Source organism: Hylaeus anthracinus, unplaced genomic scaffold (genome assembly GCF_026225885.1).
Source record: "Hylaeus anthracinus isolate JK02 unplaced genomic scaffold, UHH_iyHylAnth1.0_haploid 11997, whole genome shotgun sequence".
Lineage (NCBI taxonomy): Eukaryota > Metazoa > Arthropoda > Insecta > Hymenoptera > Colletidae > Hylaeus > Hylaeus anthracinus.
The window spans coordinates 5,602,369-5,674,457 of NW_026534344.1; the positions used below are offsets into that span (position 1 = coordinate 5,602,369).

Genomic DNA, 72,089 nt, shown 5'->3' on the forward strand with positions numbered 1-72,089 from the left:
GGATCCAGCGCGATCGGCGCGGAACAAAAGTCGCAGAGTGGTTGCGGGGTAAAAGTATAATCGAATCGTTATGGTGGTTTGTTCCGCGTTGAGAACTCTTGTTTTTCTGTCTTCGATTGTTTTCCACGGCTTCGCGGAGGTAACGACAGGTTCCGTGGTTCCGCGTAAGCATTACCGTTATAAACATAGCGATCGCTCGAGCAGAGGTTGACATTCCATCTCGTGCCGATACACTGGGTGTCCCTCAACGAAAGTACACCGCGTCCAATTGGAAATTCAAGTCAGACAAAAACAATTTCGAGCGTTCAAGACTAGTTCTGCATCGATGAGTTCGGAGCAATTTACGTAATGATTAAATTGACCTAGTCAGTGGCGTTTCTTCTCACTTTTCGGGATCTTTATCGTGAAATTTTCTTTAAAGACGTGATGCTCCTTCCTTGCTGACAGTGCAATAACGAGTGGCAGCAGGAAACTGTTGGTCGGTAACAGGACAAGATCTCCATTGTTCGGCCCGTGTGAATCTTTGCAAAGCCCAGCGTGTTGGAACGCGTCGCAAAACGCAAATATAGAATTAACTTGCAATCAGACGCGACGCGAACGTGTAATTGAAGCGCGCCGGCGCTGCGAGTCGGCGTCTCTGTGGGAAAGGGAACTAACGCAAACGGCGGAACGTGTACCAGGTTTCTGCCTGCCCCCTCGACTGCTCGCGACAATAAAAACGGGGCCAAAATGTTAACCGCTTTCTAGACCGTCGAACGACACAAGCTCGCGTAAAACCGACCGATTAATTGAAATAATCCAAGCGCTGTCGACGATTCCAGCTGCTGGATGTTTCATCGGACTCGACGTTCTTGGTTGATTAAATTCCGACGGTTGCGCACGAGTGAATTTATCATTTCGCCATTGTTGAAAGGGAGTAATGAGCGACGAGTTGAACATCTCTGCTTTCTACCTAATTGCTATCCACTTCGTTAGGCAGATTGTCTCAGTGAACACGACGGTCAGGAAAAAGTTATGCAACGAAGAGCAACGCATTCATGCAATAGGTTAAACTTCTTACGACACGCGTAATCTCTTGTTACAGTGTCAAGACGACGATAAATCTCGCGACTATCGCGAAAGATATCTCGATATCAGAAGGGTTTAATGAGCAGTTTAACAGCCTGCGTCATACTGCAAACGAATATTATTTCCATCATCGGGCAGTCACGCGACAAAGGAACTGGGCTGTTTCGTTTAGCCAGTCGCCTTTTCAGTAGCATTCGACTCGCCTGTCGAGTCGCTTTTACATCGATTTGCCATTAAGCGACACACGTCACTGGCTTTGACGTAATCAAATTTTTGTCGATCGGGCTAGGAGTAATGGAGGCTCGATTCGGTGCGTTGGATTCGGCGGTTACCGGTTCGATAGCTTTCCTGGTTTCTTATCTCCGTCTCTGACGAGTTCCATTCGTGCACGCCCACGCGCGAGTCGTTTACTTGTCATTTCTTTAGCAACGGCCTCGCGGAGCTTTCACTGCCGCGTTAACTCGTTTCTTAACAATATTGGGTTATTGTTTCAACGGGGTTGGAAGGGATGGTTACCAACCTTCGGTTCGACGCGAAATAAAGGTCAGGGATGGTCCGGCAAGCTTTCGACGTGCAGTTTCATATTTTATCAGCAGAAATCGATTACGACGGATCGTTTCGGTTTCGCGACAATGCTCGATCGGACACTCGATTCGCTGGACGTGTAGCGCGATCTCCGCCTGCCGCTTCGTCACGATGGTTCTGTTTCTTCCGCGAATTATATCGCCTCGACTCGTCGTTCCGGCTTTTCTCGCTGAAGCGTGTCGCAAAGGTGGCTAGGTTGGCCGAGTTTATATACTGTATTTTTTTTTTCTCGGTGCGAGAACGCGAGACTCGGCTCGCAGACGTCGTATCGCAAACGACTGTATGTACTGTTAGCTGAATGTAGGATACGAGGTGGATGTTCACCGGTCTCGGCTACTGGTTCCATTATCGTTCCAGATAGATATTTGCCACCGTTTGGAAACGTCCGCGACACCTGAAGCTGCGTGGAAATTAGCGCCTTTCGTCGTATAAATAATCAAAGAAATAAACGTAACATCGAGTCGGATGGTCGCACAGTTTCAACCATTGTCTATCGGAAATCTGGGCAAACGAGACCCCGACGGGTTCCCAAGAGAGCGTCGACGATTTCGCAAAGCTCGAAGGAACGCTGGCAGGAGAGGAAGGCGAGATAGGATCTAGGCTCGTTGCATAAGGATGAAAGTACCGACTGACTGAGTAAATAATAACGGTTACGTGGCGTGGAGACGGCGGCTCTTCTTCGCTGAAAACACCGTAACGAGCGGTCGGGCTATAGCGTCCCGGTGCGTACCGTGGGATCTTTCACGAAACCTGGCCCATTGATCGTCACGGAGTACGCGGCAATTATCGTAGCCACTGTGCAACAATTATTCTTGAGACTCGGGCGTGAATCAACTCGGCCACGCGGTCGCAATCATCAATTTCTTCACGTCGTTCCTGCGACCTCGTCGCTGTTTTCTCAGTTTCCTCGTTGTTTGATATATTTTATCGGAATAAACGGTTGACTCGGTCCTCCTCCACGAAGTGAAAACCGATGTCGACAACGTACGTACAGCGGTTGATTGCTACGTATAATTTATTTAACGTACGACGCAGAGCGTTTATACTTCCGGAAAGTGGTTGATTCGAAACGATGCAATCATCGTTCCCAGTCGCGTGAAAAACTTCCGGAAAGCCTGATGCATCGCCTATCCTGTAATTTTCCTTTTCCATTTTTCCGGCCAGATGATGGATTGAACGTAATGCTTTGCAAAGTTTCATTTCGATTTGTCAATGACGTATTTATTTCGTTGCAATTTGTGTAACGAACTGTGTGAGCCTCTTTACGGAAAGGTTAGTTCGTAAAATTTGAACAGACTTTAAATGTTGTTCGCCGATTCTGTTTCGGACGAAAAAGAGAAATTTAGAAGTCTAATCGTGTTACGTAACGACGCTAATCCGTGAATCGTAAATCCGTGCGCGGGTAGGGAGCACTAGAATTTGAATTACATGCTTCGCGTGGTTCACTCGAAGATGAGCATTTTAAATAGACTCGAGGAAGCCGTAGCTTCGATACCATCAGAATAAGAAGTACGCATTTCGAGTACGAAATAAAAATGTACCAATTTATGTTTCAAGTTGGGAAGATAAAAGTGTTCGATTCGCTTCGATCGACTTTCCCTGTCTTCTAACGACGAGGACGCGCCGGCAGCGACGACTGCGTGGCACGAAACGCGATGGACTCGATAAGATTCGCAAGATGCTACCGCATGTGCTTCTCGAACCGTGTAAACACGGCTTTACACGCGAACGAAATTGCACGCATAGCGTGCGGCTCGATGCAACCTCCTGTTTCAATTTCACTGCCGCTTCCGTTTATTTTCCATCCGAGTCTTCCGAAACGCTCATTCGATCCAAGATTAACGGCGATGTATAACTGTCGGATGATATTAAGAGAGCGGTCGATGATTATACAAACGTCGTGATTCCAAAAATGTTGGAGAATTCTATTACCTCCGTACTTCTACCTTTTGCCTCGAACATCGTAAATCAATCATCGGTTTCCGCAAATAAGGTATAACTCGCACTCGAGGATACAATTGCAGTATTCGAGGAAAAGAGATAATGCTCGGACAGAGAGCTGTAATTCAATAATGAATTATGTACCCATAAACAATAATAACCTCCTTGTTTCTCTTGTTTCAGGTGAGTATCGTTCGGTTTCGGAGCCGACGATTAAAGTTCCGTTCGGTGAGTACTAGGATACGCGGCACTAGACGATCAATTGTCTATTATCGCAGCTCCGTGTGTTTATCCAATTTCCATCTATTTTCTAGCTGACTCGAAAGTCTGCATGAGTTTACCGCGGCTGATAGCCACAGATGAACGAAACGGAAGTTGTTTCCGTCTCATTTACTGTATTCGTTTACTATACAGTTTATATTAATGTTTTATATCAAGACTATGGTAACCGTAGATTTCTTTTTTTGAGTGATCTATGGATGGATTAGGTAACACGTCGAAGAAAAAGTCGCGAAAAAGCGCATAATTCCTGGTTATTCTCATCGAGAGGCTGCCTCGAGGCGGGAATCGATTCAACTATAATCCGTTTTGCTTTATTTGACGTAACCGTGGCCTGCCGTTGGCGAAAGTGTTTTGTATCTTTTATCCCTGGTAACGCGACGGATTTCATCGACACTGGACGGGATAATACGGTCAAAGAACGTGCGGCATCTCGTCCGAGAACTTACTCAACGACATTCTTCTCTAAGAAATGTTTCGCGCGAATCGATTGGAACGCAACGTTTTGAAACGAAACGCGAGACGTTTATTCGCGGAATCGTTTAGTCGATGAAAAATTCGTAGTCGTGCAGCAATGATGAACGTATGCAGATTCCATTGCATGTTACTAATTTTCTCGATGGAGTGGTAATGACTAGACGTATAATTAGAAAGAAAATAAAATGCATACATTTATCTCTGCGAATTCGAATAGAGTCTTTCCTATTTCAAGGTGCGTTGCTTAGGTTTAAATAGCGGGATTTCGCGTAACGATCTCGAGGGTGCATTTAAACGCAGCTGGCGTAGAACAGAAGGCCAAGTAACCCAGACTGTTAACAATTTTATAGAGGTACAATGACACCGGAGATTAATCCTCGATCATTTAATGCGTCGACAATTTTTACGAGCCGTAGGATAGATTCGTGTGTGGTCACGGTTGTCAATATTAGTTTGTCTGTATCGGACAACGAGCTCGAGATGCTCGATGGTCGCGTCTTAGCGGCACGATAACGGCGATGCAACGATGTAACGGCACGAAGGAGTTGTTCATCCTGCGGCAGGTTCTTTCATGGTTTCATAACGCGTGGAACTTTAATGGCGCGGAGTAATCGACGCGCGACGTCGAGCAGGTGGTTCAGGCGCGTAACGCGCGCAGGGTCAACGCTTACGGAGATTGATTGCGTCGGTCATGTTTCTGCGAGATCGTGAAACGAAACGATCGAGCTTCGAGGGGCTCTCCTCGAGCAGTGCTGCAATAACAATAATGTATTCGCGGAACTCGCCATCTCTGCTCGATCGAGTCAACTCGGATCGCTTTGCTATCGTTAATATCCAACGATGTCTGTCGCGATGGCTCTGTTTCGCATAGTAGTACCGTTACTTCAGCATGTACTTTTATTAAGTCGCTGTATAAACAACGATTTGTGATTGCTCGACCGAAAGTAAGCTTTTGGCTCACGTAAGCTCTCATCAGATGCGAAGATTGTGCATCGCGGCATAACGGATAAATAAGACAAAGGAGAGGACAATGCTCCAGCTTGCAAGAATATTAAATGCACGCATTTGGAGCGATTATTACGCTCGCGTGTTCCTGCTCGTTGCTTCACTCGCGCATAGTCCCTTAACGATGCGAAATCGCCGGTTGGGGACGAAAGATTGCGTAGAAAGTGTCTGGGAAACTGCGAGGATCCACGTCGACGGTTTGACGTAATTCTCATGCTTTCCCCTCGAGTCGTCATACTTCTCGAGCGAGAAGAGTCGCGACGGAGGACAGCCGTTGACCGTTGGTCCCAACAGTTTGCTAGAACCGATGAAACGAATGCCTTGTTCGTGTTTTCCTTTCACTTAATCGCCTCGCGTTCGATCTTTCTGCAATTGGTGTTTTTTAGTCTCCATAAAACCACCTCTGAGTATTTTCCTATTACCTTTTCTTCCGCTGCTTCTTGCGTATACCATGGCGTACACTGCACCTATGTGCCAAATGAAGTCATCTAACGATAGCAAGTAGGAATAAAAGAACCAATGGCACGTTTTAAAGAGAAGTTTCAACGAGTTTCGTCACTTGGTTGGAAATCAAATTTCTTTTGCGGAACGCGTCGCGGGATGCTCGGAGGGTGCGACGCTCGCTTCGACGGAATTCTGATTAATAATAACTTTATAGAGGCATGCGCGGCTCTCGTTCGACGTGACGAAATGAGAAACTCGACACGTTCCATGGAGAAGTTTACGAAATTCGATGAAGCAGAAGAATATAGAGATACGGTTTGTACAGAATAGAATACACTCGCTGGCACGATACACTTGTACAATGGTCGACGACTTATCTCGGGAGGCGACAGCGACGAGTTTAATTAATGGCTTTCTCGTTGCAGTCTCGCTTTTCAGACTGCAATTATATTTCAGAATATGTAATCCTCCTTACAACTCCGAGATGCGAGTATGTTTTTCAAGACAATCGTCGAGCTAGACTTATCGTCTGGAATTCATCTCTTTCGTGTTTGGCTCGTTAATTAAGACGATCCCTAGATATCCGAGTCGGGAGCAGAAATTAATTCTAATATGTCTTTATAAAATTAGATATACAGCAGAAAACGAGGGTTCTCGAAGTTAACGTTTTGGAGCTCGATGATTCTTTATCATTCATCCAAGTCACTCGATCGGTGCATCCAAGTACGAACTTTTCGCTATACAATTTCCAGCATATTGTATTGTATACAGTTCGTTCCTTTCGTTGTGAAGCACGTATCGATATCGACAATCTGAAGAGAAAAGGTAAACCGATATAGGTGAGCACGGTGGTTCATTCCCATCGCGAGTAGCTAAAAATAATTGCGCCACGAGGAGGTGCGAATGCGATCCACGAAGACGATTACGGTAAATTATTCCAGCCAGTCGGATTCTACGTCGATGGGTTTACGTGTTCTCGCAGGCATGCGTTTCGAAAGTGCAAGTGCACGATCCTCGAGGATGCGTCTCACGTTGCTACGCCCCTGCCACTGACATTTTCCATCTGTGCATGCTCCGATGCAAAACGCGAACGCAACGGCCTCTGACTCACCGCACACACCGATCACCGAGAGTGTACAGATTCCTCCAGCGAATTGTTCGCATTTGTATCTCGCGACCACTGGTCCCCATCTAGCTAGGGTACCAAAGGGGTTGCTAAGCCCGTACTGTAGCTGCATATTCGCATGCAGGAAAACACGGAGTTGCACGATAGTGTAGTACGCACTTGTGTAACGCGATCACAGCTGTGAAGAACTTCAGGTTTTCGGTCGAACGTAAGTAACTATTCGAAAAGTTAGATTACGTTAACATTCGTGATAGTTCCATTCTCTTTTCCCCAATGTTGTTTCGACATAGAAGAACTCGTTTGTTAAAAAAAAAAGTTAGCTCGGTATGAACGTTGATCAAACGGGAATATTTTTATCGAATGGTAGTCATTCTATTCATTTGTATTAGTCGTTTCTTGTCGCAAATCTCTGCTTTCTCAATTTAAATTTCTCTTTTCAAGCACACGCAATAACCGTCATCGTCGAGGTACCTAATTGTCTCTCTTAATGCGTCGCGTTACAATTGTGAAACTGACAGTGTCAACGTGCGAAACATAGGGGAACGAGTTTGTTGCGCTACGTTTTGCTTCGCCCCGGCGATCGTTGAGCATTTTGAATTCAGCGTTTCACGGACATTGATATTTCCTTGGCATCCAGCCGATCTCCTCTGCATCTGTAAACGGCGACTTCTCGCTTAGGAATTCATCGACGAATGCCACGTCGTGTTGTTGCGAATTCGATTTCGTGGGCGAGGCAGTCGCTAGGGCTGATCTTTCCCCCGAGATCTAAACGCTAAGGACACTGGTAGGGAAATAAATCCGAAGAGAGGGCAAAATTCTCGTTAAGAGAAACGTGGTGGTTGTACCGAAGCAACGCGACGGAATTTGACCTTTGAGTTTTGTGACAGGAATTAGCTCCCGAGTCGCATGCCGAGCTTAGAGTTTCCAAGGTTCTCACGTTAAAGTTCGTTGGTTTCCCTTCACACGAGTCACGAGACGATGCAACGCGAGGCGAAGAAAATGATTGGCGAAGAAATCACAGCTCGACCTCACTCACTTGATCGCCGGAACGATTGTACAATCGGCGGAGACACGTGTGAGCCTGTGGCTTCTGGGGACATCCTCGATAATTAAACAAGCAATTCAAGCAACGAAACGATAACTAACTCGTCTATAATTAGCTCTCGTCGGTACATTTCCGAAACGAATGGTTTCTTCGCGTTTGACAACGCTTAATATACGTTACTCGGAGGTATCGCCACACTTTCTGCTCCTTTGACGACCGTACCGATTAACGGAATATCCGCGTAGAGGACAGAGGCAGAGTCTCATCTCCCGCGATCGGCCTAAACCCTCTCATTTGCTTTCACGAGACGCTTTCTCATCGATGGAAGCACGTCCCTTCTCCAGGAAGTGGATTCGTCCGAGTAGCAAGTTCTCGAGGAAAAAGAATTTTACGCAGCCAGGGACTCATCCAACGCGTGTCTAGTTGCGTAAGCGGTTATCGGTTTTACCTACGCTTCGAGCTATCAATAAACGACGCGCAAGTGCAACCGGAAAGGAAGGTTAAATTAGGTTGCCTAAACTGGTTCGCTACGATGCTTCATATATTCGGAAGTATTTAAAAAGGTGATGTAACGTAAGAGAAACACGTTTTCTGCGACTACGAGATCAGTTTTTCCGACGAGCGCGTCGAGCACCGCTTTTGAGGAAATTTCAGGTCAGCCGCGAGATTCTGTGCCGCCGAATCGAGGTCTGATCGCTTTATGAGATCTCGAACGAACCGTCCGCTTACCTATTTTCAAGCTATCGCGCGATCGCGCACACTAGATTACGTGTACGCGAGGATTAAATTCATTCGACGAGAAAGTACCGAGCGAAGCGACGACCTTTGCCATGTTTTATGGCAGGAGAAACCACCGCGTGCATCCGTCCCCTCCGTTCTACACCGCGGTTTCGATAACGTTCGATCGAATTCCGCGTTAATTAATTGGCCCCTCGCGAGCGAAAACCAACATGAAACCAACAAAATTCGATGCCAGTTATTTTACTGTATTTTTTCAAATCCACGTTCAATTCAGTTTGCCAGACAACATCGCGAACGAGAACGCTATTTAGAAAATCCAGGACGAATCACACCCTAGTCGTTTCATCTCTCTTTTAGGGAGATCTGCCGTTAACATAGAACTTAGATTCGATCTTGTTCAAACGACAAGGACGATAAAGACGTAGATCTCTCGTAATTGTTTTAAAAAGAATGAAGTAAATGTCGCGCAATTGTGTGGACCGTGGCCATAACTCGTGCCATTGAAACAACAACGAATTTATACGCCTCCGTATGTTCGAGGGTACGGCTAGTATGTATTGTAGAAAGGCGCGGTATTTGTGCTACTAGGTCGTTTATGGACCAAGCCCGTAGAAGTTCCTCGGCTCCTAGCGGCGGGATCTTGCAATGACGCATTCACGTTGGCGAGGCCGTGGAAACGGACAGCCTTCGATTTCCGTGCATTCGACTCTGTCATGACGAAAACATCTATGTTCGTTTGAACCATAGACTGAAAGTGTTCAAACTCTATTTAGAATTCACCATTTCAGGACTGACCTTTCTAAACTTGATCCGATAACTCGTTTCTGTACAACTAATAATCGATGGTAGTAACGCCAACTTCTCGAACTCGTTGAACTTATTCAACCGCTCTCTCCGCTATTCTATATAATTAGCCTGATTAATTTATTCGCACGTTTAATCTCCCTTTGTCTACATACCACGTTCCGCGTTACTTCTCTAGATTATTAGTTCCATTGTTGATATCGCATCGCGTGAATACTATAAATCTATACACGCATAATAATATACACGATGAGTAATCGTAATGAAGATATTTGGGCCGACACTTAAACTTCTTGTACCGGCGCATAAAGTTGTGGCATTCCAGATGAGGTAGCGAGTTTCTCGGATTCGCGTAACGAGCTATTAAATTTATCGTCGCAAACGCCTTAATTAGAAATCGCGGCGGTTGCTGGTCTCTGTGTAGGTATTGCTCGATTTCATTAACATAAACATCCCGCTGTCGTTCATATTAATCGAGCAACGTGAACCGAGCGTGTACGTACACGCGCCGTGGCATCCCACTCGAAGTGAAAACGCTTTCTAAAGGGGAAATGATTCGAATTCCGGGAGATCGAATGTTCGCCGCGCCTATTAGTCTCCTTCCGCTTCTTCTTACAGGTGGATATATTGTTTTACTACGTGATACACTCGCGATGCATCCACTACTATTTTACATTCGAGAAATTCTTTATCGATAGTAAAGAAAAATACGCTCCGATTAAATATGCGTATCAGCATCGTTCAACGAAGAGAAGGCAACAGTTTCTTCTTGGGAACGAAAGTCGCGCCCATTCCTTTCTCATAGCTCGCATCATAGAAAACTCACAGAGATTGTATTCACGTGTAGAAAAGGGTGTATCAGTGACCATTCGTTTTCCCCCATCGCGATCAGTTTCTCAGTCATAGTAATATGCGGACGATGGTTCTTCCTTCGCTCCAGTCATGCATCATGGATTCTAGAAAGAACTCATTATTCAAAAATTGAAAGGAATGGTCTATAAAGAGCGATATTTATCGACGCCAACGTACACATTATTCGCTAGAAATTATAGTCGTGGATTACTTTATTACTCCAAACATGAATACGTTGGTTTATTATTGAATAAAATCCTATCTCTAGCTTCGTTTTCGCTTCGCTCGCGAATAGTGTCAGCGAGATGAATGCGATCGATTCTCTGGCAAGATAGCAAACAGCTTGACCATTCCTTTTGCTACGCATCGAAATAACATTCCACATTCCAGTACTGCTCTGCGTACCGGTAGAACTCCAGCTGTCCTACGTTTTCCTTCGTACTCTTATTTTCTCAAGCGTGTCACGTTCGACATCATTATTTGTGGAGCTTTCAAGTCGGCATTGAAGGTTTCTTTCAACAAAATTTTCTCTCTACCGGCTCGATCGAGGTTCAAGTTTATATTCAAATTCCCTCGAATGTTCTCCGTGAAATCCGAAATCGTCCAGAAGTCGTCGCGATCAAGTATACGCAACGGGAGCGCGAACGCGACTCGATAACGAGCCTTGTGACAGCGATCGCGAAAGTAAGATCAAACGAAAGAGAACACGCACAGAAACACATAATAAATACGAATTGCAAATTGCACCGGGAGAGCACAAAGGAGGCGATTAGCATGCGAGTGGGCATACGGCCTGCGCGTATTTGCATCGGGCAATTACAAGGAAGAGTGTGGTCGTGGATGGAGTCAGTGTGCCGATCCGTTATGGGCCCGAGGCTATCTGAATTTCGGTGGGACAGTCGGCCCACATCGGGTCCCGTGAGGCCGTGGGGACTCCTCGCAGGGTCGAATCGAGAGAAAACGAGCGCGTCGGGACCTTTTCCAACGCGACGACAGCTATCCGGATTCGAGAGAGGAAAATGGATAACAAAACGGAGAGTTAGAAAAATAAAGTAACGGTAAAGATCGGTCGATTCGATGCGTCAAGTTGCAGAAAAGAACCATTATGATACGAAGTTGCGAAGAAAAGAACAATCGAAGGAATCGGTAGAATAAGGACTGGCGCCTAACGGACATCTATCTGCGACAGACCAACGGATAAGCGGAGAATCGGTACTCATATCGGTACTTTCCATCGTTGGAAGACTCTGTTGGTCGATACGTGCGATTTCCACGCGGGCGACGCGACTTACTCTTCCGGAACGATCAATCCTGTTCGGTTTCTCATCGGCGCGGGGCGAGAGAATGGCGATGATGTTCACTCGGTCAAAACGCCTGGCGCTGGATCGGTGACTCGCGGCGCGTGTTTTTCGATCCAGTCAAGGCCAAGCCGCCTTTCGCCGCATCGGAAACTCGAAAGGAAGGCGGTACGGTCCGTCGGCCGATCCGATCCTGCCGCAGGTGGATCGAAGCCACGCTCGATGGGCCTGCGAATTGGGTCAGCGAATCGTGCGGCTCGACTCCGCGATCGAACAGCAACGATCCACAATTTCATGATCCATACAATCTTGGGTACGTGGAAAATGCTGCTGGAGATATACGCTCAAAGGCATACAGTTTAAATCGATGCTTTGCAACGTCTATTACAAATGTTACTAATGAGAGTCGAACCAAGCAAATTTATGATAATTATTATCGCGTACAGAGCACATAACGAAACATAAGAAAATACGAGTAAGGAACAAATCTACGAACAACATTGAGAACGAGTCAAAAAGAGAATCGTGGACAAATTTCCAGAACGTTTCACGCTACGCTGCGTAGTTTCTCGGTGAAAATCCTCGGAAACGGATCCCGGGTGGGCCGAGATCGAGCGGATTGCAGAATCGAATGAGCGGAAGCTCGCGATTCAGCGAGATCGGCGAACCGCGGAACGAAGAAATCGAATGGAGAACGGAAACGGCGAACGTGGAATGCGCCTTAAACTGTCGGTGCACGCGCTCGACTATTTCGCGTGACTCAATCGCCGCGTCGATTGAAAGTCCTTTTTTTATATCGACGTCTGAAAAGCGTGCGACACTCTGCGAGGAGACTTCGAGGCGATAATGCCTGCAACGTTTGCACGTGATACTTTCGGAAATGCGTGCTTTCGTTCTAGAATCGTTTGAATGTCATCGACTCGACGCGGTACTCACCGGATCCTAATCGCTGCTGGAGTCCTAACAATGATGGATCGTTCCAGCAGATACGATGCCCGCACATATCGATTCGGGGGTGTTATTAGGACGTCGGTGCTCTTAATCCGGTGCATCGATATAATTGGAAGCGATTTCGAAGTCGGGCATAGTTGCAGAGGTTGATCTCGATACGCGAAACTTTCGAGATAAACTGGTTCCCTGTACGCAGATCGGAATTTGTCCTCGATACATCTCATTAGTTCAGTGCATCCTATCCGAGGCTTCGATAACGAGCAGCTTCTCGCACACCACCACGCGAGGCACGTATGTTTCTCGTTTATTGCCATTTTCTTGGACGATCGATATAATTTGGGATCGTGGTCAGTCATCCTTCGTCGCTCGGATGTCCGGGATCGTTCATTGTAGTCGAGGAAACTCATTTGTACGATACTGGAACTCCCATGTGTTCTCGCAGACTGGTACTTGTAAATCAAAAGTAGCATAATCGCATATATTCGATTCCAAGGAAAAATATTGTTTCCTACGATCGAGTTTCTCGGTAAACGTATGCTATTAACCTTTTTGCCCTCATGCTCTTTCGAACTTTACTCGCAAAGACGCGTGCGACTATTTATAGTTGAAACGAAAGCTTGGATTTAATAATACACCGACAATCTAATTAATTAGAGTGACTCATACATGTCGATCGAAGTTCGATCGAAGTAATATAATCTTCCTAGACGTAATACTCCATTCATTGAATCGAAAAGAATGAATAGTACATTTTCTCTTTTCCGGTCGAATATGCATTAAACATTCTCATGTTTACAAAGAGAAACGCTGGGAACGACCAGCTACAGTAATTTTCGAACAGTCTGAGCAGAAAGGAAGGTTGTTTTCTATCCATGTTACTGTTTCTTATTATACCCTTTATCAACGAGTTTCTTAAAACACACAAATCTCTCCCTTTTCTGTAATTCTCCTATTAGGTTCCTCCCGGTATAATTAGAAACTTTCCCGCGTACAAATAAACCTAGTCAAATATTTCTTCGTAGTGACCTCGCCCTTTGGAATAAATTCATGGGAAGAAAGTAGGCGGAAGAAATCCTGAGCCCAATACACGCGTATGCGTATTCCCCGAGAAGTGTTTGAGCAGCTGTTGACTCCGTGTTCGCTAATTGTCATAAGCGATGAAAGTCTTCGAAATATTCGCGGAGCCAGTCGAAGGCGATCCGAGCGACGAGCTATGAATAATTGAACATCGTACGTTGCGTGTTTCTATTTGAAAATATATCCGGTAGTTCGACGGTAGTAAAACATACGCGGCACTCCCTGCAAATCGGATTTTGCGTTAATTTTGTTTACTTGGAAAGTGCCGCCGTGTGAACAAAATTAATCGTCGACTCCTTGACCTGCACGCTATCTCCCGATTACTCGGGGCATAACGGACCGGAAGATAGAAAGTCCGGACAAAGTACCGCGAGTCGGACTCGTGCTTGTTGTTTATAGCCAAAACGTCTTATCACGAGTCACACTCGTGGTTGTAGGCCAAAGGTTTAAGCACGAGGCAGATGAATGTAAATGCGTTTTCTACGGACATATCAAAGAGACTGCTAATTGATTGTTACATCAGTTGCTAATATTTTATTCTTATCTCGCACGAGATCGAACGAATCGCTTAAACAGAAAATCCCCGCGAGAAATGGAATTTATCTTGTTCAGTCGTGGCGGATGTACAGGTTCGCACGAGGCGAGTAAACAGACCGTGGAATATATTAGGAGTTGGTCGATGAAGCGATTCGTTCTCTATCGATCGTAAAATGTGTCTTCGCGTGTCGTTAACCGCCAAGGAAGAGCAACGCAGGGTGCAGCATGCATTAGTGCAACGGCTGCAACGACGCGTGCTCGATAGTTTCGCTATTACGTCTAGCTAAATTATGAGCGAAACGAGCCGTTTGGAAAAAGAAACGAGAAAGAAAGTAGGGGAATCGAGGATGGAAAAATTCGTACGATTGCCCTGGTATCGACTTAAATTCATTTTTTACGCTCCACGATTTTTCTCTCGTTTCGCCAAGTACCAGCTTACCGACTAATAAGTACCTAACTAAAGAGATAGGCGGTATATCTCGGAGCGTTTAATGAAAAGAGGATGTCTTTAATAACATGAAAATAAGAAAAAAAAAAAATAAAAGTTATATCTAGAAGTAGAAACGAATATACAGTTATGCGCCTGTTATTGTCAGACTTCGGATTTTTGTTGTTTATGGCGATTGCGAATATGAAAACGCTGTTTCCTCTATGGTGTATATTGGTCGATGGATCCACTAGGCGACACGCACTCGAGAATTCGCTGGAAGAAGACGGGGCAAGAAGTTTCACCGGTGTATTCGCGAACGAAAGGGGATCTTTCGAGGGCACGGGGGCTCTTACCTTCCTCTCCTTCCTCGCACGTAACAGTCTCATTGTTTCATTGTGCGTCGTACATGGGGCTTCCTATTTCGTGGCGGATACGCGCTCGGTGCCCCGTAACAGTCATTTCTCAGCCGGGTCCCTTCGAGCCGAACGCGTAACGGCCCGTGAGACGATTTTTCATCCGAAGATCAGAAACGAAAAACAGGAAATAAATCAAACACCCGGAGCGTCCGCGGTGAGCGTAGCAGCGCAGAATCGGAGCAAAAGGAGGCGTCATAGCAGCGAGAGAACATACCGCTCGCTACTCGTGGAATTATTTGCTTCGTTATAACTCGAAAAGACGTAAAAGGTCGTATCTTGATTTTATCAATCGGACGTGCGATTAACTCTATTTCCTGGCGTTGAATTTCTGGCGTACCGTTCCATCGACGGGTTCAGGGAATAGATCAGTTCGTTACGTTATCATCGTCGACTTGGCAATTATCGATCGTTTCCGGGATCGTTGGCGCGCCGAAGACCCATGGAAATAAACGTTAGTTCGATCGGCTTCGAAGCCAGGAACCGTTAGAGAGGCTGAAAACGACTGAATCTCGGTGCGACCGCTTCGAGAACATTAGATTTATGTTTCGAAGCTTCTTGCCTCTCTGGTCCATGACCCACTTGAGCGTTCGCCGTAATTAGTCTTTTTCGAAAGCAACGGTGAACGGACTGCTGCGTGCTGGAACGGTTGCGGGCGAAAATCGATACTCCTCGAGATTAATAACCCCATGGATAGAGCATATCCTACCTTTTCCGTGTATCTATGAAAACAGTTTATCGAACTCCTTCGTTTCATTCCACCACTTTGGAATATACTCAAAGGAATTCACGATGCTACTATCGCCATATGGAATTCACGTAAAAATACAAAAGAAATCGTCACCAGATGTAAATAATGTTACAAGAGGACTTGTCTAAAAAAAAAAAAATAGACACGTCGTCCTCGACTTGTCGCGATCGACAGGTCTGTCCTTGATTGGTCCACCTCGATTTCCACGGTCCTTTGATTTTCATCGCGTTTCAGACCGGTGGTTCCCGTGGAACAATGGCCGACACTCGATCCGATCTTGATCAGGGATCGAACGTGCTGGACGAGCAGACCGTTAATCATCGTTTGGTATTCGTCCAGTGCACTCGTTCCCTTCGCATCCGCGAGCCACAGGCGAATCCTTGCGGGGAAGTAGAAAGTGAGTCCAGGATATTTAGGTCACGCGAGGCCGAACCGAGATTATTCCTCGATGGGACGAAGATGTTCGGCTCGAGTTACGAACTCGGCGGTGCTTATTAAATTATTAATTGCACGTTTTCCAAGCGTCCTGCAACGAATTGCGATCGACGTTGGGAAACGTTGCTGGTACCTTAAGTTTGTGTACAAATTCCTGCACCTTCGCTCGAGTAAATTATCCACGAATGATCGTCCACGTTTAACTTATCACCGTATCGAACAAACGATTCGCGTGGGTCGCTTGTAAGAGGTTGTGATCTCGTAATTAGAAGGTGTACTTTTTAAGCCAAAACCAAAAAGGATTTTTCTATATAACGGGAGCGGAACCATCGCTCGCGACGCTGGTAATTGGTCGTTAGTCGATGTAGGTTACAGGTTGCAGTGTCTGTCACCACTGATATAAATATACGGGTGAGGTTTGCACGTTCGATGAAAGTGCGCGGATCTCACTTGGCGCCAAGGAGAGAAAAACACTTTCACATTTGTGTCGATCGACAATGTATTCGACTTATGAAAGACGCGTCGACGGGTTTTCCCCTTTGAATTAGATTCGATTTCTTTCTCGATAATCGACGTCTTCGTCTCGATGATAGAAAATAATTAAGGAGCTCGCCGGGGCACGGAGTCCATGTTCTCGCTGACCCAATAAATGGGCCCGCTGCATCGAGGTCGAGCTCCATTCTCGGGGCGTGCGGTGACGCAAATCGTCGCTAAGTGGAAAGATGCAAGAAGTGGTTCTTGCACGGCTGAAGGAACCATGTATCCGTCTGTCTATCCATTTGCTTGACTCTCTGACACGCTGTCGGTCACGTGCGTCCGACGGGTCACGTGGCAGTGGTCATGCTCCATGCACAAGTCCTTATCGCCCGTGGTTCTCAGCTGGCTGTTATCACTGACTAAAAATTCATGCGTTAAAAAGGCATCGACGAACGGGTCAACGTTCAGCCGGAAGTAACAAGATTTACAAACACCGTGGCGGTTAAACGCAAGACAAGCTCGCAAATAATCAGCGGGTGAGCGCGCGCCCGCGATCCAATCGAATCGCGGAGCCACGAGTTTCCTGTTGTAGGCTTTCTCTAATTTGCAACAACACCAGGAAGACGTTGTCCGTTTTCCACGGAAGAACCATAAATTGTGCTTGTACAGACGCTTCTTCGCAATCGAGCGACCAACCTTAGATATTTCGTTTTCACACGTGAATCTATCTGAATTCTCGTTACCAATACGCGCACCAATAGTTCCAGACATATTATGTACGAATCGTCTAGTGAATTTTATAACCAAAGCAGGTTTTTCTTATAATTTTTCGCAACAAGTTTGTAATATTTATTCTACATTTGTTAATCGTCGGCATACATCTCGACTTGTAATTGATTGTGTCACGTATTCACAGAATTATTACGTTACGGCGAGTTTTTGCGTCACGTTCGCGTTTATCTGGCATATCGCATTCAATACGCGACATGGACGACATCAACACTTTACGATAAGAACATCAGAAATATTGACCAAGTTGTTAGAAACATTCTAGATCTCTAGATTAAAACTACGAAACGATTACTCCAATCTCTCCTTGTAGATTACTAGCTGAGCTTCAACTGTAATTTCGACGATTTTCTTAACAATCACTTCCTCCGACAGAAACTACGATTCCTCGATAGTTTCTCCGGCGCCACGCCCGACAGACAAATCAACGTCACGATGGCACCACTGATTTCGTCGGTGTAAATCATCGAATATGGGAACGAACGATTACGGATTACTACCAGCAGCGATTATCGCGAACGCGGCGCAGGAGAATTCTTATTACGCTTCGAATTGCGTGGAAATTGCTTCACCCATAGAAACGTCAACGTGCCAGCGCTCGTTGTGCAAATTGTCGATGAATAGCCAATAAATCTGTTTCGATATTCCCATATTTTTCCGATATCCTTCGTTTTCAAACAGTTGCGAATCGATTAAACGTTTCGTTTCATCCGTTCGAGATATTTTTAGTCCCGTTCCAAGTAACATTCTGACGATGCAATTCATTTCATCGTCTTAACGATTAATAAATAATCGTAAATATTTATTGCATTTTGCCCAGATCGCCGCGGGACTCCGTCACATTTCCACGAACCGCCTTCTAACGATGTTATTGATCTAATTAACGTTTCGCAATACGCATATCTCCGAGAAAACCAGCGATTAACACTGCGCTCGAGCGTTGTCGCGTGTTGATAACATAACTGTTACCGGTTCCCACGATCGAACACTTTCTCCGTCGAAACGACTCGAAACTGCTCCGCACGTCGGGCGCGGAATATTTCATGTTTCACGCGAATCAAACATGCAAATCCTACGCGTTCCTCGTCGTTGAAAACACCGAAAACCGCGCTCGTATAGTTCGAAGAAACTGACACGCGTTTCCGCAAACGCAGCAAGTTTCTGTTGCGAACCGGGAAAGAGTTTCCGATTCAAGTTTACCGCGACAATACGGTGCAACACGTTCGATTAAATCATATGCCCGAAAAACTAGTTAACGCTTATGTTTGGAGGCTTTACGCGCACTAACATCGTTGAAGGGTAGTTGAAAATCTCGTTTCAGTGCGTCCATGTTGACGTTATATAAGAAAACCAGCCTGACCTTTTCCACGTCTAACGCTGAAAACCTGAAGCTTAACGCTTCGATTATCTGCTCCTTATGAAAGAGACAGCCTCGTATCGGTGGGTATTTCTTCGAAGAAACCCTTTCGCGACATCCCTCGAATCTCTAAATATGGTACATCGAGGAAACGTGCGCGCAGCGGTGATCGATTGCGAAAACTCATCGTGCGAGCGAGAGTAATCATCATCAATTCTCGGCTCACTAGTTAGCGCGGTCGCGTACGAGGCTTTGAAGACGTCTCGCATTCTCCGACGACCACATAGTGCTGGTTAAGAGAACCATTACACAGGTAGTTAACTCGGTGTCGTTACGTCGGAAATTAATCTCCCAACTTTGGAGCGTACGGTGCGTTTGTAAAATTAGAAGGTAATCTCGGACCGCGCGCACGGCACGCTCGTTACTTTGGATATTACCTGGCGCGCGGAATGCAAATCATTATCACTGGATGATAATGAATATCGCATAAATATTAATCGAGTCATAGACCCACGGTGAGTGACTACGCCCACGGCGGAAAGTAAGATCGGTGTTTTACATTGGACGCCAACTGGGTTAACTTGCCAGCCAGATTGTTGAAAACTGCGACACGTTTTTTACTTCGGGGTCAACGTGTCAGCAACTTCGCGCTCGAAGCGGAGATTCATGTGTGCACGGTCACGTTCGAAGCTACCTGTCGGAGGATCACCTCGTTCTTGTTCGAGGAAATCGGACGACCGCGGAGATTTAGTGCACTCCACAGAATCGAAGAATAACGTACAATGCAACGCGAGTAAAAACGTAAAAAGGGAAACCCTGCAATTACCGAAGATTTCGCGTTCGCTTGGAACGGAGGATTTCTTTCCGCGAGAATCTATTAAGCCAGTTCGCTGTAACGTTTTCATTGCGGAACATTTACGGCCGATCTCGAAGGAATCTCGGTGCGGGCAACGCAACGCGTGACTATAGAAACGAACCTGAAAGCTATTATCCGGAATTGTGGTAGTTTACGAAGCACGAAAGGAATCAGCATCTCAATGCGTGTGATATGAATGGACGAATTGTGCGTTGCAAAATCGGTGGAATGCCCGAGGGATTTCTCCTCTTATGTTTCGCTTCTGGGAAAAAGGAGCTCAAGGTAGCGCGTGCGAAACAGTAACGACTCGTTCGCATTTGTGACGGTCGATTATTAGGCGGGTTCTTTTTAAACATTTTTCCGATCCTTGCCCACCCTGTAGAATATCAATTCATAAATTGCTGCTATGTGTCCTCGCTGTTTCTCCGAGAATATTGAATCGACGGGCGCCGTTGGTGGCGATCATTGAGTAACAGCGTGGCCCCCTTGGCAGCGACGGTAAAACGGCACCCGTTGGCCTGAGGCCAGACTGTCTGAGAAAGAAGGGCGTTGCGAAGTCGACCAGCTGACCCAATGCACCTGGAAGAGGATGACCTCGAACCGCAGGAGTACGTCGGTCTGGATTGGCGGAATACCAAGAAACGTCCTCCGTTGGATAAGCGGATGTCGTCTGGTCCGGTTGCTGTGAATTTTTGACGCACAACTGCTCGACGAATCTGGAACGATCGACGCGCAAAATTCTTTCACCACCTCCTGCGAAACCAATATCGATTTTAAACAATCTCGAGCTAATTACTCCGTAATAAATTCGTCCTGAAATCATCGTTCCAGTCAGTTTCGCGCGCAATTAGTCATCGATTTCTGTCAATGCTACCAGAATTCATCGAAGCCTGCACAAGTTTCGTAATTCTCCACCGTAACGGCGAAAGATAGTTTACACGCTCTGTTTGCGAGGCAATATCTGGACGCTACAGTGTTGTAATAAAAGAACTCGAGTGTAAATACAAACCGCTGTCGGGCGTTCGAACTACAACTTTCAGTGAAATAACAGTAATCGCCGCTTAAAAGTAACCAACTGGCCGTGTCAGAGGTTCGAACGGTATTAATTGCAGAATAACAGAGGACGTGAACGAAACGTAATATCGATCGAGCTTCTGTTCGCGTTGAATCTTTCGATTATATTCTGCTTTAACCGTAGCGTAAACTGAGATCGTTTACGTTTGACCGTTTCTGCCATATTAATAGAACGCTTCGAGGACTGGAGGAGGTTTGTTACGTAATTATCACCGATCCTTTCTCATCCTTCAAAGTACACCGATGACTCGATGAATCTACGAGAACGCAAAGCTGAGGCGAATAGAATTAAGATCTAACCGGCAGCGGCGAAACAGGTGGAAGGACGAGTTAGGTCGCGACCGTGACCCAACTTATCGTGTTTTATCGCGCATCCAATTTCTTCCGATCGAAAGACCCGATCGAGTGGAACGGGTTAATTTGTACGACGGTCGAGGAGCATCCGGTATCGAGAAAGAATCTCGTTGCGAGCAGTGCGCGTAAACATCGTACACGCGGTGCTGTCCGTGTGCACGTGGCGCGAGTCGAGTCGGCGGCGGGGGGAAATATTCTCGCGAAGAGAAGAAAGGAGTCGGTCAGATAACTGTACGTCGCGGCCTCCGGACGACATCTTCAGCATCGTCGACACCTGAGGCCTCTTCTTCTCTCATTCACATACGCGCACCTTATTCAATGTCTCCCCGATTGTAGCATCGTCTGTCTCCTTTCCTCTCGCGACGTCTCCTCTCGTCATTGCCGGTTTACTTACTCCGCCGTGTGGAATTCGAGACCTTACTCTAAACTCCCAAGCGTATGGCTGGTCTGCGAACGCTTCGAACGTTACATTTAGACGAAAAAAAATGATTACGTCGGTGAAGCTGGGATGACCAAACGTAGCCTCGAGTACGTCGCGCATCCTTCGAAAGCTTCCTTTCACCACCCACTGCTTCCTTCCGCGGAGGTGTTAATAGGAGTCCTTGGCTGGCGTATTTAGTCTTTTGCATGCAATACCTGGACTATTATGCAACATATGCTAACAGCTTGCAGCCCGTCGATTACGTGTAATTTTCGTGGAAGCGTACCAGATGCGTTTACGTTTTACATTTGAACGAAGACTGATATTCACCTCGTTTTCTTTTTTTCAGATGATGGACCATTGTCAGAAATCAGAACACCCAGGTTGGAGAGGGATTTGCAAGGTAAGGTTTACGACTTTTTTATGCTTGTCTTGCATCGTACTTGTATTCTCAGAGTAGACTTGCACTCGTACGTAAACTTCCGAACGATAAAGTTTCTTAAACATTTTGCTGTCTATGCCACCATTCATTGAGAACTTGGTACGAAGAGAAGCGATCGAATGCAATTCTACGAACAACAATTCTCTTTCTCTCTCGCTTCTTTCTCTCGTCTTTGCTGTCTGACCTGTCTCTTCTCACAGTAAAAAAAAAACGGATTGCTCTGTCTCTAAAAATCTTCACTTGTGCGTGTTGACGCGAGGTGCGGCCGTGTATGTACATACAAAAAGTTTTTTCTCGAAACGTCCCTCTTTATATGTGTCTATTTTATTGTTCGTTCTATCTTGTACGTACACCTTGCGTTTCGTTTCCGTGGGTACGTGGGCTCGAATCCTGACAAACGACATACCGCAAAACCTAGCCTCGAGGGACTTGATAATCGATTCATACGTACGCGAAGAAAAATAGAAACAAATTTAAGAATAGACGCAGGACTTTCACTAGTCGAAACGTGAAATTATTCGTACGTTCGCACGGGCCTAGATCTACCAATCGGACACGCCGCGGCCGATGAAACGAGTTCTCAGGTCCCTCGAGTCGTGTCACACACGTACACGCCTTTAACCCCTGGTACTTTTTTTTTTCTATCCGATTTTCTCGCGCGCTCGCACGCACGATCGATCTATCCGCGGAACGGAACGATTCGGCCGTGAACGTGCGACGATCGGCAATCGATACTCGCGGCAGGGTAACGGGGACAAATCCGTGGCAGGTGCTCTAGGCTACGAACAAGAATTACTCGTCTACTAAGATCGTCTGTCTCTTTTTTTCTGTTTCTGTTACTGCTCCCGCCTGCTCCTCGCCTTCAACTCTTCTCAACAACTGGATGCCGTCTGCCTCCAACGTCCGCCCGCCACTCCGTCTCTCCGACGACCTACATTATCTAACATCAAAAACAAAACAAAAATAAACACGTTTGATAAAAAAAAAAAAAAAAAAACAAAAAACAACAACAACGAAAATTGGCATCGCGTGAAAAACACGACTCGGACGAATTTACCACGACTGGACCGATCTCTATGACTGGACCACCTCTGACACCGCTCGGCTCCTACACGCAACTCTTTCGACGCCTTTCGAATCGGTCACCGTACGCGTTCTCCCGGGTTCTCGATACATTTCAACATCCTCGACTTCTTCCGATTCGTTCCTCGCTCGATTCACCGTCCCCAGGAGTGACCACGGTCCTCCTAGTTTCGGCGCGACCGGGTAAATCCGTTCCCCCGGTCGGTCTACTGACGAAAACCGCGAGAACGTTCGTGCAGGACGGTGCCAGCACAGAGTTCGCTACCCAAGTTCTCGGCACCACTCTGGACAATGGCCGTCTCTACGCCAGAATATTATCCACGTCTAGCAGGGTGTTCTACGAAAAAGAACCTACCCCCGACCCGACGAGCCCCTACTTGGTTTACCCGTCCAGAGCACCCGACGACGACTGGCAACTTAGAGTGGCTCTCGACAACGCGCCCATCAAGGCGCTGAAAGAGATCGAGTCCCCCATGATGGACGAGTCGAGAAAAACGTCCGACGATCGTGACGACAACGAGAAGGCCTCGACGAAACTGGACGAAATGTCCAGGGAAAACGACATATTCGGCAGAAGGGAGCTCGGCTCCGACTCTCAGAGATTCAAGCCTGCCAAGGTCAGGCCCGCCGATAACTTGCCCACATTCACCGTGAAACACGAGTACGTCACCAGCACCTTGGACAACGTCGAAGACGAGCAGCCGAAGAGTTTTAGGCCGCGCGTGCCAAAGATCTTCAAGCCACAACCGAAAGCTCCCGCGCTGAAGAAGTTCGATGCGAAACCCTTGTCTACCGTGACATATCACGGGTTCGCCGATTTTACCACCACCGTCGGTGAGACCGTCATCGTTTTCTCTCCTAGCACGTCACCTGCTCCCGCCGGTCGTCCTGCAACCACGATCAAAGGTGACGCGACTTTAAGACCAGACGATGGGATCGCCGTGATGAAGGTCAGACCCACGAGCGTTGTCTCCGGTCAGGACAGGACTAACGGGCACACAGGACCTCGAGGATGGTCGAGTCCTGAGAGCGAGACTGGCGATCCTCTGTTGGACGCCATCAACAGGGCCAACATTCAACCGAGCGTTACCGAAGATTTCGAAACGGACTCGTCCAGCACGTCCACGGAGCCGTTGCTTCTGGTTCCTGACCCAGAGACTGGATCCTTGAAACCTACAGGGCTCTTGAAAGTCCTGGACTCGACTACCTCCCTCGATGGTACCACCACTCACTACAAGAGCATGATTTACGGCACCTACATTGGCACGAATTACGCGCAAATCATACACACGTCTTCGAACGTCTACTTCTTCCCCGACGAGGCCACCAGGACCTACGACGCTGAAGACACCACCGTGGATTACGGAACCACCGCTGAAGAGGGTGAACAGGACACCACGTTCGAGACGACAACTGGCACGACCCCAAGAACGATCGGAACGTCTCCAGAAGTAAATGAACTCACGACTCCGATCAAAGATACTACCGACAGCGTGCTGACGACCCTGAAAGATATCTTGGAGAGCGCCAGAAGGGTCCTGGGAACCACCGAATCGGCTGCGCCGACTCTGGACGACGAGATCCCTAACGATATTTTGCCAGGAGATCCTCAGGGACGCAGCATCAAGGGTGGCAGCTCCAACAACGATCTTGGTCACGAAAATCGCAAGGAGCACGGGTTCGTCGATAAAGAGAAGCCCACTCTCGCTACTAAACTCCTCCCGTCCACAGTGTACAAGACGTACACTTACTTCACGACTTTCTTTATACCCGATGGCATCGATCAAACTACAACCTCCATACGTTCCAGAGAAGTGGTCTCCTCGGAAGTCACGTACCTGTCGGAGTTGGTTCTGCCCAGTGCGACCGATACTTCCGTTCGCCCTACGACGACTCCAGCCACTCCGAGCTTGCACAGTGCTGTGGAGGAGGAGCAGACCACGAAGCAAGACGAGGAAATAGAGCTGATCTTCAAGACTCTATACACCACTTACACATACCTGACGACCTTCTTCCAAGAGAACACGTCAAGCGTCTCCAGTCGAGAGGTGGTCGAGACGAACGTTATCACCCAGACCGTTGGTCCGAACGGTGTATCCGCAGTTGTTGCGGGACTCTTCGGAAAAGACGAGTCTACCTTGATAACTCCGACGAAAACTTTGGCTAGCGCTCTTCCGTCTATTGTCCCTCAATCAGAAGTGGGTACCGAGAAGTATCCTACGACTCTGGAACAGACGACAGAGGATACTCTGACCACGTTGCAAGAGCAAGACACCACCACCGATCAGAATATTCCCACAGAATCGGGAACGACTACAGAAAATTTCGAGGATACCAAGCAACCAACTCCAGAGATCGAACCGAGTCCAACGCCGTCGTTGCCGACACAACAGCCAAGGGAACAAGTGAAAACGTATTACACAACGTACACTTACTTCACCACCATCTTCGTCGACGACGAGACGGAAATCGAGACCAGAACCGAGGTGTTCACAAACGTTGTCACCGAGACCATCGAACCTACCGCCGTGATACCTGTCACACAGCAGACTCTGGAGCCGACGACTCCGAAGGCCGAACAGCCTCAACAACCAGCCGTTCCTCCAGAGATCCTGGCATATCTGGAAGCCCTTCAAAGGCAGAAGTCTCAAGAAGAAGCGCTTCTGTTAGCGAAAAAGGTGCAGCAGCAGGCTACCGCGAAGGAAAACACGACCGAAGACAGGACAGAGCCAACAGAATCCCTCACCACCGAAGAAAATAGGGCGACCACTGAGAATTTATTCCGGGGTTTCGAAGTGAACGCTCAAGTAACACCAAATCCTCCTGTCGAAGGGGAGGTGCTGGGATCCATGATCACCGACGTAGTGTCCTCTACTAGTTCCGGAGGTGGCACGGTCTTGGACGCCATGGACAAGAGAAACGCCGTCCCCGAAGATCAAGAGTTGTCGGAGTCGAACCACCATGACGTCGAACCAGCGCCTACTCTTCTTCTTCAGACGAGTTACACGACTTTCACGTACTTCACGACTATGTACAAGGGCGATGAGACGAACGTCGTCAGTCGCCTCGAGACCATCACCAATGTCGCGACGGAAACTATCAGGCCGACGGCTGTATTGCCCGCAGAGACGAGTACTCTTCCCGTAACGTACTTCACGACGTTCACCTACTGGACGACGTTCTACAAAGGTGGAGACACCGTCACGACGAGTCGCGAGGAGACTGTCAGCAACGTTGTGACACCAGGAGTCACGCCCACGCCTACCGTGGAGCTCGGAGTAATCATGACTTACAGACCGCAGACCCCAGGAGAAGATAGTGTTCCGAGCGAGCAGGAATCCAAGATCACAGCCGATAACGAGGTAACACCCTCGGATGTAGTCCCAGTCGAAAGCTCTAGAACGGAAGTTGTCGAAACAACCGATTCCAAAGACGTCGCGACGGACTCTGTCTCATCGAGCGCCCTGGAGCCTTCTTCTACCGTCTCTCCCGAACCTACCACGTATTACACCACGTACACCTACTTCACGACGTCTTACATTGGTAACGAGACCATATTGAACAGCAGGCTGGAGACTGTCACCAGTGTTTCTGTTCCCGACGTTGTCGCAACGAAGCAAGTGGCGACTGGCAGAGCGATCGGTGGTCCGGTGTTCCAACAGAGCCTGGCAACCGAAGAAAAGCCGGTGACGCCGTCGAAAGCTAGCGAGCAACCAAAGATAGGATTAATTTCGACGATTCGATCGAGTCAGGTTCACGATGGAACCACCACGCATTACGCGACCGACGTACACGGGACTTACATCGATGGGCTGTACGCTCAAGTCGTCGAGAGTTCGACGAGAATAGAGACGCCAGCTTTGCCTTCTTCTTCCATTGCTACTCCAGTTCTTCCGACAGGCGTGTTGTCTTTAAACAAAGGCAGCGTGGTGGACGCTGACGAAGTCACGACCATCTATTTCACCACCAAACAGATTGGCACCTTGTTCGACGGCTTGTACGCCAAAGTCATCGAAAGTACATCGAGCACGAAGATCGACGAAGAGAGAAAAGCGACCATTTCACCTACACCAGGACATCGAACCGGTTTGGTAAGACTGATACAGGGTCAAATCGAGAACAACGGAACCACCACGTTCTACCAGTCTAAAGTAATCGGTACCAGTATCGAGGGCAGGTACGCCCAAATCATCGAGAGTACCTCGAGTTTCTCTTCCGCGACTCCAACGGTCAGTATCGCGCCATCGTCGACCTTGGCACCTACGAAATCAACGGAAGTTCCAGAAATCTCGCCCTCGCCGGCGGTGATTCAATCTTCTCTATCGGAAGATCCCACGACGGAGTCGCCCGATCAGGACGAGGACTCCGAAGAGAACGAAGAAGACGACGAAGAGGACGAAGATGGCAAGGATGGACAGAGTTCCAAGAAAAAGTCGAGGCTGACGTTCTCCACGAAGAAAAGGTCATTTACTCCTGCCATTAGACCGTTTGCCTCCAGGAACAGGCCAACGTTCAATCCGAAGCGCAAAGGAGCACAGGGTGCAACGACGATCACCAGAACGGACATAACGCCCACTATAACGGCTACCCTGGCCGGCAAGGGTAACAGGTTCGCTTCGTCCAGAGGTCGAATCAGTTCACCAATAGGTCCGTACTCCTCGACGCTCTCTCCGTCGGGTTCTAGGAGGTTTGCAGGAAGGAGAGGCTCTCCGAATACCGCGAGCTCTTACGCGTCAACCGTGTCGGGAAGCACCAGAGGCAGAGCGCAGTCCAGGATATCCCCGTCGTCCGTGTTTCAAGGAAACAGACGAGGACCTACGTCCATCAGAGGTTCTTCTGCGAGAGCTGCGATTCGTGGATCGAGCTCGGCCTTCCCGGGAGCATCCACCAGGTTCAGGTCGCCCATTCGACCGTCGTCGACTCTGCTTCGAGGACAGACAACGGTCAGACACGACGACCAAGAGAACGACGCCAACGAGTACACCACCACCACCACTCTGTTAACGGAAGAGACAGCGTTTACGGAGGATATCGACGGCGGCGAAACCGTGACCGCACCTTTGCAAACGACTACCGAGTCCTCGAGGAGATCTACGAATCCTCTGTTGAGATTCCGCAGACCTATCAATTTAAACAATTCGGGGAGAACTACCAGCACGACCCCCAAAGCTCCGACCACTACGAGGAGAAACGGTAATTTGAACAGGCCCAGTTCCCCGGTTGTCCCTAGAGTTACCAACACTCGAACCAATGGAAGGGCAAACGTTCCGATATCGACCAGGCCGCGACAGGGCAATACAAACCTGTTCCCTCCTCGAGGTCTATACGGAAAGAAGCAAGAGCTACCCACCGAAGAGCAGATAGAACCAAACGAGGAGCTGGAGAACGAGGGCGAAGAGAACCTCGAGGACGATCCCGTGGAGGAAATAACCGACAACGATTACGAGGGATCGGAACACGAGGACAGAACTACTAACGTCAATCGTCGTTCTGGGAAAGCTATCAGACCGTCCACGCAAATCAGACCTTTCTCGAGAGGAAGAAGATTTCGTCGACAAGCGAGTCAGTTGAGATCGTATTCGAGTCGCTTTCGTCGACCGAATCAACCAGGCTCGCAGAAGGCCGAGGACAAAGCTGACGTAGTCGAGAATACTCCGCCCAAGGAAGAGAACGGAAAGCCCGTTTCTAAACCGATCGCTCGTTATAATAATCGCGCGAGATCGTTGACGACGTCTCGACCACCGTCAAAGACTGTCAACAATCCGGAAAAGACATCCGCGGAGTCGACGGAGTTGAATCAAAGCAAAGTCAGACCGAGGAGCAAGCAATCCAACGGCGATAGGGCAACCTCCTCGAGAATAAAGCCATCTCCCGCCTCTAATAACGGCAGGCAATTCACTCTGAGAGAAAAGGACGGGGCGTCGTCGAGCAGATCGAACTACAAAAGACCCAATGCTTCGGGGACTAGAAACAACGGCAGGACCGCGAGCAATTCGGATAGAGTGAGACCTCCGAGGTTGAAGAACGGTGCCAATAAGTCGTCCGAATCGACCAACTCGAACTCGAACTCGAGGCGGGTACCTCCGTCTCGCGCACCTTCGAGATCGACGGGTAGAAGCGGTAGTAGAAGAGGCTCGTCCTCGCGGTCGAGGGGATCTAACGAGGATATTAGGGAATCTCCCACCGTTTATCCAGACTATGACGGAACGATCACGGTGACTCATTACGTCCCAACCGAAGTGACGATCCCCGTTGTAAATAATGGCGTCACGGAGCACCGAAATATAATAACGGCTCAGGCTAGTACCGAGGTGTTAGCTCCCTCTCAGTATAGCACCGTGACAGGTGGGGACGGCAGACCGCTAGTTGTAATCGTTAGCGAAGTCACCGGTACTAACTTGCAAGGCCAAACCGAGGTCACCCGATTCCTGCTTCACGAGACCCCCACCACTCGGGTCTCTCACACGCTGACCACCCTCGGTGGTCGCAGAGCCTCGCAATCGGTGATCGTACCCACGACCGTCTATTCCGTAGAGAACGTGGTCTCCACGATCCAACCGTCTCTATCTGGAAACGCTCCCCTCGCGAACATCCTGCTATCGCAGCTGCTTCTCGGTCAGTTAGGTCAGGCGAATCCGTTGCTGCAACCCCAGGGTACTCCGTCCACGCAGTACAACACGCGCACGACCTCTTACGTCACAACGATCACGAAACAACAGAGTACCGTGATCCCTCTTACCTTCCGGGGTAAGGAAATCCTTACGACATTGGTGGACAGTTCGACCGACGTCGTCACCGCGACGGAATACGTCACGGACACGGTCGTCGTGACGCCAACGGCGGCTCTGCCCGCGGCCAATCTCAACTCGTTGCTGCTGCTGCTTCAGCAACCCCAACAGCAGTCCAAGAATTCCAACCCTCTGCTGGACCCTCTGTTCGCCGCAGCCCCGTTCACTCAGAGCAACACGCTACCAGGGGAGGTCGAGAGGAGGCATCAGCCCGCTGACTCTGACTACAAGCAGGACAGCTACGAGTACTCGGACGAGGAGGACGTTCACGAGTACCACAAGTCGTCCAGACCGCGCAACAGTCGCGGCAAGTCGAACGACAAGAAGGATTCGAGTGCGCCCAAGGAGGAGTCCAGCGTGGTGACGCTTTACGTTTCTGGTCGCAGGCCAGGAGAGTTCAGCACCGTTCTGAGCACCGTGAAGGTGGGCGACATGGTCAGCTCGTCTCGAAAACGAAGGGATACCGCGGATGACACCGTGGAGGTTCGACCCTCCGTTCCGCCGTCTTTGCACGCGGGACCCGAAGAGATCACGATTTTGACAGGGAGCGAGGATACAACGGACGCACACGCGCCGACACAGAGTCTCGAGAGCGTAGTGGGTGACGTCGGACGGCACATTTCCACGACCATCCGCACCTAACCCTCGACAGCAAACCCTCTTTCCGATCGCTCCTTTTTCTCCCCTAACTGTCCTCTCATTCTTAATTAAGTCCATCGCTATTCGTTAAATCCACCCGGACCGAAGCTGACGACCTTTCCGTAGTTTGATTCCGTTAGTCGGTTAGACGGTTCTTCGACGGTGTTCGTTGTCGCGTTTTGCGGGGGGAGGTCAGCGACGACGATCACGATCGCGAGTTGCGCTGGCCGTGTAATATAGCGGAGTCCCCATGGACCGCTCTCGACGAAGGTGACACTGTCTCTATCTCTTTCTCCCTCTTTCTCTTTCCTCGTGGAAAAAAGAACCGTGGAAAGCTCGCAGCTTCGGTTGACCGAGAACCACATGCTATCTGGATTCTCGGTGCCCATACTTCATCCTGTTCGCTCTCCCAGTCTTTCTTCTATTTTCCTCCGAATCTCCCCCTTCGAGCGTCGTCCCCGTACTTCCATCTACTAACACAGCCTCGAATCCGCCGCCGCACGCGCGCCCACACGACCAACAAATCCAACGCATGGTACTCCCTGTTTGTCGGACAACATCGCAGTAAACACACCGCGCGATGGGAATAACCGCTACTATGTGCACGAGAAACAATGTATGATCGAATATTGGATGGTTGTTTAACCCACCGGACGCTTAACACACGACGAGAATCCCCTTCTACCTGGTTGCTCGGTCGCGTAGTAGTAACACGGAAGCAAGGAGGATAAGCGCATCCGCAAAAACAAGTCAGAACGTCGACTTTTCAGATAATAATCCCGACGACTACCCAGAAATCGTCTTTGATAGCAAACGCGAGAGAGATAGTTGGTCGCCCGACGAGAGCGACGAGAGTGCTGGGAGTCTGAACGAGAACAACGACGACTACCTCGAGGAAGCGCCGAAGAAACGAGTCAGAATTCGCGTTCCTGTCGTCAGAAAGAACGTCAGACAGCACAAGCTGACCGTCGTCAAACGCAGACCCGTAGCGTCTCGGACCGAAGAACCTCTGCCGATCGTCGCGAGTCACACGCCGCGAAGAATCGTCGTGACTCGCGTCAGGACGCTGGGTTTAGCTAGCTCGTTGCGCAACCACGAATTCGAACCTCTCCGACCCGAGACTGGGCGGCACAAGGTGACCATCACGCGACGTCGAAAGATAGAATCGACGCCCGTTTTGCCAACGACCAGCGAGAAGAGACCCAGGATCACCAAGAAGAAGCTGATCGCTGTTAGGCCAGTGGAACCGTCGCCGACGTTCGCTATCATCACGACTGGTTTCTTCACTGCTCCGTCTAACGAGTACGAGGAGGAATATTCGATGGAAGACGAGGACGAAGAGAAGGTCACCGAGCAGCAAGTCTCCACGACGTTCACGCCCGAATTAGAAGAAACGCCCAACGTTATCGATAGCACGCCCGAGATCGTGGAAACTACAACTAGAGTAGAGGGGACAGAATCGGAAGCATTCGAAGAAAGTACAATGAAAGTAGAGGAGACAGAATCGAAAGCGTTGGAGGAAACCACCGTAGATACACCGGTTATCATTACCGACCATTTCTTCTTCCCACCGTCCGAGGACGAATACGAGGAGTACGACGACGAGTATACGGATACGACGACGCTCGAAACTTCCACGGAACCGTCGAACGACGAAGACGTTTCGACGACGACGAAGCCATCGGAGGTCGAGGAAGACGTCGAGTCGAGTAAAGTCGACGCCAAGACCACGACGCAAAAGTCTGACGTGATCGAGGAAGAAAAAGCAGCGATAGACAAACCTGTGCAAGCGACGGAAGATGCTGGCGTCGATGAGGCAACAACTGAAGCTGCCAAGTCGTACGAATCGACAACGTTGAACGAAGTAGACGATGCAACCGTACAACCAGAAGACCTTGATACAACGTTGCAAGAAGACAGGTCTACAACCGTTCAACCTGAAGTCGAGGAAGAAGCGGAAGAGAAACACCCAACAACGGTCGAATCGGTGGAAACAACCCTGCCCGTGGATGAAACTACAGCGATAAACATCTACGAAGAACAACCTGAAACCACCACATCCATTGAAAAAGAAACTACAACAACAACCACCGAGAAAGTGGACGCGAGCAGTAGCACCGAAAGCCTCGAATCGTTCACCGAATCGACTGGTGAACAAACTGAAAAAGCGATCGAAGAGGAGGGCGAAGAAGAAGTCGACTCTCCCCTTATACCATCGCCGATAGACTCCGAAGAGACTTCGCTGAAAGATGCGACTACGCCAATTGAAATCGAACTCGAAGTCTCTACGCCAAAAGACACCGAAGACACTCTTCGCAAAGACGACGAATCCCACGTGTCGACACCTGCGCCAAGCTCCAAGTCAGAATCCAAGGGTCGCTCGATGGATGCCGAAGACCTCGGTAGCCGAAATGAGACGCCTGAAACCACCGCTAAACCCGAAGAAAAGGAAGAAAACCTCACGGTGCAACCGATAGAATCCGCTGTCGAGCACTCGTCGGAAACTTGGTTCGCTTCGTCGTCCTCGTCGGAGGACGTTACACCTGGTATCACGGGTGTGCTGCCTCTGGAGACGTCCCATTCAATGTCACGCGACTCTACCGCCCCTAACTACTTCGACGATACCGAAATACCGAGCGTGATCCCTCTGGGAGTCGAATACACCTCGTCAGACGCGAGGAGGACCACCGGAGTCCTCGAAGCCACCCCCAACCTCGAGCTGACGAAGGTGACGACGTCCATCGCGTCCCCGACTCCCGAGGACATCGAGGCGGGATTAGCCGACGACCTTTACCTGTCCCTGTCGAGGCCAGACTTCCCCAAGATTTTACCGACGAGACCGACCACTGTCGACCGCCAGACGAAGCCCGCGCCCGACTTAGAACCGAGCACGAGCGTTTACTATACGGAGACTGTAGTGACGTCGACGAGATTGAGGACGTACACGTACGTCGTAACGCAACAGAACGGACTGGAGACGAAAGTGACGTCCTCTACGACCGTCAGACCGAGAGTGACGACTCTTACGTTGACGGTGCCCGTCACGGTGACTGTCACTCCTACCGTGGAGTCGTCAGCAAACTCCGTATCGTCTGTGTATAATCCAGTGCCTGTTGTCGGTGAGTAGCTTTACGGCCGTCTGAGCCTTTTCTAAAGCGATCGTCGCGTGACCTGAACCATCGACGATTCGATGGAACTCGCAGCTCTGTGGTCTCCGAAAATCAAAACAGTTCGAACAAAGGATATCCATGGAATCTGTTCAGGCCACGCAACGATCGGTGTAAAAAGTAATCTTTAGACTAATATACAACTTCTGCTCGCGGCGACTTGCTCGCGCGAGATTGTACAAATGCTCCTCCAAGTTTCACTTCGATTGGCTTATGGCATTCTAAATTTTCCCCTTGTACAGAATAGGAGTCTTGGAGACGTGTACATACTGTAAATGATGACGCGATCTTGTACATACCAATTTCTTGTTGTTTCGTTCGCTGTGTATATTTTTTTTCACGTTGTTCGAGAATGTTACGACTTGCTCGCTCTATCTCTCTTGCTCTCTCACTCTGTTACGTGACGTCGATGGCGCGTACGATGAACCTCGACGCTTGGACGCCTGAATAGCAGCAGCAAACAGTACAGAGATGTATCGCGCGCGAGTTAGTCAGGCGTGTCGTATCGATTTGTAAAAAATAAAAAAGTTTGTCATGTATATGAATTTCTCCGTGTTTAGTTCGGGTGTACTTTCTCGATTACTTGTACAGGATGTCCGTAAGATAAGTGAGCAAACTTGAATTCCCGCTAAAGTTTGGCTCCTAAGATTAGAAACAACGTACATATAATCAGTTTCATGCGGTTTGCATTACCGCGGTGTGCTAGAAGTCGGATCATGATCACGATGTAATAACTCGAATTGCAATAACAGGAGAACACGAAGCGAAAGACGAAGAAGGTCGAAGGTTCAACCTAGCCACTCGCGTAATGTCGAATGGAGTTGAGGTGATCGTGGCGGGACCGACGCCGGCGTTGCGATGGGAGAATTCCATGCCTCAACCTACGCTAACATTGTCCGATGCGGTCGTCATGATGCTTCCTCAAGATAAGCCCAATGAGTTTGTCACGAAGACGTGTACCACCACCTTCACGTATCTCACCACGATTACCAAGGACGGGACAACTACTGTTTCGACGGAACAACAGGTAAAGAGTTAGCGTATTATTGCGGCAACGGTAAAAGTAGATGCGTAAATTGCATAGGTACCAGTGCTTTGACTCGCCGCGATTAATGGGTACCAGGCCAGTTTGTCGTCCGACAACAAACTTTCTACCAGTTTCACGGAAATCTTTTAAAGAAATGCAATTAGAATCTCGTGAAATTTCTAATCGTGCATCGTAGAAGTTTCCTTTTGTCTACTGTTTGAACGTCGAGGCATCGAAATGGCGTTAAACCTTAAAGATGAAGCGGTTGCTAACAAAATATTGCTTGTCCAAGGTCGTAGCGAACACGGCAACGGAGGAACGTCACAGGAAACCAGGTTCGGAAACAGCTGCAGTGACGCTAGAGGCATCCCCGACGCTGCGCACGGAAGTCTTCAAGACGACCTACACGTACTTAACATTGAACACGGATCATCCAAACGTGAACGACGCATTGGAAAGTAGCACGAAGGTGATAACGAACACGGTAACCGCGCCGCAACACTACCTCGACATGATTCTGGAACCATCGGAGGCACCGCGACCGGAAACGAACACGTATCTAAGCACGAGGATGCTGGAGAAGACATTCATGGAGGGTGGACAAACCAGAATCGAAACAACGAGCGACACTATCACTCAGGTTGGAATTTCCCCTTCGAGATTAATACTTTCAAGATGTACCTTGTTAGCTTCAAACAAATCTTTCATCTCTTTTTCAGCTTATAGTAACGGAATCAGCACCACCGCCTCGACCAACCAGTGTCACGACCACTCTAACAGCGCTGGATGGTACCGAGGAAAGCATGACCGACGTGTCAAAGACCTACTACATCACCTACACGTATTACAATACATACTTGGAGAAAGGAAGCACCGTGGTTCGAACGAACGTCGCGACGTCCACTGACGTCGTCCTGGAGAAAGTGCCTGTTAAAAAAACGGCATTAGTTAACCCGACTCCGGAGCCTATTCAAATCTTTGCGACGAAAACGTACCTTACGACGTTCACGTACTTCACGACGTTGCTTCAGGTATGTTGATATTAGGAACCGTGTCACGTGATATCGTTCCTCTTCTCTATAACTTTTAATTCTCGCACAGGCTGGAGCAGACGGAGAAACGTCCACCACGGTTTCCTCGCGGTCTCACATCGTGGAGAACGTCGTGACGGAATCGATCGCGCCCAGCTTGCTGGACGCAGGTTACATGAACGCTTTGCTAACCACGGCGCATCACTCTGACCCGGTGAAAAACGTCGTAACCGGATCGACGATCATCTTTTTCGACGAGGAGGACCAGATCGATCCCACGATTACCTCCAGCTTCCCAGAAGCGACTTCCACGAACCAAGTCCACAAAGACGAAGAGATATCCGCGAGTCTGGTAACAACCGAGGCAACTTCTGTCGTCAACGAGTCCAATCAGAAGCCTGTCGGTCAAATCAGTCAGGTAATTCGAATCTTTATTTTTCTTTCATTCGATGTCATCTAATTTTGTTTAATTTCTTTGGATAATTTCAGGAGAATAGCACCACGGTCTCAGCTTCGGGAGAAGCCAATCAAGACAAACGACCTCCGAGCCAAAATGCGGGTGATCTGCAAGTCAACAACCTTTTGAGTCTAGGCTCGTTGGGAATCAATAGTTTATCGGCGTTGGGCCCGGTAATTACGGCAATGGCGGGCCTTCTGCAAGGAAAACCGACGATATCGCGCAGAAATGACACGATGCCTCAAGCGGAGGTCCAGGACGTTACCACGCAAAGGTCGCCGATTTACATTCCCGTAGCAGAGTTTGCTGACGGTGACATAGAGACCGCTGAGAGCCAAAATATAGGTAAAGAGTAACTATGGATCACCCACTTGCATCTTTTAAATCTAATTCTGCGATACTTACGCAGTCTGTTGCGAAACGAGTAGCTAGCAATTGAATTTAAACGCTTCTGATCGATCAAGGTGCCCATCTCGCGAACCTGAACCACAACTACATCGCGGAAACGCGTCACAAAGTCGCGTCCAGCTTGGCAGACGGTATCCCGATCTCTCCAGGCGAAGTAATCACAGCCAACAGCGACGTGATTATCGGTAAACCTGGAAAAATGGCACCGAGACCGCCTCAAAAGTTTCTGGAAGACGAAGAGCACATCGGGATGAAGCCACCTCCGCTGCCAGTCCCCAATATTCCAGTTCATCCTGTTCTCGAAGTCTTGGGGAACGATCGGGAAGACTCCCAGCCGCAGCAAACGCTCCAGAGCCACATAGGTCCACAAATACAGATATATCCCGCGCACCAGGTGTACGAGGAGCACCTGAAAATCCCTGTTTCGATGCCCGTCGACGCGAGTCCGACCCTGTTGCCCAAGCAACCTCAGAAATTGCATCCAGTTCAATCGTCCCCGCCGAAGAGGATGGGATCCAAGCAGGACGTCCTCGAGAACGATCCTCTGTTGAAGCCACCAGACAGGCCGAACGTAGAACAGTACGCGAACCCGAATAAGAATCCTAGGGAACCAGAATGGAGTCCTGAGAAGCCCAGGAGACCGTGGAGCTCCAAAGATCCTCTCAGGCTTCCTCCTCCTCGTTCACACTTTGATCAAGTATGTGTATATAGTTCGATACGTTGTAAAATTAGAGTTTAGCTTATTCCGAAGATCGTCACATGTCTTGCAGAAAATTGACTCAGGAAAGCCACCTTCGGAGAAGAAACCCTGGCCCACCGTCCTATCCGATGACCAGAAACGTCCTCCATGGGCCCAGAGAGACCCGTTGGTCCCCGACTCTGCCATCGTCGTACAGGCTTCGGAATCTAAACCCACGCCATCGGAGCCTATAGTACATCAGGTGCCACACGTCATCGATAGATCAACAGGTCAACCTTTGTTGGTCAATATTCAGCCTAGTCAGGTAGCCAATGTTGTGATTCCTCAAGGAGGGACTCAAGCATTGATATTCGGCGATACCAGCGAACCTCACATAAGCGGTCAGTACTTCGACGACCCCTCGCCATATCCGGAATCAGAAGTTGGTTTAGGATTCATTGGGATCCAAAGGGTACGCTAAGATAACTATGCGTATCGTAACTAGAAAAACATTCACCTTTCAACCTTTTGTAAATGTTTTACCGTCTTATTCAGGTGGAAGATTTACCCCAATATTCCAATGGAAAAGATCCAGCAGATTACATGGTCCCGCCATCGCCGCCTCACAACTTCAAGACTCCATCGGAGAAACCAGGTTCTTCCAACCGACCAGCCACCATCCCCTTATCGCCAGGTCGTTTCGATTACGAAAGACCGCAGGATAAGTTGGAAGCACCCGTAGGAAGACCCGAGAAGAAACCATCAGACGTGCATTTCATCAGACACTCGGACAGTTCCGGTGCTCTGGGTGGTCAAGGCCACGTACACACTGAAATCCTGGTTCACCATAGACCAGAATCGGTTAACATTCGTCCCCAAACCGCGCTGCACTCGCCTAGTCACTCTCACGGGAATCATCCCCCATCTCACGGACAATTTCCAAAGATTCCGAAACCTGGAGAATCGGCTAACCCACCCAGACGAATCGAGGTGTCCAATCCGTCCGATAATTCTCATCGGTACATCTTCCTAGCGAAGCCAGACTCGGGGAACGAGATTACGTTGAACTCCAATTGGAAAACGGACAAGAAACCACCTCGACCTCCGATAAACAACAGGCTTAGACCACGTCCACCGCAGTGGTCGACGACCAGTCGTCCTCTCGACAGACCGATCTACGTCGAACGACCAAACATGAGGAAGCCTATATACGGTGGCCCCCAAAGGTTCCCTCCGCAGGGCACGAACACGTTTGTGCTTCCTCATCGTCCGATTCAACACGAGCCTTCGAGGATGACCACTCCAACGCCCAACGATGGTGCCAGAGAACCTACGACCGAGAGGCATCCTCCATTCGGGCATCATACTCAGGTAAACCGAGCTTTCTGAGTTGTAGATATGTTTCATAGAAAATTTCATATCGAGTATTGACGATATCGATTGTATTGCAGCAAATGGAGCTTCCAGACAGACCAACTCATTTCTACCACGAAAACAGGAGACCTCCGAGCGCTTCACAGGAAAGACCTCAAACGGAGCGTACCGGGGAACACGTGCCAACTGGAGCTATAGAGTATCACAATCCCTCCAATCCTAAAACGAAGCCTGAAGACACAAAACCAACAACGACGAACGGACAGAATGAGAACATCAGGCAGAATCCTTCCCACCACGAAGAAATGTCAGAAACCTGGTACACCAGCGAGCAAACTGAGAAGACGATAGACTCCGAAATTGGTGCCTCGGAGTATGTCAAGTTTCACAGTCACGTCAAGGAAAGTCAAGAGCATGAGAAACCGATGGGTGACCGGAACACTAATGCAACATTAAATGAAAACGCAGTTCCTGGTAATATAGTGATCGGAAAGCCAGCGAGGCCCGATCAATCCCAAGATCAAAAGGAAAAACCTGTCTGGCTGCATCCAGGTGTACCATTTGGCCACAAAAATGAAGGTGCATCGAACCAAGGAGTATCTTACGGAGGAGGTTATTATACTAAACCACACGATATGACAGTTGTTCAGGGCAAACCGTTCGGGGTGTACAATGGACACGAAGATGCGTCATCTTACGGTCCCAAAAGGAAAGAAAACAGGCCTGACTACGATATAGTGCAAGGTATACCTACCATGTACTATGGTAGCAAGAAGCCATCGTTGAACGACAAGCATCAGCAGGAGGGACACATGCCTGCGGTACACACTCACGAACGTGACGACACCATTGATCTGAGACCTCCAGCGATCATTCCGCAATTCGTACCAGAAGCAGACAAACCTAGCAGACCGTATGCTAGGCCACCTACGGTGAACAAGGTCGAAACCAGGCCTGCGTTGTACCCCAGGCCAGAGATTACGTCCCATTCGACAGAAACGAGACCAGATCAGGTGAAACAGCCCAACGAAGGCAAGCCAGGAATACTGGAAACCTTTGCGAACAACAGCCTGAGTCACGAAACAAAAACAAATCAAAGTCACCTGCATCTGGGAGGATTCGTAGATCTAAATTGGGAAGGTGGCGTGAAACTTACCGATCAACGTTACGACGAAGCTAGGCCAGTTGCGCAAAAGCCTCAGACGAACGAGAGCGAAATCGTAAGAAACCGTTTCAGGAACAATACGTACCTTCAGGCAAACACTGAAACCGTGAATTCCGGATTCAAGAATAATCGTCCTAAAGTGACGCATTTGGAACACGGTTCGGGAACAAGGATCCACCCCGAGTATCCTCACATCGTCACTAAACCAAAACCCCAAGTGCCAGGACCGATAACCATTTCGACCGGCAATTCCAAGCCAGATACTCGACCAGACATAAGGTTCTCCATGCCTGTCGAGGCGATAGGCGAAGAAGTCGACAGCAAGACTCAAACTGAACGGCCACCGAGCATGCTGATTTCAACGAGCAATTCCTCCGACAAGAAGCAGAACGACGAGTCTCTCGAAACGGCTTATCAGACCAATTTTGCCGTGGCAGGTGGAGCTTCAGGTGATTCGATGCAACACGACTCTAACAACAGGATACGTCCTATCGAAGCGTCTAGCGGAGTGATTGTGCCATCCAGAGACATGAGACCTCCGCCCTTGAGACCTGTAGTGGGACTCAATCAATCGAATAAAAAGGAAGAGGAAGACTTGAAACCTCCGCCGATCCCTTCGCGTGATGTTCTAGGCCTGTCACCGCCACCAGTCGATATCACTACCACCAACAGACCGATGGAAGACCTATTTTCATTCGCGACTGCGAACGAATCTGGTTTAAAGCCCCCTCCCAAGTATATTCCTCTGAAGGAGTCCTCCGTCGCGCCCCTGCCCAGCGTCACCATGGTTCCCCCGAGTCCAAGACCCTCTCTCGCCAGACCTTTTATAGTGGAACTACTTTCTCAGGTAAATTTTGGAAAATATCCGTGCCAACAATCGAGAGTACAACGAATCTATTTCATATCTTCCGTTTAGGACATGGTACCACCGCCTCCAGCAACGCAAACCACCAGACCTCTGGAAATTGCTACCGTACGGCCAGCAGTTGCAGTCTCTGGATCGATTCAGATTGCCACTGCAGTGGCCAGTTCTCACATACCCGTCATCCACGATGTCGAGTCGAAGATTCCAATTATACACGGTACCGTTGATCTTCCAGTCGTCGTGGACGTGCCCGACATCCTCAGGCCAATGGAGACAAGGATGACGGAGCACGTTAGCATCTACACCGTTCGACCGTTCGATACGAGACCTGTGTCCAGGTATTTAGACGCGTGCGCTCGAATCGTAAGCTTCAAGATGTACATATCTTACATTTCAATAAAATTTCAGAGTATCGGTTCAACCGACAGCGACGTTGACGTCTAACGCAGTGGTCCCGACGAAGCTGCGACCACTGCAAGTAGACCACATTCAACCCAGCAGGTCGTCGTCCACGAGCCGTGACGTCGAGCCAACGAGGTCGCACACCTTCGAGATACCTCGAAATCCTGTCAAGCGTCCGGAGCATCCGGTGTTCTTGGAATCCAGCTACGAGAACGGCCACGTCTCGCCATCTACGAGACCGGAGCCCACCGAAACTCTGACTCTCGTAACTACCACGAGTCAGAAGAAAGAGCATCGACCCACCATGAAGAAGGACAAGACCACGAAGGTAGTCGTTCCTCAGGCGACGGAACGCAAGCGGAAGAACGAGACGACCGCGGAGACATTGCCTAGCTCTGTCACCAGGGTGGACAGTTCCGTAACGAAGGTGACGAGTACGTTGTTGGAGAACAACGACAAGAGGAACGAGACGACTATCAAAATGACGAAGAACACGTCTGGAATGACGCGGAAACCTGCTAAGGAGTCGACTACGACTGCGCAAGCGAAACCCAAAGAGGTGAGAATTTGATATTAAGAAAATAAAGGCCTTTGGGAAGATTAAAGATAATCGTAACGTTACGAAATGTTCCTCTGTTGCATAGGTCACGCGATTCCAGACGTCTACCGTAACCAGGACGGAAACGTCAGTGTTAGGATCTCCTCCCACGACGAGAACCCTCCTCCTCACTCACACAATGACATCTACGACTGTGGAGACGGTGACGGAGACCTTGGTACGTCCGACGAGCGTGGTCGCCACGGTAACGTCAACGATTCTGCAATCGGTGGTGACCAGGGTACCCTCGTCGTTTGAGAACGTAGTTGACAACGACTCCATCTTCGTGGTACTGAGTGACCAAAAGCCACCAGAGCCTGGGGCTGAAGAGGTAAATGTAAGACGTATTTCCATCGCTTTGCTCATTCTATTTATTCGAAGAGCGCGATCGTCAAAAATTTATCGATCTTGCAGGTGGAGGCTGAATACGGCGACATTTCGCGAGACGAGCAAGATCCAATTGGTAACGAAATTCATAGAGTCCTGGCTGGTGGAGTTCTAGGAGCACCGGTGGTGTCCATCCAACCTATCGTCGATCAATGCACACCCGAGTGCAAAGCTTCCAGGGCGGAAATATGCTCCGAAGTTGGAAGCGAAAAGAGATGCGTGTGTCGTCCAGGTTTCGCGAGGATGTTCCCCGATCGACCTTGCAAACGTAAGTGGATTGGATAACGTAGAATCGAGACTTGTTCAGACACGATCATTATTCATTACATTTCGATTGCTGATCCTGTTTCTAGCAACGTACACCTACACCCTGCGAGTCGGTTTGGATCGCATCGGAAACGAACCCATCAAGTACGAAGCCAGCATGAACGATTCTACATCCACCGTGTACAGAAGATTGCTGGGTCCAACCAAGGACGCCTTGGACAGAACTCTGATGCAGAGCGACCTGAGGGATATCTACAGAGGTCTCAACGTGGCTCGTTTCATGTCCGACCCAACGAAAGTAGAGTTCCACGTTCAACTCAGCGACAATGCCAACGAGACGCGATTGAAGGAAGTCCTCAGGAAGTATCTGGTAGGAAGTAATTACAGCTTGGGAGGCACCGAAGTGTACTCCTCGAAGAACCTCGACGCGGTGAGTGTCTCTTTTGAACAAGAAACGTTTGAGAAGCGTACGATCAGTGCTCCTTGAGAACCGATAACTGCTTTCAGATCGAGGCAATCGACTTCGACGAGTGCACGACCGAGGAAGGAGGACCTTATCACGATTGCTCGCCGAACGCAGCCTGCTTCAATCTGCGAGGTTCTTATCAATGTTCCTGTAAGGAAGGTTGGGCGGATCTGTCCGAGAATCCGTCGTATCCTGGAAGGTTCTGCTCTCAGGCGCCGCTGGGTTGCCCCAGCTGCAATAACAAGGGACACTGTGTAACGAATACCAACGGTCACGAAGTCTGCGAGTGTTTCCCTTGGCACAGTGGCCAGCGGTGCCAAGTTAACCTTAAAGGTAGATTGGTATACTTTAACGTGTGCTTATGAGTAAAAGATCATTTCGTTAAATAAACCCAGAGACGGAGAATTCAGGGTTCCACTTCACCGGGGTATAAATCTTTTTCCAGTGCTGCTGATTGCTCTGGTTACGACCGGAGCGATACTGCTGGGTCTTCTGGCGGTGTGCGTGGGCATGGCGTGCTTCCGTCGGCCCATTCGGAGGCGACAGGCAGGCGACAGAAGGGCCATGATTCCTGGAACTGGTGGAGACACCAGCAGCGAAGGTAGCGTCACGGATCTGGCGATTCCTCATCACGTGCCACACGTTTTACCGCCCCCGCCGCAGATGATAGCGCCCCTGCCGCCGACTAAACGACCAGCTCGCAAGATCACCGGGAAACCTAGGCACCCGGCGAGGAAAGCCACCATGGTACCCGCTTCAGGTTCGTTTTTCTATAGCTCTCGTGTTCTCGCTAGTCTTACGAGGCATGAACACTATATTATTTATTACTCGAATCATTGCAGTGCCAGTGAACGACGAACAACGCGATCGTTCGTTGACAGTGATGATCCCACGCGCCAAATATCGATCGGCGCCTCAATCGCCGCAGAATTTCAAGTCCGGCATAAGCACGTTTTCGACGGAGGAGCACAAGCTGCTCAGTTACCTCGACAACGGCACGCACGTCGCCGGAAACAGAAAGCAAAGCATATCCAGCACGAAGGACTGCAAGGAAACCGACGTGCAGGTCATCAGAACGCAGACCACGCCGACAGGTGCCCTCGTTAGCGCAGGTTTCCAGGTAAGCTTTCGCCTCGACGAAGCTGTCGCGATAAATTTCCCTATTCGATACATTCATGTGATGTAATTGAATGATTGTTCCGAATGTTCGTTCAGGTGTCGGCGACAGTGACGCGAACAATGGACGCCGATTCGACGTTGGCTCGTTCCTGTGGCGAGACCACGGTGGAAACGGCGACGAAAGTTTTGCGAACCGGAGACCTTCAAGGCGATCTCTGCTCGACGCTGGCGCGTTCCTGTGGGGAAACGACCATCCAAGCGCCGACGAAGCTGCTGAGACTCGATCTAGGCGACGTAGGTTCCACATTGGCCAGGTCCTGCGGGGAAACGACGATTCAGGCGCCGACGAAGGTCGCCGACACTCGAAGGAATAGCGTTAAGGACACCAGAGACAACAGAGACACCAGAGACAGTGCCAGCGAGGGGCACACAATGGCCGAGAGGGATCTTGGGAGCACGCTGAGACTTCCGGCGCAGCATCCGCCGCTTTATAGCCCGGACAGGGTGAGTTACGACCGAAACTCGAGCTCTCTGTAAAATACCCAGTCTTTTGTGTAGGATATGTTTAAGGTTTTCAATTTCTATTTCAATGAAAATGAAGTCGTTTAGGTGTCTGATGAAATATTGGTTAACGTTTGCAGACCAGCGATCGAGAATCCAACTTCGATTCCCTCTAAAAACCGAAGATCCTAGACGTAGGGCAACCGATCGACGGAGGCTCGTGGACGAAACCGCTGGACGGTAGTCTCCGCTGGTTCGCGAACCATTCAAATTGAAATTCCTCGTTGCCAAATGAAAGGAGAGACAAAATTTCGCTAATCGATGCGCTCGAATCGACCAACAACCGAACAAGCGCGAAATTACAGCTATCCTGAACGTTGTCGATGGACGCATCGTGACGAAGAAAAATGAGAATCGGCAACGTAAAACGTTTCTGTTTGGGAAGTTTTAACGTTTATTTTTTTATTAAATTAAAAGTAATATTTATTCGAAGGAAAGCCTCTCGAGGCTGTAAGTTTTCGAGAAACGGAAGAAAAGAAATGAAATCGCGGGAAGCGCTTTCCTATATTTATTTATGCTCGCTCGACATTTAGATACCTGCGTGGACGTTTCAGTCGCGCGAAAGCGTTCTCTTTACCATCGGCGGGATTCTAATCGAGTTCGATGGAACGTGAAAGAAGCTCGGATCCTCAAAGAGACGCGCGCGTTATTATTACCCCCGTGCCAAAATACAACCAATGAAAGGGAAGGCTCCTCGAAGAAGCTGCTTCTCGCCTTTCCGACTATCGTTATCGCGTTTCTTCGATACGGTCGCGATGGACCCGTAACGTTGTTCAGAAGTTTCGTTACCATCGAGAGACGTGGACACTAGAGACTTGAGTGTAATTAATATTTATTGATAACGGTACCATTGAATTTAACGACTAAAGATCGATCTTATCGCTCGCCAACATCTCGAACAGATTTCGATATTTAAAACACGGCGTTCCTTGGAAACCTCTTTGGGAAACAAAGAACCTCTGGTTGTTTACAGCGGTGTGCTATAAAATTGAATTCAACGTCTACTCTCTCGGCGCGTATGCGAATTTTGGACAATCGTTTCACGGGCCTGACTGCACAGCACGCGAATCGAGGCGTGTCTTAACACAGTGTCATAAGTCGTGAACGGCGCCGATCGTCACGGATTCAACGATCGCGAAGGCAGACATTATTATTATTGTTGTTGTTGTTTGTTTGTTTAGTCTATTCTCTGACGAGTCTCGTCATGTTGCCCGGCTTCGTCCGAAAAATTCGAGCGATCCTCCAGGACAAAACGGTACCTAAGAGTGTGTCTTTTCTCGATGCACGGATTAGAAGGTATTCTATCAAACGTAAGATTCAAGTTCAAAGTCGGTAGACGGATCAATTTGATACTGGAACGAGACGAAGCCGCGGCAACGTCGCTGTATCAGACTCGAGAAAGAGCGAGCAGGACGTGTTGCATAACGCACGCACGTAACTTTTACTAGCTCAATAGGTAGCGTAAGCGAATGCATTGCGGAGAACAGATGAATCATTAACGATGTTACTCTAATATTTTTTCCTTGTAAAGCCACGTTTAACCAAAACAGCATCCGAGACTGTCTCGGACGAGAAGAGAAACGAAGGCGACGATGCTCGTACCTTGTATCGCAATTACTAACTTGTCCTTTCTACGTCCAAATGAATTGTTCTTTATACATACATATACATATACGCATAGACATTAATTTTATACATACATATATATATATATATATATATAATATACATATAAATAAATTCTGTTGTACATATTGCCTTCTCGAGAACCTCTTCTACTTGATGCTATTGTAATTTTGTATACTTAGAACTTGTATACTTATGCGTAATTCTAATAAAAATGAATAATACGTATGGATCGACGATATCTGCTTGTTTCTGCGACGCAGTTCTAGATCCGTAACACCCATTTTCCGTAGGCCAGCGAGGATCAGCGGAGTCTACGCCGTTGGAACGAGGACAACTTGATTCTCGCGTCGGCAAAAAGCGGAGACGTGCGCCGAGCCGCGTTTCTCGATTCGTCGCGGCGCGAGGCGCGGCCTGCAACTAAAACGAGCCTAATCCACGCAAAACAAACCGAGCCGACGGGCCCCGTTTGGCCCGGTCCGTTCGTGAGACGTTCCACGGTGTCGCGAGCTTCGTCTCCCATACGCGACGAAAGGCCCAATTCGTCGAAGGGCCCCACGAACGACTGGCAACTTACCGCAAATGACTTTATTTATACCGTCGGCCCTTATTAGGTCTCCTCGAGCCATCGCCGTGTAAGGTTGTCGGAAGGTAATTTCGCCGGTATCAAGCTTCTTTCGTTGGGCCTCGTTTTTTGTCTGGCCGTCTCCGCTGAAATTACTCTCCCGACGAGCGTGCAAGTTTTTCGTTCGGAGCGTTACGCGAACCGTTCCCCCGCCGATACCCTGTCCCCCCTCGATCGCTCGATCCTCGTCGATTTCGTTGGAAAACTGTGCGATCGGTTCTTCTGCGCGTTCCTCCAGGGAGATGGGATACGACGCACCTGGACGTTTCGTGTATCCGACGCCGTGGAAACCTCCCCGATGGAATTCAATCGAGATTGGCGCGGAGTGCGTTAATCGCTCCCCGGGCAGAATTTTGTTCGGTAATCGGCCCTAAAAATCGCTTTAAAATCGAGAGCGTAACGACTACGGGGGCCATTTTACACCGAAGACACGATCAAATTTATGTATCGGAATTGTATTACATCGAAACAGGATGACAACTAAAATTCAGCGACAATTTACCGCGAGCCTAACTGTGCCGAAAATGTATATCGGGACAAAAATTCGACAAGAGTTTACTCTCTGGTGTACGAACGAACAATCTTACCGCGCGTAAGAAACGATCTGGCTTCGCCTCGTGCTCGACTGTCAGAAAAAGTAGAATTTAGTATCTCGATAGCGTATAGTGCTCGGAAACGTAAACAACGAGTGTCCTGTTAATGCAAGCCCGCAAATGAATTCTGTCAGAGTGATATACGAGTATCTGGTTCGGTAACGCCAATGATTCAAGTTAGGTTAATAACGGCGCGCTGTACCTTGCTTTTACATCGGAACTATATATTTATAGGAATACATTCTACGTACCATATTTCATTTATTCCTATAATTGAGGTCGCGAAAGCGAAAGCAGACTCAGGTAGAAAGTCTCCATATAGGTACGAGTTAATGAAACGAAATCATTTTCATATGTTTACAGTAATTACAGTTATATGAATTAATGTAAAAGAAGTGCCTGTACTCGGAGCAAATGCTTGTGCAATTCACGTTATACGTAATGTTCGCGCAGTACGGAAACATCATTAGTCCTCGAGTGCCAGAGAAGGAGACATCAGTTCTTGTCATCCTTTCATAGTCTTCCTCCTTTTGAACAGTATCGGATGGCACCTGCTGTCTAGAGAGGCCTAGATGACAATTCAATTTGCCCTGGGTACATCTCCATCAGTCATTTCTGCACGTTCATGCAACTGCTCGGGAACTTATTAAACTCGTGCTATACTATTATTATCATCATCATCATCATCAGAACTTGCTTCACTTTATTTGATACATATCGCGTCAAGACGAGGGAAATCCTATTAAAGTTTCCTTTGCATTTTTTTCCATGCAATGTAGCATTTAAGCCACTGCAAATTTGTTAGTATCTCCGCCCTTTCTTTCTCTACCCTTTCTTTTTCCCTTTCCCTTGCGTCTTGATTTGGGACTCGCATCGTGTTTTAATTTCACGGTCCACTCACCCTCTCTCCTTCCTAATCGTCATCCTCCATGGCGAGGCAGATGAAGGCGACCGAGGAGAATCGAAATTACGGAGAAGGCGGAAAGGGAGGAATCGCGATGGAAGTAGACAAAAGTGCTGACGACATTGTTGCAGAAGTCACCACACCAAGTTTCACGATTTTCCGATGAATAAAGAAGATGGAGGAGAAGATTGAATAAAAGATTCTACCTCGAAGACTATGTTGGGCAAGAGGGGTACCAACATTCGTGACTTTCGTTGATTTCTTTCCAGCCGGAGCGACCGCAGGCTCCGTCGGAATGTCGAGCGGTAAGAGTCAAGCGGAAACGGCCATGGATTTCGGCCTGGAACACGACAAGGAAGACACAGTGCCTCTATTTCCCGGAATTGGCAGGTTCGACGCGTTTTTGCGACGCGTTGCGCACGCTGGAGAAATTGGAACCCTTGCGCCCTCGTGTGCCCGGCAACGAACCCCCGCCGATTTCCCAGTGCGCCCTTTCCCTCGAGCGTAAGTTTCTCGTCGTCCTAGTTTTTCTCCTCGATCGCAGATAAGATTACGTCGAAGGAAAATACGAGTAGTCTGCCTCCCTGGAAGGACCCATAGAACCGTTTCCATGTACCCCTTGGGAACTGTGAAAGAAAGTATCTATATCTATACTGATATTATGAAGAGGTAAAGTTTGTTCTTTTATTTGTAAGCGGGGGGTAATCTCCGGAACTGCCGAACCGATTTTAGAAATTGTTTCAGTAATAGAAAGCTACCCTAACCCTGAGTAACAGCCTAAAGTAACTCATTTAATTATTCTTCTTTTTTAGTTACCAAAAGGTAATTCTGAAAATGATATAATTTACTTGTGATGACAAAATGATTCTATCGCGAGTACCTTGCATAGGTACGAGGAACTTACATTACAGAGTCTTACATTACATTTCTTTACATATGTGTTTGTCGGGGCCTTCTATAGTTCGGGTACCTCGGGATCGCTAAGCCGGTACTGTAGCTGCTCACGCATGCTACAGCCCCTGAGGGACTAAATAACTAAACACCCTCCTGACAATATGCTCCCTCGAATGAAAGCAGAAGCGTACCTGGCGCGAGAGTTAATATCAAAAACAGGGTCCGACGTCGTTCGATGGGTGCACTGCGTAGGAAAACTGGGTCTGTTTCCGCGATCATAATAGCGTTGCACCGACCGCGGTCCCTCGACGTGTATCGCATGCCACGAAATAAATTGTCCAGAAGTTTCAAAGGTCGGCGCTCTTTGTGGGATTAGCCGGGCACCGCGGGCTACCAGCAACAAATCACCAGGTACCAGTTACCAGTTGTCACCTATCACGTAGCTCGCTGCTCACCGAGAATCGCGGATATACGCAGCGCTGGGGAATTATTGCGATCCAGCGAGGCTGGGCCGGTGTGAATCGTCGGAGGATCATCGAGACGGCTACACGTCCATTGTGCCCGCGCTGCACGGTAGTCGCATTGTTTGTAAACTAGGCGTGATCGACCTCCGACGATTTATATAACGATCGCTTCGGCCTCCGTTGCTATCCTCGTAGACACTTCAGTGTTTTTATATTTAATTCTTATAGAACAGATATTATAATTACGTTTGCTTTCCTATCGCACTTCTAGTTGAAGTGTACGACGGAAGAATGCTCCTCGACGCATCTGTAGTTTCCACGTGAAACCAGTCGTGGTGGTGGAAAATAAAGAAGATCGCGGAGAATAAAGCCGGGAATAAATTTTATTTAATTTCAAGTCTACTTGGAAGCTACCCTATGTCACCTCTATAAGTACCGAGATCTTCTTAAGGTCTCTACCTGAGAAAGAAATCTTCCCATTGTGTATGGTCCTCTCAACCGATTATTCGTATATTCCAAAATCTCGGGCTACGATTGTCTTGCTCCGCAAGAGGCTTCCCGGTGACTTTTTGCGTGTCGCGCGACTGGCAATTTGGCGCGTCCTGGCGAGACTTTCGCCGAGCGCAGCGTGGCGGGTCGAAGCGTTAATGAAGACATCTCGTCGGCAACACGGCAGAAAAAAAAAAGAGGGAAGGCCTCTCTCCCGTGACCAGAGGTTCCAAATCACCGCACAATGGCCAACTTCGCATCCATTGTCGACTGCGGAGCCGCGACCGGATCGGCTTCTCGTATAATGCAGGAGAAGCCAGTATTGTGTCGCTTCCTGAAAGGTGGACGAAGAAACCCGGCCGTGATCTATGGACCAGAACACGGTGCCATCCGACCAGCGCCTGGCTCCTTCTCACCCCCGCGGAATGACCCGCCCCGTTCTAGCCGCACCCGCGGAACCGAGACGCGTGAAAAGGATTTCACAGAAAATTCGAACGCCAAAGGATGTTGCCGTTTTACGGCTCACGGCTCGACTCAGGACGAGGGTACCTGTTTTCGATGGCTTTGAGCGAACCGCATCTCTCATCGATACGGTTCTGCTTTCTTGTGTCACCATATTTTCGTCACGTTGAACATGGGGTTTCGCATCGAATCTATTTGGAGTAAAATTTTAGCGAAAGGAGCAACTTGGAATTAATGGAACTTTTTGGTACTTCTTTTTAAATTTCTTTCGTTTCCCAAACAAAGACCACGAAACAAGTCGATGCCTCGGTGCAGGAAGCGACGGCAATCGACGTTCGATGGGAATTGTTCTTGTGCTTTGTTCGGGAAATCTTGGAAAATGGTAGTAGCCGTGTGTGAGCATTGTTGGAAGCCTCCGCCGGAAATCGTTAGGGATAATGAGGGATCCGGAAAGTTCTTTGAGGGCGAGATGACGCGGTGCTTTTCAACTAATAGACTCGTCTCGATTTTTCACAGTAGCCCTCCACTGTTACATTCCAAAATACTCTGTGAAATTTATCGACATACTCGACATCAATTCTCAGAAAAAAAAGAATCAAATCTACGACTGAGCACGTCAAGTTAAACTCGAAATAAAGGAAGTATTCACGAACACGCGCGCACCTGTCGACTTTTCCAAGTTTTTCAGGCCTGCGAGAGGTGTGCAACGTTTTCAGCCGAGGCGTTTGCGAACTCGCAGCCAGTCACGGCGAACAGAGACGGTCGAGGTGACGAGCGACACAAAGCCAGGACATTAGCGAGACAGATCTTGTCATTTGCCGGGATTTTACCTGCCTTTCTATCCTTGACCAGCGCCGCGTTCAACCGTTCCGCGGTTCGTGAAGTCGCGAAACACGACCGAAGTGGCAGCTTTCGAGCGATCCATCACTTTCGCGAGGGAAATTACACGTAACGGGTGGTTGCTGGCAGTCGTGGCTAGCGCCCTTTTCAGGATTTCATGGGTGAAATTCAGCGTGACTGACGAGCACGACAATGACGTCCATCCTCTCACGGTGCGTTCGCGTAGCTATTGAGATTCACCGATGGAAATTATACGGGCTCTCAGAGACGAAAAAACGTGAACGATCGAATTTGAAATGGTCGATCGGAAATTGCTGGATTACTCGCTCCGTTCTACCTCTTCGCGCGGGCACAACCTTGCATCGCGACGGAAATCTTTTAATTTTAGAAACGCACGTTCGTCGAACTTTGTTTAGAACTTTCAATACCAACTTTTCGACGTGAAACAAATATTTGTTTGTTCTCGTTTCGCAGACTCTGCTGCTGTCGAGCTATGCGTTGCGTAATACGCTCGTTTAGCAGTGATGCAAGCAAACAACTTTTTGATAATGGCGTCGCAAGGACAAAACGAAGCCGTTAGAGAACGTGTCTGAAGCGAGTGTACGCGGAAAGGTCACTGGATTTCGCTAGGTAATTAGAACTCTTAACTCGAGACTGCCATGATGAGACAGAAAGCGTTTCTTTTGGTTGAAGATTTGCGACCCGTAAAGGGTTAAATTGTAACAAAGTCAAAAATCGAGATGCCCTGCGGTGCGTTAACGGCGCGTCCCCGAGCATCCATTCGACGGCCATTAACGTTTCGTCGTGGCGCGAAAATGACAAACAGACGATGAAATCCGATTTTCCACGGTCCCCCCCGCTATCTCGGGAACACGTTTCCCGGCGCATCAACCAGTTCCTATTTTCCACGAAGCGTTCCAAATCCCCGGAACGTGTCGCAATAAAAGCGGCCGGGAAATCACGGGATCTCGAGCCGTGACACGTCTCATAGGAATCCATCCTCTTTCACGATTTCCACGGTTCGCCGTATCTAACCGTCGTACAATGGTGCACGATCATCCTCCGTTAAATTGTTGTTAGAACGCGAATTTTTTCCAGTTGTTTGGCGCAAAAACTTTGCGACGCGATAAAGCAATCGCTGGGGAAACAAGAAACTGTCAATATTTTCAAGTTTCCTTGAAAGACGATGCATCGACGCAGGTCGTTACGAGCTTTTCGGTTATTATTATCACGAATTGAGTTCTCCTCTAACGAAAACCCGAGACATCAGCCACGCGAGAGCTGTCTTCGTTTCAGCTGCATCGTGCTCGAAGGGATCGTTGTTGAAAATGTTTCTGGCACCGATTTCTCTGGAACGCCAGGCGTTAGGAGCCCCAGTGGTCGATTCGTTCCAGCGGCTTTGGCCTGCTCCTCTTTTCCAGGGGCTACAACCCCCGCGCCGTGTCGTCTATAAAACGGAGCAGCGACGTAATTAGCGCCAGTTCGATCCTTTGTGTTATTCACGGGGCGTCGAGAACAAGATGATTACCGGCTCTCTACGGGGCCTCGCGCAGGCGGGCGTTGCCAGCCTGTTCGAAAATGAAAAATCGCGGCCCAAGGACCGTTCTCCTTCTTCCACCCCTGTTTCCTTTTCTTTTTCTCGCCGCTGGCCGCTTCCTTTGTACGCCAGGGAACCGGAGCCTGTGCCCCGCCCTGGCCCCCTACGAACTTGCTCGTTTTAGATGCTCGGACACCTCCGGTGAATACCGAGAAAAAGTCCACGGGACGCGAAACAATGGTCAATAGAGAAACCAACAGAAAAAACGATCGCGACTCGACGGATCACCCGTGAAGAATGTTGACGTCGCGTTTCTCCGGGCGCGTTCGCGCGTTCGTTCTGGGAGGATCCTGGGGGTAACGTCAGGGGCTCTTTAACCCCCTTTAACGCGGTATTAATCCTTTCGTTATGAAACCGAACGAGCGACTAGGGTGGACATTATACTTGAACCGGAATATTTGGTTCGCGTGACCTCCCACTTTTCGGTTAGGTTGGAGAACAGCCGTGGACGTGAAACGATCGCCCAACGTCTCGATTAACATGTTTCGAAGTTTCTCAGCGTTTCGCGCGCCCCGGTAATTGCCTCGGATTGGACGGATTCAGGCAGAACGAAAGGAGGGAAGCAAAGAAGAATCAATTTTGCTTTTTCCTCGGCAAGAGCGTCGCGGTCGGCGCGAACGGACAGCAAGCAAGAGCAAACACAAACAAAGGGCCCCCGACGGGTGACTTGCGAATCTCGCAGCCCCCAGAGGCTTCTTACGCTCCTGAGCGAGCGTAGCAGGGCCCTTCGAGGCTCGTAAACGTTGCGAGAGGGGCCTTGCTCGTGGAAAAACAATGAGGCGGCCCGATCGGACTCGGACTCGCTCCGCGGCCCTTCTGATTCGCCATGAAGCGGACAAGAAATCGAGAACGATGGCTGCCTCCCCTGCCACCGTTTCTCCTCGTCGCTCGTCGCTGCCCTTCGCGCGATCCACCACGATCAGGCTCCGACACACATTTTTACCCGGACTTACGCTTCCAGATGAAGATTTACGATTCCAGAGACAACGTTAACTTTTACTCTGTCACTGGATTACCAAATTTCGAGTTTTCGTTTTCGGGATGACATCTGCACGAGGAGCCATGATCTCGGTATCACAGCCAAGCTTCCTGCGCGCTAGCAGCGGCGGCCTCCCGCTTCAAGTGTGACTTTCTCAAAGCTTCCAGACCTCGGGGACTCTCGCTAATTCGTGGACGAGCTTATCTCGGGATCTCGTTTGAGGGCAAGCTACTAACTCTCGACACCTCGGTGGTAAATTCTCCCTTTCCGGGCCTCCCTAGCCAGCCAGTGTCCAGGATCCTCGTGCCAGCCGCAGGGAGGGAGCGGGACGGTGCTCCAGTGGAGGAAGGATTCCTTGCGTGGACGTATCTCAACTTTCAGCGCGCAGATCGGCCAAGAAGATAGTAGACCCTGGCTCCGAGACATCGGCGTATCCTCTTCGAGGAATCACACGGCGGGCCCTGGATCCACTGAAAAGCGGCAGGTACCGTCGTAAATCGTCTCATCGTCGGTTTTCGTCGGACGATTTTCTGTTGGTGGAAGTGGATCGTGGACCGAAAGACACCCCCCGCGGACACTTCGTCGTTCGAAGTCTGCGACGTTTGTCGTCTTCTCGTTTCCATTTCTTCTGGCGCGAGCGTTCGGCTCTAAAGGAAAAAAAAAAACGGAAGAACGAGATAGGAACGCGGCTTCGTCGCGAAAAAGAAAGACAAAGGAGCGAGTCTGTAGGGTAGCGGGGCGAAGGGTGGAAGCAGAGGAGCAAAGATAGAGAAACGTGGTAAATGGGGGCTGTAAATCTGGCGGGCAGACCCATTATAAGTTTATTACCGGCTTTCCTCGTCGCGCGACACTTCTTCGGCGAGGAGTCGGATTCGAAACCTGTTACACGAAGAACAGCGTGCCTCGAGTTGTAACCGACCGAGGTAGGAGGAACGGGAGGCGGCCGCACTCGCTAGAAAGGTTATTAGTCACGTTCGTTTATTCTGCCGGAAATGCTTAGGATATTTTAGCTTGGACGCCTCCTTGGTTTCTGCGGTTGTTCCTACACTTCGAGGTTCTTTTCTCATTCGTGACGTCTCGTTCGAAAAGAAAATGAAAAACATTGAAAGAAGGCAAAGCACAAGCTACCCCTTCCGAGTGGTTGCCATTGGTGGACGTCCTGGCGTTTCTGGTACCGATTCTCTAGCGGCGCAATGTTTCGCCCATGCCGGTTACATTCGGAGGGGCACCGCCAAGCGTTTCCACGTGGAGAAAGGTGGGACGGGGCCCCGAGGGTTTAATAACACCGTGGGCCCGGGCATAACCGACCGAGACGGCGTCGAAGGGGTTCCCCTTCTTGGCATATATATAGCAATTAGGCTGTGGAACGTCTCTATCCCGGGCCGCGGCGGCCTTCCCAGCCATGATTAGAGGACATACGTACACGGTGGGGGCCCCGCGCCACGTCCACCGCAAGATTAAGGCCTCTTCCACACCGCCCCCGATCACCTCCAGGTCCTAGGACCCGCGTCGCATCGAATTTCGTGCCGCGACAGCCTCGTAACACCGGTTGTTTATGCGTCGGTGCTCTTTAACTGGGAACGAAATCCGTTAACGTCGACTGCTCCGAAACAGAGTGGGAGGTGGTCACCGCGTCAGGCCCCGTTTGATGTCACCGATTGAACGAAACGATACGAATGCTCCGATCGGATCCGGAGTGTCAGCTCGGAATGCCAATGTTAGGTGTCTCTATACCTTCGATGGTATCGTCCAGTTATCTAAACTTCTCGAATCGTTGGGAACAAATTTATTACCATTCCTGGACGCCCGTCGACTCCGGAAAAGCATCGGAGCCCGTGAGAAAGACGGCGACTCGGGACAATTTCTAGAATTGCGTCGAATATCTCAAACGTGAAGAATTCTGAAGGTATTCGTATATTATTTGGAAACGACCGCGAACCTAATGAGGCGTCGAACACGGTCGGATCATTAGGCGGCAATCTTGGATACAATTTGTAGACACGTTCCCGCCGTGACAGAAGGAAATCAGCGGTGTGAATAGGGTTTTAGACCTAGCTCTAAACACGGGGAAAGGATCCTGGCCACGGCCGTGGACGAAATAAGGATGAGATTAGCGTTGCGGTCGGATGGCCGAAGGAAGACGTAAATAGGACCGCGGCGATATCCCGAGACAGAGGCGGACGTCCGACAAAGATGTTTGCGTCAGCTACGGAAAGAAGGATACATAAATAAAAGACAGGTGGATTTTTCTGTCCACGGTCGAGATAATCCGTATCGACCAGAACGAATCCACTGATTTCTCGTGTTCCCGCTTGACGTCTTGCCTTTTTAACCCGAAGAAGAATTCTTCTGGTCAAGATGGACGCCCTTGGGGCCGTTCAGCCTCGTTCTTGCAACATTCGTTCCGCTTATTCTCTTTCCCATGGCGTTAACATTATTCATACAGCTATTCAAGCCGATGAAATCCTACAGAATTAATAACAATATCCGCCAACTACCTTCACTTATTCCTATTCGAAATTATTTATACCTACGCGGAAGACCTTTCCAAACGGAGTCTACGATAAATAAAAGAACGTGTCGCGACGACGATATTTTTTGTTTCGAAGGAGACGTTCGTCCGAAATTACTCGCGAAAGTTTGGCCGGGCATCATCGATAAACTTGTCGAACGGAACGGCCGCGTCTCCGGGAAGGCCGTGTTCGGGAGGTCTTCGCGTGGGGCGAGGCCACCATGTTTCTTCGGGTCTTTTCGAACCTATTCTGGTCCTTGTTCTTCTAACGAGGCTCCGTTAGCTCTGTCCTCATCCAGACCACGGCGTGCGAGCACCGGCCACCTTGGGGCGCCCCCGGGTGGCGAACGGACCAACCTGTCTGCCTCGCGCCACCTCTGCTCCAATCCCCTTGCCGTACCTCTCCCATTCTGCTTCTTCATCTTCTTCCCCTCTTCGTACCACCTGACTCCGTCTATCGTCATGGAAGATGTTGGTGAATGCAAAATTTGTCGAGATGCTCGTAACGCGTCGTTCGACTCGTTCATTTTTACGAGATCTAGGTGTTTACTTGTATGGATCGAAAAATTTGAATCGTCTACCACTGCTTTTACAAGCTAGAATTTCGATTTAAGTTCTCAACGCAGGCTCGTTGCACCTGCACACCATCCCCCTAGCCAAAAACCGGAGATCTCGCTGGAAGAACTTAGGTGGAGGCTGCCAGATAGCGACGTTGAGTTATAGCCACGATTTGGAACGAATCCAGACTTCTCGCTTTCCCACGTTTCACCTAACTTGGGACTAAACATGACAAAACAGACCCGAAGATTGTTAGTTTCATTCAAGTCCGTCGCAACTCGGAAAGAATCGTATAGAAAGATTTAGTCGATGCCACCACTCGTCGACCGGGCTCGTTTCGGAGGCCCCTGGAACACGTTGGTACCGTCTCCCGCTCACGAAATCCCAGGAAACGAGGGACAAATTATCTCGTCAGACGGACGCACACCGGTTTAAAGCGACGAGATCGCTCGTTGAGGCCACGCGAGGGGAGATCGGGGCCCGAATCCCCACTCCGAGCTGACTCTCGCACGGCGTTAGTCCCATCACGTGACTCCCCGCCCCTCCGACGGGGCCCAATGCCCCACTCGCCGCGCTGCCGGACACCATCGGGCCCCCTCTCCCCTCGATAACTAACTGACCCAGCGCCTAGCGCCCCGCGTGTCGGCACAGGCGGCTCCTTTCTTACCTGATGAGCGCGTACAGACGCACACGCACGTCCTCGAGGGCCCCGCCGTCACGCCAACGACGTGCGGAACAGGATGATGAGGGAAGGGTGGAGGGAAGGATGACGGTTAATGAGCTAGAACCACGGGGGAGCTCCTCGAGGCCCCCGAGGCTCCTCCACCTTTCTGGGAAGTCACGAATTGCAGCCTCTCGTTCCCTCCGCTCCGTTCGGGTTCCGTTTCTCGCGTGAAACCTCTGGTCGCTTTTACGACCGCCTTGGACTACCGAAGGCGAGTCGACAGCTTTCCGGAGATGTACGAGCCGATGACGACGGCTCGTTGAAGGGGTCGAGGATCGAAGCGATTAACGATAATGAATACCGGCGCTCCGCTCGTTTGTACTCGCGGAGAACTCGCTGCAACGTCTCCGGGAGTTAAAGGACGACGAAGGACTTTGGAAGATTTTGGAGTACCGTCGGTCGATGTCAAGCAGGATACAACTGCCTTTGGCAATAGCTGAGGATGGCGAGTATTTCAAGTCCAATTTATCCCAAATATTGAAAGCGACACGTTTGCTCGCATTGGATGGATCGAAGTCGTTCGAAGACGTTCGAGAAAGAGGCATGCGTGGGGTATCGGAAGAAATACTACAAAGGAGTCGACACTGTTCGCGCGACCTCAGAAACTTCTCGAGATCCTGGACGCGAAGCAAGGGTGGTGAAAGATCAAAGCGGATCCGAAGAATAATCCTCGCGACGAACCAGTGCCTGGGACCGAACAAAAGGAGATGGTACTACGGTTTGACAAGGAGAGACAGCGAGAGGAGGAGAGAAGCAAGGCCCCGACCAAGGAGAGAAAGAGAGGCGAGTGCGATGGGCAATAGTGGGGCCCACCTGACCAACAGGTACTTGGTAGGGCCCCCCATAAGGAGTCTCATCATTGACCCGGCCCACTCTCCCACCACTCGGCGGAGGCTAAAGGGTTTCAGTCCTCCCTTTTCGTAGTCAGCACCCTACGTCTTGCAGCTAGGATTGCTCGGCAGCTACTCGAGATGCAAATAATGAGACTTTTTACGACCGGCATAATTTTATTCTCTAATTAAATCATTCCCGTCCAAAAATTTATTAGCAGTCGCTTAATGGAATATTTCGAGCAATGATCGCTATAAACGTTCGTTCTCGGTTGTGGCCATCTTATAAAACGAACGACGTAATTTACGACGAAGTCGCGTCGTGTTCGCAACGCGAGCAACAAGTCACGATCGGAGAATCACCGGAAAATGATGGAACGAAGATTTTACGACGTTCCGCTGCCTAGTCTCGAGTCGACGTTATCCCTTGTCCTATCCAAATTCCAAGTCGCTCCCAGCTTTCCTGCCACGCGTCGAACATCGATAAAGAGGACATCGGAATCGTATAACGGTAGAGCCGACTCGGTTTCGAAATCGACCGATTTAACGATCTCGAGCGTCGATTGGGAAAGAGCGGTCGCGCGAATGTCTCGCGACGTTTTGCTCCTGCGCAAAAGACATTGGTCGGACCGATCGGCTCGTCGACCGATATTCCACCTCTGCATGGCAGCCGTCGGTATTAAAACGAGGGCAGAAGGCTGGTCGCGAAAGACTGGAAGCTCGTGCAAAAGAAGATCCAAGGATTAAACGGAAGGAGATATCGTAGGCGTCCGTCGTAACAAGAGGCGTTGTTGCCAACTCGCTTGTACTCGGATAGAGCACGTAACACGCGTACCTTTTTGTTTACACTGGATTACACGACTACCATAAAGCGGGATAACCACTTTTTGCCGCGACTACAGCAGTATTAGTTCAGTCAAGGCAGATCGATTGGATCCGCCGGATGGTTCCATCCGCTCCCCTCGATAGGGTGGTTCAGCCTTCGACGTGGATACGTGTTCGGACATCGATACGAACAAAGAAACTTAACCGTGAAATTAACGATAAGTTTCGTAGTTTACATTTTATTATACGATATGTTCGCAAAATTTGTACTTTAAAAAAGAGGGATGCGTACGCCTTCTGAATTGCTACTGACGCTTCATCCGCCGGAACAAGCGACCAACGGCCAGAATTGGAAGCACCTCGAAAGCCTCGATACTATGCAGCACTGTAACGAAAAAAAAACCCATGAATATTCGGATCCCGAGATAAAACGCCACTCGAATAAGCCCTAAGCGTCCGGGAGCCACCCCCGGAAACGATCCCCGTTTGCGTCACGCGCGATCCTTCCTGCTACGCGTCGGGCATCTCGGAGACGAGAAAAAAGAGGTTTTAATATTTAAACGAGCCGTTTCCCTCAAATTGCCCGTTAACGAACCGCGGTCGCTTTGGTTCTCCACCGACGATCACCGCGAAGAAGCCATCGAGCCACCTCCTTTCTCCGAGTCGATGAGCGAGTGCAGCACAATTAGAGCAACGCGGATTTTAGCAAGACGAGCCGCTCTAAACACGGCCGGTCACATGGAGGATCGCGACGCTAACACGGGCAGCCGTGTGTCAAGGGAGGAAGAGCTGTCGTTTCGTGCGTTGATTGGTCCATCGTTCGAAGATAATTAGGATCCAAGTCGAACGGGCAGAGACTCGGTGGGAGGAGAGTCGAGCGACTGGATGAGCAAAATCAACAAAATAATAAGCTTCCACGAGTGTTTGCGAGAGACGCGGACGCGACGCGTTCCACGCCGACGATGAGAGGTACCTGAACAGGAGAATTACGACAGGCACAGGGCAGACAGGGCCCCGGGAACCGGAGGACAACCGCAACGAGCCGACGGGATAGTTAATGACTCTATGCGTTTCATCCCTCCGGTGATTATCGGCCCTTTCTCGCAGTCGCAGGCCTCCGGCTCGAAGGAAGCTGGCCCTGTTTGACCATCCTGTGATGACGACACACCTTTTTTCTCGCAATCGGGGAAAAGCGAGGAGGATTAGTCCTCGCGGCCAACGGTCGACCTCTCGGCGCGAAAGACGTCAGGTTCGGTTGTTTCGAGTTAGAGTCTCTTTGGAAATTCTTCCAGATATTTTCTTAAACGCTCTTCTAACGACGTCCTACGTGGATGGATGTTCATTTTGAATTCGAAAAGCGTTATGCTCCGTTTCAGTGCATGGAAATTCGACTTCTGTTTTTGGGTAGGGCGCTGGGTCGAAGATTCCACGAAACGGTAGACCGTTTCCGAAACGAGCTGTCCATGCGTAAGATCTTTGGTTGTCGCACACGTGTGACGGCGACCGCGTGGAAATCGGAGCCCGACAGAGGCGCAAACGCGAAGAAAGGCAGGACACGTTGACAGTAGGCGGTTGGGTTCCGAGGAATTTGTGTCGTTGGGTAGCCAGATTTCTCTGCCGTTTTCGGATTTACGCAGGGAACGGATCCCCCCCTCGCGGGAGAAAGAAAACATATTTGACCGGCAGCCATCCGTGAAACTTCGTGTCTGCCGGAAATCGAGCGATTCGAGTGCTACAGTAGCACTGCTACTTGACTTTGTTGCCCTGGAGACTGAAACACTTTTGCGTAAATAGCGGTTGCACTGTTCGAAACGGAGCAGTGCATAATTTTCTTTGCACCCCATAGATTTCGAGAACCACCAATTTTCCGTTCCCCGCTTCAACCTACTCCATTTTACCCCGAGAGAGTCGATCTAGCCATTTAAATTCTTGCAATCGAACCCCCAAAAGAATCCGTCGGGTCGATTGCCCGGCGTAAACAACACCGCTGGAACCACTAATCGTTCCAATCACCGCGGACACGAGCCCGTCTATACATACATCCTTGACGGATAGTTTCTCCCCCGGGAATAGTTTCGACCTCCCTCTCGCGGCACCCACGCACTCCCTTCCCCGAGGAATGTACAGTCCGCCTCGTACGCCTTCGCGGTCGAAGGGACGGTAGAAGGAGCCGAAAGGAACGGAGGTGGGAGTCAGGGACGGCTGGTGCTAGTTGAGTTGTCGAGCTGACACGCGTTCACCATCCTGTTCTGGCTTGCAGCATCCGGAATCCTCTCCCTTCGATCCACGTCCCCACTAACTCCTTCCCTCGACGGTCCTCATCGTTGGATTCTTCCCACCATTTCGTCCCAAGATCTACTCGAGCTCTCGGGATCTCCCTCCCTCTTATTTACCATCGACCCCCTCGCTTCCTTCTTTCCTCGTTGCTCGTGAAACGCCGGCAGGGGCGTTCTGCTGTCGCGCTCCCTCTCTCTGGATTCGAGTTTTCCTCCAGAAACGATCTTCGTCGCACGCACGCCCACCCGAGAACTCCGTTCGTCGACGCTCGTGCTGCCGCTGCTGAGGCCGATGGTGGTGGTAGTTGTGGTGGTGGTGGAGGAGTCTCAGTACCGCCATACCCGCCAAAGCACGAGCACCGTGTGATAGCCCGCACCCGCGTCTCGGCCCGCGGATTTTTCAAACCCGCAACCCCCGAGATCGGAGCAGACGGTGGGTTTTCCAAACCTTCGGTGATTTATCAGTGAGAACGACGGAGGTGGACTTTCTCCAGGGTGACGATTAATTAATTTATCGCTGATTTCGCGAGGAACCACGTCGATTCGCGTAGGAGTGGTTGTAGTTCGGGGGTGGTGGACGGTGCGACGTTGATCGACGGCGAGTGCAAACGCTCTGTTGTGGTGCGTGTCGTGGTGCGACCCGAGGAGATATATCGGGACTCCGATCCGATCCGATGGTGAACGCGATCCTCGAGCAGTTGTCCGATGACTCAGTGGAAATTATCGGTGGATGGTTCGGTGGAGTTTCGCTCGTTACCGACTCATGACAACTCGTTGATCGTTTTGTCGGATCGCCGGAGCGTCGCGAGCCGATAGATGATCGTCAGGACTAGAGTCGTTCGCGTACGGTTAGCTTATAGTTTCTTCGGTTTATTTTAAGACACAACCGAAGAATCATCGGCGAGGAATCTCCCGGCATCGTCTCGCGATTCCTAGTTGTCCACGAGACGGTTCTCGGAACGAGCCAGCAATTGCCGCGAATACCGAGGTTAAAAGACTCAGCATATTGTACGGAAAAATAGAACGGAAGAGCAGTCTTCCCGAAGAGTCCATCAGGATTGGTTCTCGTCGAGTCGCCGACGGGTCAACCGTCGGTAGCCAGAGTCCAATAGGAGTCGATCCCGCCACCGACGACGAAGATGTAGACGTCGAGTGTCTCGATAGCTCGGAGACACCGTCGGCTTCCAGCTGGAACGTAGGACGAACGAAGAACGTCGACGTTGAGGCGTTCGACGGACGCTGTTCGTCGAACGGAGACCAGCTGGTCTGTTCAGGAGCGGACTATGCTATCGTGGATCAAAAGTCGTACGCATCGTCGGGCACGGGGTGTCAGACAGGACGATCTTCCCTGATCCTGAACGAGGAGGCTGCCAATTCCCTGGCGCAGTACCTGGCCTTGGCTAACAGTTACAAAATGCCCGAGAAAGAGGTCGCCTATCATCAGGAGGCGTTCTCCCTGCTACCGCCACCGCCACCCCCGCATCATCCGCATTCCGCCTTTCACGCGGCGTTTCATCCGCACCCGCACCCTCATCCGCCGCCGCCACCGTTTCATCCGCATCATGGACCACCGCCTCCGCCGCACCCCGCCGCTGCCGCAGCGGCAGCTTGGGAGCACCACGCGGCTGCGGCAGCCGCGGCGGCCGCAGCAGCCTTCCACGCGCCGCCACCTCACCCGTAAGTCGTAATTCATCTCTTCTTGCATGGTAGTTGCGTATATCTAGATATATAGATAATCGTTGGAACGATTCGCGTGAACGGCGAACCATGTATGTTCTAAATGTGCACGATGCTGCATAAATTAGGCAGCGAAACGAGAACAATCGCGTTCTGTACGATAGAATCGTCTAGACTTAATATGTCACGCACGCGACCCGCGATCCATTAGAGCTCCAGACTGGCTAGACTTTATTTATTAACAACGGAGTAGTCGAAAGATCAAAGTTACATTATATTAGAGCTCGAAAACATTTTTTACTGCTATAAAAAGATCTCACATCTGCGACCTTCGACGCGATAGTAAATTGGCCCAATGACAAATAGAATTTGACATGCCTGATGTAGGTTATACGAGCAGACCTCGGGCAACGGTCCGTCGGAGCATTTTTCTTTGTAAAAGGTACCCCGTCGCTGCTCCGTTTCAACGTGAACCTCGGCGATGAATGTTTCGACGGACGATTGACGAGTGACAGATATTGCGAATCAAGTTTTAGACGTCGATTATGTAAATAGTGGCAACGCGAAACGCGAATACAGAATAGGAGGAACGCCGTGTCCGCCCGAGCAAAATGAAGTAGCTGGAGCGATGGTCGTGTCTAACAAGGTAACCAAACAACGAGTTAGATCGACGATTCGTTTCGATATAGGTATCCAATGAAAGGTTGTCGTACATCTCGTCTCGTATCAAAATAAACTCGCAAGACTGGTGGTCCGCAGGTCCCCGAATAGCAACTGTTTCGATATGTAAACAGAGAGATTCGTATACGACTCGTGGAGACAGTTTTGCCAATGCCAGCATACTATTACCGATTTATTGGATTAGGTTCTTCCTCTGTTTGCCCGGATAATCGGCGTTCCATTGTACCTCAGCGGTACCTCGCGATCGCCCCGTTTTAAGGGATGTTCCGGTACCGTGAACAATCTCTACCAAATCGAGGGACGTACGCGACGGTTAGGTCAAGGTAAATGGAGTTCTCGCGCTAACGTCTTTATCGCCGTCGGTTCTCTAGTCATCGCTACCGCGCGCGACTGATAATCGTGCAACAATGTAATAAATTTTAAGATTACACTCTTCGCTTGCACGCGAATGCTTCCTTGCATTCGTTTGCGCGGTGCCCCCTCCGCTTGCCGCGATATATAATTCAATTACACATCCGCCGCCGTAGCATTTTAACCCGAGACGCGCACAGAAGCCGGCTCCGACGATTCCTTGACGCGCGAACGTGCGTCGAATGAAAGTTAACGAGGCAAAGCTTAATGGCGATCTCCTCGCGGATTTCATTCGCCGCGTACCCCCCTTAATCATCGCCTACAGTCGCGCGCTTATCTATTAACACATCGACTTGATTCATGAGCCTTAATTACTCGTAATGAAACTCACCGAGCCCGAGGTCGCTCGGCACCCCATCTTTTTCCTCTAGTTTTCTCGCGAATCGCCACAAAGTCATTGCGACCCCAACCGTTCCTGACGAATTTCGCCACGATAACGTTTTCCGCTGGAAACGAGGATAGGGACGTCGAAACGGTGGTGAGAAGCTCGAGTCGCGAGAGAAAGGGGCCTTAACGTCTTAATCGAGTTCGTTAAGGCTCCTTCGCACGTTTTCACGTTCCGCAAACACGACACGCTATTGCACGCAACGAGATTACCTCGTACGACTTGTTAAGGCTAGGCTGGCGGGCTCGCAGAAACGTTTCAACCAGCCAAGCCGCGGATAATTAGACGTTTCTAAACGATAGTCTTAACGCTTCCCATGGTCGATACTCGAAGCTCGGGAATTCCACGAAAGTTTCTTTTATTGTTAAGAATCTAAAGCGTCGGGGCCTATATCTTGAGTTTAATTGCCCTCGATCGTTTCCTGTAATCGGCGAACACCCTTCGTAGGCGTGGTTTCATCCAAGATCCATATCGACGACAAAGTTGACGTGGATGATATTTCTAGCACTTTCTTTCTATCTATTTCGGAGTAGGCGGAATTCCATTAAGGATTTCGACTTGTTACTCGAAACAGCTTGTCTCCGAGTCCATCCATGCCTTGTTTAATCCTGGCCAAGGATGATTTATATTTAAAACTTAGCAGCGTCGAGATGAGGTATTCCTAACGCGAGGCCTGTCAATTTGAAAATGTACGTAATACGGTCTATACACACTAATTGCTTCAATGACGCTTATCTGTCGTTTATATAGAAATAAACATGACAAATCTGTTTGATATGCAGTCCGTAGCGTGAACGCACCAGTCTACCATTGGCAAGAATTACTAAATAACAAGCTCTGCGTGCCGTGGTAAAATGACTGAGACCGTGGCAAAGAATACATAGTTAGTTCTAATAGAAAAATTCAAGATGGAAAACGAGTATTCGGATAGTATTGCAATCGTACGATCAACCACATCGCTCCTCTGTTCCAGAGCGTTCTGGTTGGCTGTGTTTCTTGTGCTCGCATTCCGTCTTTGCTTTCTCATGCGGCGAATAGAGATCGTTAAGTAAAAATAAAATGAAAATGTACGATTCGTCGTAGAATAAATTGTCGCGTTCATGGGTTCTTCGGATACATTGAAATCTCCATCTTGGACGGCTTCGTCTTGGTTGGGAAAGCACGGATTGCGTTCATCTTTCCCGATTGTCTCAGCACGGAAGCAAATCGGTTGGAAACGCGGTTCTCGATCAGGCAGCGACGGCAGGCGTAAAATTCACGGTGCGCGTCGGCTGGCGTTTCCCTTCGGCTTCCTCTGCAGCCAACATCGGCTGGATATTTTCGTCTCTTTGCGAAGATGCGAGAGTCGCGCGGTGTATTTTTGCCTTCGGTGTGTGTTTTGCTCCGTCACGGCCGAGACGGCATCGTCCATTTCATTCCCCGTGACGAGCCTCGATCCGAATGTCCAGCGGACGCGCTCCATCCTCGCGCATCGCGATCTTCGAGGCGTGTTACTCTGGACATTTTTATTAAATTAAAACGGATGCGTATCTCTGATAGTTTAAGTATTTTTTGGAGGATACGTCCTGAACGCGGATGTCATTTCATCGAGAAACAATTCCCTCATATATTCTTGGTAACTGCTCATAGTTCAATGGGCGCTCATTGAACGAGCCGACGACGATTCATTTCGAGACACGACAGGCCAATGATATTTGCATTTTCTGGCACAATCACGCCGTTACTCATTACGCGCGGCTCGTTGCTCGTCGACAACGTCCAAGGAACCCTGCGCGGACACTTCCTGCGGACCGATGAATGCGATCTAAGTGCGCTTGCCGATTGCGAATGCCGGACGACCATCGTTTTCCGAGCGGTTGCTTCGCGTGTAACACTCGCCGCTCTGTCCGCGGACACGTTATGCTCGTTGCTCGACGCAATACGTATGATTTAAACGATCGTTAACGCGCGCATCGTCGGAAGAAAAATGATGGATCAGTTGGCGCGAGTGAATCAATTTTCGGAGCTCGCCTACTCGAGCCCCACGAATTCCGTGTTCGTTGGGTATTCTTCTTGGGAGACATAGATGAATTGCTTCGCGACGGTTTTTGAGTAATTTTGTTTGGTTTAGTTTGGACAAGAAACATTCGACGCGAAAGCAACGCTGTCCATCCTGTTTTATCTTTACTTTATAGACACACCACGAATTTCTCGATTCAACTGAATCGTGTCGTTCCCCTTTATTGTGGCTATCCATTAAAAACTGAACGTGACTCGTTTGAGGTTGGTTCTCGCGAATGGCGAAAAATCGCGGTGTCCATTACGATATCCTGCACGAAAGAATTTGCTTCTCGATCACGAAACTGGACGCATTTCCCCGACCATCGAAGCCTGTTCGAACCGAAAACCCTAAATAATCCTGCCGTTCTCCCGGCAAAGAGACTCCTACAATCGTTGGACCATCGACATCGAAACGTTCGCTCGTCGCACCTTTATGTTCAACGTATTTTCAGCTCTTGGTCGAAGCAAACGAGAGGAAAAAGAGAAGCGAAAAAATCCCGAATCGATTCCCCCCTTATCCGTAGTCGAACGCGAGCATGGAAGCTCCAGATTCTCGGAGAACTCGAGCACCGGATCGGTCGTAACGTCAGGTAAATCGGGTACCTGGTCGTCCTTAGGAATTTTTATCGCGACCTGGCCCCACGCACCGCTCGTGGGAGGAAAATCTGGTCCCGCGCAGACAATGAACGCGCGCTCGCCTCTCTCGTTTACGAATCTCTTCATCGCGTGGGCCCCGAGATCGCCGTTGCGAGCGAGAAACAAACACACTACCAGACATGGCCAACACTTTCATATTCGGATACAAACTTCAAAGTACGCAACTTTCCAAGTATCTTTTGTTCGATTTAAATTAGATTCCGAATTGCACAACGCATCAAAAATTATCTACCGATCGATGAATCTTTGCGGACCTTCTTATCAACCATTTCTTAAGAGATGTTTCCGTCTCAACATTCCGCGTCGCGATCTCGTTAACGATGGAACCGATTGTTCCCTGTTCCTTTCGTTTCGGCTTCCAAGAAACCCTCGCTAGAGATACGCTTACGTCGTACTGTTTGGTCAGTTCGATCTGTTTGGAGTTCGATAGCGATTCCGGGACGATGCAAGCGATGATGTCACGCATCGATGATGTCGCCGAAGCCAGGGATGCTGCGGGGACCATTGTCGCGAACAATTTTCAGAATCCCTCCGTGGTTTCTATACCGAGACTCGAGGTCTAACAAAACCCATGGGTTCGTATCAAAGACAGCTGCGAGTCAATTTTTAAAAAATCCCTATCGCGTGCCCCCGCGGTGTCTGGGGGCTCGGAGCTCGTTGCCCGTGTAAAAACGGGAGCCGATTTGTCAGCGAGGCGGGATCGCGATGTACACGGTAGGAGCTCGTCGAAGGAAGACGTTCCCTAGCCTACCCCGTGGTCCCCGTTCCCCTGCGGCTCTCTTTCTTCCCCTTTCGCGCGAATAGAAAGCCGCGGGGCTGATACCGAGCGCACGCGCGATTTATCATTGGCGCGCCGTCCATTGATAAATTCCAGGCATTCATAACGCCACGGTGCGCGTCGTACACGGCCGCGCTACGAGCACCGGAGAGACACACGATACCCGACCACGATACGATACTGGACGATACCGAGTCTCGTGTACGCCGTGATCTTTATACACCGTGGCGCGAGGAACGGCTTGTAGCCACCACTTAGACACCCCGCGAACCCTTGTCCGAACTGGTAACAAGAGAACGAACAAATCCGTGGACTGGGTGGATCGCTTTCCGTCGTTTTCCTTCTTTCGCTCCAATCGTCTCGATGCGTTTAGATTTCTCTTTGCCTGTAAAAATCGTGGCAGCTTCGTAAATTTTGTCGACGCACAGCACAAACGTTAAAAAATTGTCTCCCGGATAACGAATCAAGCGCAATGGGAGAACTTTCTTCGAACTTGAAAAGCAGCGTCGCGTTACAGCGATCAATCGAGAATGTACGAGTCACGGTTCCCACAATTAATTGTGCTTGTTTTTTCAACCTTGTCCCATGCCACTGGACAAGTGTGCTCATCGAACCAATAAGGATTCATCGGGTTTCCAACGGTCCAGAGAGGGGAGGCGCGACTTTCACGCCGGTCGGCTGCGACAACTCGGTCCGTCCGGCTCGAAAAGACCTAATCGCCTTAACGAGACAATTAGCCGATGATAGCCGCCGATAAATCCCGGTTTGTTTTGTCTGTTTCGCCGGTCACTGCATCTCGAGACGCGATTACCATGGCCAAATATTTCTCGCTACTCCGTTTGGTCAATATTAGCTATCTATGCGGCACCATTATTTGATCGTACCGGACATTCGTGGAAATCGAAAGATAATCTGTTAAATACCGCTCGCACGGCTTGAATATATTTACAACAAGCCATTGCAACGACGTTTCGAGTATCATTGCTCGTCGCAATGTTACCGCTCCAAACAGTAAATAATTGATAATGGAGCACAGACCACTTTTGAGGCATGATATGATACCAAGGGTGTATCCTGACGCTTGGGAATCGCTACGACGGTCGATCAAAGAATCGAGACAATGAAAAAAGTACAGCATATCGATATAAATCGTAAAATTACGAATATCCTCGTCGGGCCGTGACGTCACGGGCTTGTTTTCTAGGGAAATATTGGAATTAGAAGTTGGGCTCTCGAGACCCGGAACACGCGGGAAACGTGCACGCCACGTGGCTAGACTTTCCTTGGCCAAACAGATTTATGCTGGCGTGTTGTCTTTAGTCCGCAAACACAGGAACACCGTGCTGCAAACCACTTCCGTCCGCTTTAAATCTTCGCCTCGTGCGCTCCGTTTCGTAGCGCAGGCCTTCACGCGACGGGCCAGTGTACTCCAGGACGATTCACGGGATTTGTTCGACCGACTTGGTAGAAACGAGCCGAACCGTGGCGCCGGTGAAGAATTTCTGCCTGGTCGTTCGTCAAGTTCGGAAACTAAACTTCAAGAAAATGGTTTCATCGACTCCTGGCGTCGCACGTTTCGCCGTACGTGTGACTTGCATTCGTTTACATTCCTCGCTCCTCTGCTTTCGCGGCGAACTATCGATGGTACTCGAAATGTAGCACGGAAAAATAAAGAAGAACCATCGATCCGAACACAATACCGAGAGGGTGGAATGGCAGTGGATACCACGCACCTCGAGTTGCCGAAGTCATCGGGAAGTCGCGGAATCAGGCCCGAAAAAGGAAAACACCGTTCAAAAGGGATCCGTGAATCGATCTCAAGATTCACCCCTGAGAAAATAAGAGAGAAAGGGTCGCCGTTTTCTCAGACAACAACGAACGCATCCTCGCGTTTGTGTGTAAGTACGAGAAGTTCGGGGGTCGGGGCACGAAAAGGAGCGGGATCGAAAGTGAATAGAATCGAGCTTCCTCGAAAAGCGCGACGTGGAAGAAGCCCCGCGCGCCGGGTGCATAAACAACGTCGTTGCCGTGGAAGCACGCGCAGCTCGCATAAAATCTCATAATGCCCTTGTCCAAACAAACGCACGGTGGCAGTGTTATGGCGTTCGAGAATTTACCACTCTGAAAAGCGACGGCGCGTACGCGAGAGAGAAAGAGGCGGAGTGGCCAGAAGAGAGTTCTTCGCGCGTAGGAGCGGTACTCGAGTCCGCTCGTTTAAATCCAACTACAAGGTAAACCTCGCTCGGACCCCTGGCTTCGATCTCGTCCCGTTTCGCTCCAATCTTGTATCGAGCTGCAAAGCTTAATCCGATTGTTGTCGCTTTGTCGCGCAGCCTCCAGCGGACACGGAGTGCCGCGAGGGATGCGAGGGATTACGGAGATCTATCGTCGGATCGCGAGAGAGGATTTTAGTTTCAGGCGATTGGACAAATTCGCGCTTCGAACGCATATTCTCACCGAACTTATCCTGCACCAAGTTCGCGTTCGAAGCGAATATCACGAGTTCCCGAGTCGTGGAAAATTATACAAGCGACCTAGATTCGAAACTGCGACGGCGGTAATTTTAATTAAACGAAGCAAGAGTCTTTCGAGATAAAACAGACTGGCACTTGACGCTATAAGACGCTTACTAGAATTACCAGAACGACCGATACGGTATCGCCGTTCCAGCTTCTAGTACGCGACTTGTTCATGATTCAACGTGTTAACTGCACGAGAGATTCGAAACGATAAAGTCCCAAGTCCTGGGCCTTAGAATCTGGGAGCGCGAGAGGAAGGACTTTAAAAGAAGGATCGCGAGCGAAACGAGGGGGGGGGGGGAAGGTCGAGAATCTTCTTAGAAACGGCATAAAGATAACCGCTCTATTCGAGGAGCGGCGGTCCAACTGGTAATCCCGGTGCCCACGACCCAGCGCCATTGACTTCTGTCCACTGTCAAGTTAACGACGCTTAATGACAGCTGACAGAGGCGGCGGTGGGCCAAGTCGGGTTTCACGGCTTTCTTTCTCCGCGTGTTCGCGGCCCAAGGAATCCTTCGTACCGCGGAAACCATAAAATTGCTTCCTTGGGACGACTCGAATGCCCTTGCCCGATCGTCTTCGTGCTCGTTCTCGATTTTATCATCGATCCCAGCCCCGTCGGAACGCGTGGTAATCGTTAGCGCACAAGATAGAGGTGTCCGACCGCTTGAAATATTCGACCGCAAGAAATTCGAGTCGACCGCTGTTACAAGCTCGTTCGATCGAGCGAGGAACTCGATTATTCGAGACAGTTCGGAAGCATACGAGCCGTTCCAATAATTTCAACAGCCTCGCTCGAGCGTGGCTACCGTATAACAGGAACGAGCTGAAATTAGAAGCCCTACTTTGTCTGGACTCATGAATGGATAATTAAAATCAATTTCGATAAAAATAAGGGATAGAAAATCAGTGCTTTCGTCAGATTTTGTTAGGATCGTGTTTAAAAATGTTGGCTGAAAGTATGTTTTCCGTTAGGCTGTGTTCTCTCGATAAAACTAGATGAGAAATCTGCTCGACGTCGTGAAATGCATTCCCGTGCACGCGCTTGTCGTCGACGCGGACCAGTGATAAGAGCAACGTATAATAAGACGTGATAATGGGGTTGCAATAAAGATATGGAATACGCGACGTCGGAACGGAATGTATCTCGCTCGTTCTACAATGCATAAAATCTCGCAGAGATTTCCATAAATACCTATACGACTGTCACGTAACCCCTACAAAAATAGAA

At 49.5% G+C, this 72,089-nt stretch overlaps 3 protein-coding genes across 3 annotated transcripts in view; all 3 read left to right on the forward strand.

Annotated features, from left to right (window-relative positions):
• The first annotated feature begins 21,996 nt into the window (after positions 1-21,996).
• LOC128889567 (mucin-2-like) lies at positions 21,997-31,323 on the forward strand. The gene has a single exon (XM_054147289.1). It carries the CDS (start codon positions 23,106-23,108, stop codon positions 30,540-30,542), a length of 7,437 nt encoding a protein of 2,478 aa, XP_054003264.1. The 5' UTR covers positions 21,997-23,105; the 3' UTR covers positions 30,543-31,323.
• Positions 31,072-46,357, forward strand: LOC128889568 (uncharacterized). Its single transcript, XM_054147290.1, has 21 exons — positions 31,072-31,103; positions 31,212-33,658; positions 34,459-34,733; positions 35,026-35,373; positions 35,453-35,764; positions 35,835-36,182; positions 36,254-36,566; positions 36,686-37,326; positions 37,400-37,780; positions 37,864-38,679; positions 38,760-40,694; positions 40,764-41,050; positions 41,121-41,673; positions 41,759-42,043; positions 42,127-42,367; positions 42,453-42,796; positions 42,874-43,165; positions 43,278-43,592; positions 43,675-43,952; positions 44,048-44,455; positions 44,593-46,357. The coding sequence occupies exons 1-21, from the start codon at positions 31,072-31,074 to the stop codon at positions 44,626-44,628; spliced, it is 10,887 nt and encodes a 3,628-aa protein (XP_054003265.1). The 3' UTR covers positions 44,629-46,357.
• Positions 46,358-62,059: 15,702 nt separating this feature from the next.
• Positions 62,060-72,089, forward strand: part of LOC128889831 (transcriptional activator cubitus interruptus-like) — an 87,453-nt gene continuing 77,423 nt past the window's right edge. Inside the window, exon 1 of the mRNA XM_054147839.1 lies at positions 62,060-63,387. Coding sequence (XP_054003814.1) covers positions 63,125-63,387 — 263 coding nt within the window. The 5' untranslated portion in view covers positions 62,060-63,124. The remainder of the gene's footprint in view (positions 63,388-72,089) is intronic.

Coding starts and splice junctions, on each gene's coding strand:
- LOC128889567 (XM_054147289.1), top strand. CDS start 23,106: ATGACTGGACCACCTCTGACACCGCTCGGCTCCTACACGCAACTCTTT.
- LOC128889568 (XM_054147290.1), top strand. CDS start 31,072: ATGGTACTCCCTGTTTGTCGGACAACATCGCA. Junction 31,104..31,211: donor GTTTGTCGGACAACATCGCA/GTAAACACACCG, acceptor ACACACGACGAG/AATCCCCTTCTACCTGGTTG. Junction 41,674..41,758: donor CGCAAGCGAAACCCAAAGAG/GTGAGAATTTGA, acceptor TCTGTTGCATAG/GTCACGCGATTCCAGACGTC.